The sequence below is a fragment of the Abrus precatorius genome, unplaced genomic scaffold (genome assembly GCF_003935025.1).
Source record: "Abrus precatorius isolate BTA unplaced genomic scaffold, Abrus_2018 Scaffold10, whole genome shotgun sequence".
NCBI classification, from domain to species: domain Eukaryota; kingdom Viridiplantae; phylum Streptophyta; class Magnoliopsida; order Fabales; family Fabaceae; genus Abrus; species Abrus precatorius.
In genome coordinates this window covers 30,523,908-30,584,855 of record NW_020874292.1, presented here as the reverse complement: position 1 = coordinate 30,584,855, position 60,948 = coordinate 30,523,908, and the positions used below count along the sequence as shown (strand labels likewise).

Genomic DNA, 60,948 nt, shown 5'->3' with positions numbered 1-60,948 from the left:
AAATAAAAATTAATATGATCCTCACATTTTAGTAAAATTTTAGTTTTATTCCCTTCAAATGAATTTTTTTAATTTTTATTTTTTATAAGCTTTTGTTTTTAGTCTCTAATGTAATTAAACCAAAAATTATCATGTGACAATATTTAAATCGACAAGATTATTATTGGAGACAAAAACAAAATTTTTTATAAAAATAAAGAGCAAAACAAAAAAAATTATATAAAAGAATTAAAACTAAAATTTTTCTAAAATATGAGGGGAAAAAAAGCATGTTTAAGCCAAAATTAAAATTATATTTATCATATTTACCAGCACTAATTATTTTAATTTTCCATTTCCTGCACTTCAATGTTACCATTATTTTGAAACATCGGATATTACTCCTCTTAAGTGGGTCTACATTATTGTCAACATCTTACTTTTCTTGTCCATTTGCAGTTGTATTCAGATGAATAGTTTTTGGATCAACACTATATCCGTAAGTATAAACAACAAACTTGGAGAAAATATTCACTATTTTTTACCTTATCCTTTTCTTTTAATATTTATTTAAAGTAAAATGAGATAATATTAATAGAATGAGAAGACAACACAGTTAAATAAATTTATGATTTTTACCATTTATTTAAAACTTAAAATGAACCATTTTAAGAACGGGAAGTATATTTTCTGTCATTGAAATTTATTGAAGTGAGATACACATGACATTGAATCTCACAATTCCACGCCAAAGGGGAAAAAAAGAGAGAGAATTACATTGGGAGCCAAATGAAGCACACACTGGATAAAAAGCAAGAACACCATGTATAAGCAAGCACTTAGTTATAGGATTGATTTATTTAGTTGTAACCAGGATTGGCCAAAACATAACCCTCAAGGGCCTTGAAAAGAGCATCACCCTTGGCTTTGCCACTCTTGAGCTCCTCTTCACTGGGTTTGGTATCGCCTTTGGTTTGGTACTTTACAGTGATTTTTGCAATTGATCCTCCATTGGAGCCTGCAACCAACTTGGCCTCGAATGAGATCTTCTCCACTGTTTCTGGCAACCCCACACCTCCAATGATGCTGTAGTTGTATCCCAAATTTGCTTCATCAATTGCTTCAATTTTGTGCAGCACGTACTTCGTTTGCCCGTCTGCACATCATTGATTGGTTTCACAATCACAAACATCATCACCATTATTTTTTGTTTTCTTCATCAATTATTTCATCAGAATTTATAACAATACCATAGAGTATACATGCACTCTACAATATAAACTACTGGTTAGACTATTGATTTTTTTCCCATCGTTAGTATAAATTGTGTTTAGTATAATTATAGTTTTTTTAACGTGTCTAAGCAAGCACAATAAAAATCTATATATAATAATTTTTGTATTAAAAGTCATATGACATCACATGATTCGATGTTTAATATTAAATGCTACATTTTTTTATAAAAATTATTTCGTCTAATCTTATTTATAATAAATAAATAACTAATTTATCAAAATAAATAAAAAGTATTTACATCTCATAAATTTATATATTCATATGCATGAGTAATGAATAAGTGTTTTTTAACACATATCTCACAATAAACAAGGAATATAAAAAAATTAAAATTATTACATTTATAAAAAAAAAAAAAATTTATAGTTTGGACTAAAAAATATAATAATTATTTTTTATAAATAAAATCAGAGAAAGTATTATTTATTAATTTTTTATTGTATTCTTAAATAGATATTGAAAAAATTAGTATATATATTTTAGATCTATATTAGCAACATAATATATCATATTAAAAATACGATGTATTAATATATACTCTATATCAATTGTTAATATGATATATGATACTATTAACGTATACCTATAACATCTATCATGACATTTCTATCTCAGTTAGATGAGGTTTATACTAAAAAGGATAAGCCTCACAATTACTTTGTATGCATATAATTTCTTTTAGTGGTATATATATATATATATATATGGAGAGAGAGAGAGAGAGAGAGAGAAAGCATAATATTGAAGTAACATATTAACTGACCCTCAACGAAAGTGAGCTTCTTGATGGTTCCGGGGCCACCATTTCCTTCAACGGTTTCAACACTCTTGATGGCTTCAACAGCCTTTGGGATGAGAGTATCAGCATCTTTAACCAAAGCTTTGTAAAGCTTGGCTGGTGGCACAACTGAGGTGGCCTCGTCTTGGAAAGTAACAACGCCCATTATGATGATGATGATGATGCCTTAGCTAACACAAGGAGAATGAAATTGATTGTGTCAAAATAAGAGGTTAATTGGTTGCCTTGTGTGGTTTATGAGTAGAGTTGAGGCTGCTATTTATAGCAGCTGAACCAGTATCCCCATTGCTTATACGATAATGTGAAAATGCTGACTCATACGAGCTGGTTCGTTGTTGGACCCTTGTTTTCTTTTCAGACTAATTTAGGATAACACGAAATATTTCATTTTTAGAGGATATATAATTATTTTTTTTATCAGCTTTATATTATTTGCATCACTATTTTAAACATCTATATCATATGTTTATGTATTATCACATTTATTTATATATATTTTTCTCACGTATCACATCAAAACCTATAGTGTCTGCTTGTGTGGATATTGAAACACCATCTTTATATAATTTTACATAAAAGTTGATTCAAACTTCCAGAACTCTCAATTTTATATATCTTTCTAATGAATCCCTATGCGAGTATAAATTCAGTTTTGTTGCATAAAATTTTACATTATACTCTTTTGCACGTGGTTTTGCACAAGACTTCAGACTGTCGTTAGCTAGTTTGGACTTTGGAGTCTAGGAATTCAATAAATTGGAGTATGTAAGAATTAGTTAAGTAGTTAATGATATAAATATTATGCCAGTTCACACACTATTTAACTATAATTAATCAACGGATTCATGGTAGTATTTTGATTTTTAAGTAGTTAATAATAAATAAACTCTTTGATTAATAAAAGTACTGAGTGGTACGTGCCCGGGAGAGCCGGTTTGTCCCGTATAGGCACACGTGTTCAAATCCTGCTGGATCCATATCTTGAAAAGAAAATGTTTAATTTGAGCACCGAGTTGAGATATTAAACTTTTCTACTTAATATTTTGTAACAAAATATATTCTATTATAAATTGTAATACAAAATATAATCAACGCATCATGCTTGTTAACAATATATTATTTTAAATTTATACTCAAGAAAGTTGAAAGATGGTCAGTGAGATTGTTTGAGAGTGAGCCTTTTAATTAATTAAGTTATTAGTTTCTCGTATTAAAAAAATGTAATACAAATTATTGTTGTATGAACAAAAATTTCATCTTGAAGACAGAGTGTGTGTGTGTGTGTGCGCATTATGATACTTAAAATATTATTACGTGTATAGTATTCCTATTTCAGTTTATTGACTTAAAAGGGATGATTAAAATATTAATGAGAAAATTAGTGGAAGCAATTATATATTGTAAATAAATAATAAAACAGAATATAAAATGATCATACTTTTCTGGAAAATATTTCGTGGAGACCGGTCCAGTACTTTTATTACTACTGGGATAATTAATAATCTTTGGATGATGCTTTATTCTTGAAAAAAGTAACAGAGTAGATTTTAAGGTGAACCAGAAGAATTTTATGCTCTAGTCAAAGATTGTGAACTGAACATTCAAAGAATCTGAACATGTATTCAAAAACTGTGTACTCCTTGTATTGAACGTTGCAGCTTAATTTCTTCTACACAAATAACATTACTCCAAAAGTTGTAAGTGTTGAGTGAAAGCAGAAAAGGAAGAGGAAATTGGGGAGTGTTGCAGCTAGTCTTCACAGACGCCATTCTAGAACGCTGGACCAAATTCAGGTTGCAATGACGAGAAAATTACATACATGGGACATTGTTGACACTAATGATATTTTGGATATAGAAATAATCTGTTTCTAATTTCTCTTTCTCTGTCACACACTCTGCAATGTATACGAAATGTCATGAAATTTTTTCAAAACCTCCAGAAAATTGCACATTTTTTCTCAAAATAGTAATATTTATCTTTTATATAATTTTTAATTAAAAATTTATTAAATAAAGAAAATTAATAAAATTTACTTGGATTTTAGGCTTTAATTAAAAAAAAAGAGAGCTATGCCCAAATCGCGTTGAATTTGACATCTCAATCCAAAATATGTGACAACCTATAAAATTAAAACAAAAAAAAGTTGGCGACCTTATTAGGCTAAGATCACATAAGTTGGCTTTTAAGTCCTGAAAATGTCATAATTTAATATTATATCATTAATTTTGTCAAATTTATTTAATAAATCATTAATATATTTTAGTTAAAAAAATAAAATTAGGTAATAAAGAATTTAAAATTAGTACTTTAAAAGTCTAATTATATATTTTATCAGGTCATGTAACACTGATTGTCTGAAGTAAATAAAGAAAACATTTGCCCTACAAAGGTTTTTGGTCTAGCCCAAAATGGTACAATTTTTTTGACAAGGCCTGAATGGCACATATCATTATCATCATCTTGGACATAACTTCCTCTATAAGCTGACAAGCCCAAAACAACCTTGTCTTGGGTCATGAAAGATTAACTCGCCCTCTTCGGGTGACCCACCTTGTAACTTGGAGCCCGCTCACTGCATTGACAAACTTAATCCATGTAGTGTATGTATTTTAAGAATTCAAACCAAATTGAATCTAATTTCTTAGGAATCAAAATGAACATTTATTCATTTTCTTTCTAACCTAAAAATTGGGAATCTTTTTCACCAAAAAGAGAGAAACATTTGAAATTTGACCTTCCAATCCAAACTTAAAATGAAAAAGAAAAAAATTCAGTTTAAAATTAAAAAATATCATTTTGATTGTGTCACAGTTACCAATATAATTAAGGTATTTTGAGAACTTTTGTAATTAATTTTTGTCAATAATATAACTTAAAAATTCATCAACAAATTGTATAGATTTATTTATTGATGTAATTGTTTCTAATAGATTATATTACATAACACAGGAATCTAATTTTGTCTGAAAAAATAAATTTTTTTTATTAAGAGGCCGCAAGACCATTTCTTGATTTCATGTCAAATTTTTTTAGAAAAAAATTAGCTGAATTAAGGCAATTGAGGAAATCATTTTTATTTGGAACGTGATACCTAATCAATTGAAAAAAAAAATTCAATAGTTTGTAATTAATAACTCGTGAAATAGTACCATTTTTTTTATATCAAAAAGTGTCATAATGTCTAAGATGAATTCTTTGATAATCATTTTGATATTGATAAAAAAAAAACTATTAGATGGTCATCTGGTTAATTTTAATATTTTTAGAAAACATTATTTTAATAAATAGGTCCAATAAGTCACTCACAACAGATTTAGAGTTGCTTTATATATATAGATCATCATGGAATCACAATAAAAAGGAAAGATCAATACATATTTGCTTTTTGTCTCAATGGCAACTATGGGTGGACATTGAAGCTTTTTGTTTTTCTTGTGAAGAAGCAACTTGGAGCTTGGCAGTTTGATTCAGGATAAAGGACTTTTTTGTGTGTATTTATTATTTATAATTATCAAATAATTTTATACAAATATTACAAATATATATAAAAATTATTTATTAATTAAAAATATTATAATAAAATTTATTTTTTTTATAATTATTAAAAACTTGAATTCAGATCTATTCAAATACGAACTCAAATATGTTCTAAATTATAACAAATTAAAATTAGAGTAAATTATATTTATAAAATTAATAAATTTTAATAAACAAACTTTCCCTTAATCATTAAAATATTTTTATTTTCTGAAATATATTTTCTCACTTTTCACCAACAAAATCAGCAACAGCATTCAGTAACAAAAAAAAAAAAAAACATAACTTGAATCTCCAAAACACGAAGCATTATATTCCATTGCCTTCCCCGTTCCTTGCTCGGTTATTCAAATTGGATACCTTTTTTATACTTTATTATAATTTTTTTACTCTTAATGTGTTTTAATTCTCTCTGAATTTCATTTACTTTAACGGTATTAATTATACATTTTATGTTAAATTTCATGTTTTTAACGTGAATTTAAACTCACACTCGGTTTTTAACATAAATAATCGAAGCCAGAAAACACTGTTCTGAAAACTTGAGACAAGTTCTGTTCTGGTTTACTTAAGTCACTTGAAAAGTGAAAACAATGCAACATAACAGAAACGTGTTGCACTTGCACTCTCTAACCTAACCCCGTAACGGGTTTATATGTACTTTGTGATTTCTAGACCCTTCCAGAATCCAGACGCACGCACTCTTTTTTAAGAAATAAAGGGAAAAGCAAAAAACAATAATAATAAATACCTTTGTTTTCTGTTTTTGGTCTCTATTATCCCAACGTCGTTGTTTCCTAGTTCCAACTAACTGTCAGCGCCCGAACTCATTTGTCGTCAATGTCGGTCTCCGGTGGCGCCGCCGTCGCCGGTGGGAACATTAGGAGGAACCATCGTTGCCTCGGCGAGAACCGTTTCTACAGCCCGCCACTGTTGCGGAAATACAGACAGAAGCACGAGCATGAACAGGAGAAGAAGCATGGGTCAAAGTTGTCGGAGAAGGGACCTGGTACCTCTTCCGATTGTTCCGTTTCTTCGAGTGGAACAACATGTGATGTCTCCAATTTGTGTCGGTTTTTGGAGCACGCCACACCACATGTTCCCGCTCAATATTTTCCCGTGGTAAATTAATTTAAAGCCTTTCAATTTTCAAATGATATATGAGTTTATGGATTTTTATTCTGCTTTGAAGTTTGAGCAGTTCAGTTTTCTTAATTTGAAGTAAAGAATTAGGATTTATAATAAAATTCATGTTTAATTTATGGATTAGGATATACTTAAGGATTGAGGTAATACTAATGCAATCAAAGTGGTAGAGTTGTTTTGAGGTGGTGTTAGTTTTTTAGGTTGGTTTGAAAAGGGCTTTGTTTTTGGGCTTATTGGTGTGTGGGAATGAACAGAGAAGCAAGAGGAGATGGAAAACCATGGAGGGAGAGTTGCATCCGTACTTTGTGCTTGGGGACTTGCGGGAATTTTTCAAGGAATGGAGTGCATATGGGGCTGGTGTGCCTTTGCTGTTGAATGGAAATGAATGTGTCACACAGTATTACAATGTCTCCTTGTCTGCCATTCAGCTTTATATTGATCCATTAAAGCCTTCCCCGCGGTTAAGGTCAGTGTTCTATACAAACATGCTCTAACTGCCCTCTATTGGATATCTTCCTTGATTTACAATGTTGGCCAAGAAGTCCATGTCATTTTGTCCATAAATTTGGAGTTAGCTGAATAAGACAATAGTAAACTTGTGGATCAAGGGCATGTAATCCTAACCCGTGTTGAGTGTCACAATAAAGTGACTATTAGTACTGGAGCATGCCTCTGCTGTCCTGTGCTACTAAGTTAATGTGTGTAATATTATTTTACTCCTATTTGTAATTTAGTTTATCACATGTTTGCTGTGTTTGTCTTTTTGGTGGAATTTAGCATATTTGCATGACTGTACATTCTTCAGTGATCTATGAAATATTCCGTTAATAATACTGTTATCAGATGTCACTCGGACACTATTTTATCATGTTGCCCATAACCTTAGTATTGCCAGAATATGAATATTCAAAATGCCATTCAACAGGATGCATGTTTAACCTATAAGTTTATAATGCTAGCCACAATCATTTATATGCTAGGATTCAGAATGATGAGACTACTTTATCGTTTTTCCCGTTATCAGTTTTTTGTTCTTTTTTCAAATGATAGGCACCCATGTCCTACCCTTTTTCCTTACATCAGTTTACCACTTTGACTGAATCACAATACTTTGCAAACTGCTTATTTTTTGTCTAATCAATGGTTTCATTCTTGTTTCCATCGTATTACAGGAGACCTAGTCAGGGGAGTGACTCTGAATCAGCTAGAGAGACCAGCAGTGATAGCAGCAGTAGCTATTGTTGTGAAAGAGGGGTAAAGAGTGTGGTTCATGGCAGTCGGAACCAGCGTGACATGTCAGATGCAAGCAATCATGGTCTGGAAAGAGTTTCAGTAAGAAGTAAATCTTTAATGGGTTCATCAAGTGATGAGACTGAAAGCTCCACCCCACCTGGTCAGCTTATATTCGAATACTTTGAGCATGAAATACCTTATAATCGTGAGCCATTAGCGGATAAGGCAAGACTGATATCCTTTGGTTTCCCACGGAGATTATGTCACTTTTCAATCCTAATATAGATTCATATTTCTTGCCTCCAGATTTCTGATCTTGCACGTCAATTTCCTGAGTTGAAGACCTACCGGAGCTGTGATCTTTCACCTGCAAGTTGGCTTTCATTGGCTTGGTAAGTTTCATCTCATTCTTTTGGTTGATGTGATTGTTAGGGTTGGATAATTACTAATTTGAAACGATTTGTGCCTGTATATATTATGAAGGTATCCAATATATAGAATACCTACTGGTCCCACACTACAGAGCCTGAGCGCCTGCTTCCTGACCTTCCATTCCCTGTCAACAGCTTTGGAAAGTATGTGTTGCTGCCTTTGTTGAGTGTATGTGCTGTACGTGTAGGGGTATTAATTATAACTGTTATTTGAATCAGGTCCGAATAATGATGGGTTTCATCGTCATTGTTCAAGAGGTAGGGACATGTCATCCAAGTTATCTTTACCAGTTTTTGGGCTTGCCTTTCATAAGTTGAAAGTTTCTGTCTGGGATCCTGATGGAGTTTCTGAAAGTCAGAAAGCCAATTCTCTGCTGCGAGCTGCTGACAACTGGATTAGGCTGTTGCAAGTTAACCAACCCGATTACAGTTTCTTTATGTCTCCTCATTCATATCGGAGATGAAGACTTTCTTTAAGCTGAAGCAACACAACTCCCAACTCCCAGCTTATGCGATACCTGTCCAGTGTGGTAAACCTCTGCTATCGTTCCACCAGGACCACTTGTTTTCTTAGAATAGAACGGCAATGGCAGGGTTATCACTTTAGTGAAGGAGGGATTCATGGAAGAATGGTGGTATTAAAAATTGTTGATGCTGATTCGTATTATAAGCTGCTGTAGAGGATGCAAGGCCTCTAACCAACAGTTTCTGCTTCTTTCCTGAAGAGAAATAATGAATAGAATGAAGGAAACAACTGGATATGAAGAAACTAAAATGTTAAAAATATAATTTCAGAAATATATTCATTGTAAATTTAGCTCCAAGGGATTGATTGAGTGAATTGGTTGAGTGAAGCAAGAGAGAGTCTTGCATCTGACTTGTCTCCTTGAAGTGAGGTCGATGCAAATCTTCTTTGAGTGTTCTTAAAGCTCAAGGACATTGATAACTAAAGGCCGAGTAATTGTAACAATTGAGTTTAAATATATTAATATTTCTTTTTAAAACTACTTTTGTAGAGGTTTCATATATTTTGAAAACTTGAATCATTAATGAAACTTCAACAAAGTAAAAACTTGTGAACATAAGTCATCCTTCCCTACCTACATATGTAGGAATTGCGTAATATTAAAAGCATTTATTCTCTTTAAAAATCTTTCTCTATAAATTGTGAAAAAAAAAAAACGGCTTTAAAGTAATTTAATTTAAAAACGCACTAACTTGTTTAAAATTGTCTTTTCGGTAGATTAAAAAAGCCTTATATTTTCTATCCTTGCCTTTACATATATTAATTAAAATGCAAAAATATATTAGTAAAAAAAATATTTTTAATATTATATCAAAGCAGAGATTTTTGTAAAATACATTTATAGTTTTCTGTATTCAAACATATTTAATAACTTTCTTACGTTAATGCAACGTAAACAATGACATTTTGAAACGAAGTAAATAAGTATAACCAACTTGTGCTTGGTCCCGGACTCCACCGTTTAATATAAATACATTTTGTTTATGTACTTTTAAAATATTTAATAACTTTCTTACCCGTTAAACTTAGTCCTATTAACACCACTTCACGTCAAGCTTACCACAATAAATATACAGTTATTGTGGAAGATTAGCTCAAATTGACACTCTAGTGTCCCTTACCATTTTTCATGAGCAAATTCTTAAAGACAAATCTGAAAAACGAAAAATTGCTCTAGATTGTACTGTGCAATTGGTCCCGTGCTCGTTGAACAAATTTTATTTCCATTAGTTATTCGGAACTAGCATAGAACACAAACAGGATAAAAAAGGTTGCATTTTATGAACATAGCTATAGATACACTACATATTTATCCGATACCAACTGCCACTTCGTATCATTATGAATAAACTCTCTCTCTCTCGTGCTTTATATTACAGCTCCTGCTCCTAACACAGTAATGGCATACGAGCTAAAAATTGGGTCATAATTTATCATCAAGAATGGTGGACATCAATAGCCCTTGCACGAAATCAAACCTCCGAGACTTCTCTACTTGATCCTCTTCCGACAGCTGTATCTGTTGAGGTTTTCTGAAACCACACAATATTGTCAGATCAGATGTTAATGAAAAATTGTGAACGACGAAAAGAAAGGAAGGGTTTTGGAGCAGTATGACACGGTACTAAAATCATGTATAACTGTTCAAGTCATTTGAAACCAAGGCATCACTCCTTACTAAACTCAACGGATGATCAGCTACTTTTGCAAAACAAAATGACAAATTTAACCACACAGATTATAAGAACAACAGTTATAGCAACCTGCACATGCATCCAATACTTAAATTTCCTTCAAAAATAAAACCCCTTCACTTCTCAAGCAATGTAAAGCTTTATCAAACAGCAATATCAACATTCTTACCTTTCCACGAAATATTCTTCTGAGCTTTCTTTCACGATGGCATCTTCAATGGAAGAACGAGGTACAATTTCATCAGCCACAACTGGGTTAAACATAAATGAAGACAACAAAGGATCAGGCTCAGAATTGGAAGAAGCTATGTACGAAGAACCTCCGAGTAGGGACTGCAAGGCTCCTTCTCGTAACTCTTTTCTCAATATAGAAAATGTTGAACTAGGGCCTCCTTTCCTGACTCTCCTTCTACGCTGCACGTAATTTCTAGTTATGAAAAACCTTTGAACTCTCAAAGCAATCTATAACATTTGGCCAAAAGAATATACTTGAAATGAAGCTATTATATGAGGCAACGATTTGTGTTGCATACATTGAAAAAGACACACCAGAGACAGCTCAAAATACTACTATTTAACAATTCTGAAATCACTAGAATAACTACACAAAATTATTAGCCACATTGGAAAATTTTAAATTGTTCAGACAAAGCATACTCGCGAGGCAAGTAACCTCTATTCCGCACTTAAAATATTCCTCACTTCAAGTAACTCCTATCATTCTTCAAATATTCCACATAATGATGAATGGGTATCTACAAATGTTTGGCATTATGTTTCACTATTTCAGAGTGTTGTGTATATAGAAATTTAATTTTCTAACAAATTACAGTATCTCTCTTCACTTGATATGCGCACAAGTTTTCAAACTGCATGAGCATCAAAAAATTTAAATGCCTGTTTAAAATTATGGTTTTGTTAACATTTGCTCACATGGTTGATTTATTTACTTTTTTGTTTAGACTACAGGTGTCTTCCACATGAGGCAACCTCATTGGGTAGGGCAGAAATAAATGGTAAAGTTCTCCTCTGACTAAGCTAGAACAAACTTGTACTAGTTGATCCACACACTTTGTGGTCATATGGTTGATTTTAAACAATTAAAATTAGATTAATATTGAAAATAAAAATTGCTGAACTTATGCTGCTTTGCATTTCTCAGATGGTAAATACTTTTTTCCTATAAAAATATTCCACCTTTTTTAATTGTTTAAAACCGTTCTTAACGGTAATGTTACCTAACCAGTGAAAATTATCATATAACTAGAGTAGGATGAAACCTTTAACTGACCCCCCCCCCCCCCACCCCAACACACACACACGTGTAACTAGAAATCTGGCTGCTGCACGGAAAATAAGAAAAGACCTAATTAAAAGAGGCGAATTGAACATCAAATAAATCAACCCGCAAAAAGGATATCCTCAAAAAGTTCCCATGTTGCGTGGTAATATGTGCGACAAGGTCTGTTCCCACCTTTTTCCCGCAAACGGGACAAACCTGAAAATACAAGCAATCCAAGCATCAATCAGAGTCAGTAGACAAACAGCCAAAACAAAAGCAAGAAAACTTCAGACAAATAAATACTCTCTCAAAATAGACACTAACTAAAAACACCATGCCTCACAAAGAACACAATTTTATTATCCAGCAGAGAAACATAACTTGTTCAAGTACCACGCAGACTCATTCACTCATCCTCAGTGAACCACTTAGAGGAATCGAGAGCAACAATAATAAATAATACACAACCGATTAAATTAATAATTTTTCCCTATGATTACTAATTGGAATTATTTAATAAGTTTGCGTAGGTACACGGTAACAATTGAAAAGAAAAAGAGGAAAGCGGACCCCGTTTTTGGCTTGGAGAGGATGGTGGTCGTCAATGTGGCAACAGAGGGAAACGACGTCGTAATCCTCGGCACAGAAAGGGCAGAGAAACTCCGCCCTGAAATCATCGCCTCCTTCGCTATCCTCCACATACAGATCTACAACAACACGAATTGGTTATACAACAATCTGAATCCGATAGAGAAAACGAAATCAAAAGCAGAGAAATAAATAAACCAGATCGAGAATGATAGCGGCGTGAAGAAGTAGAAAGACGAGTGGAAATCCAGGAATCGGAGTCCATGGAACCCTAAGATTGAAATGTATGTGGGAGGAGCGACACCGAAGAGGGAGAGAGAGAGAGAGAGAGAGAGAGAGAGAGTTTGTGGCAGGGGGAAGAGAGAGTAAGTTGTCGTGTTATGTTATTTATACTATGGAAGTGATGACTAAGAAGACAAATTCCAATCCAGAAAATGCTTAACTATTGCAACGCGGGAACCAGTTTACCTACTTATATATATATTTGCTCTGAAAGTCAAGCAGCTCTCGTAGCTCAGTTGGTTAGAGCACCCGTTTAGTAAGCGGGAGGTCTTGAGTTCGACTCTCAACGAGAGCATTGTCGTTCTCCTTATTCCTTCTGTAGTAAGAAAACTCTTTTGCTACACAGCAAATCATGAAATATTTTTATGGGTGAGATGCCTTTCAATAAAGTAGAAATCAATTAATCAAACGATAGTGATCGATAAGTGATAAAAGTAAACAATAACACTACACATGTAAGTTGCAATGAAACAAGACTTGAGTTAGCTTCAAGCCTTCAATTCTTGATTATCTCGGGAGACCCCGGAAGATCTTTCAAAAAGGTCACTTGCTGAAAGATTCAAATCTTGTATCACCCTCCAAAATATTGCTGATCACAAGTTCAAATCTGGCATAGCCCTGTGACATGAAACTACTACTGGAATTTCATAATGTGCAGCAAGTGCTACTGATAGTTTCCTAGAGCCCCTTAAGCCTGTATATGAAATAATCATTATTTTTTGATAAGGAATAAGTGAAATCCATATACCTTTCAAATAGCCTGTGAAGGAACATGATATGAGTTTCGGGCAAATTTTTTGATCAAGAATCGGGAATCAAAGCTACGTGAATAAAATAAATATATCAGAATTATTTTTTGTTATATATAACAAATATATCGTAAAGTTATTTTCATTCTAAATTTCTCATTTTCTCACGCAAAACTGATCAACAAGCAATTATTTAGAGCATGTTTGTTTGTAATTTTTAATAGAGTTTTCTCTTTTTAAAAACTAGAAATACATGACAAAGGGTGCAAATTATATAAGCCAAACAAAGCATGAATATTAACCTATAATTGGAAGTGAAAGCACACAAACCTGGTTGCTTCACCGTCTCAGTAGTTATATATATTATGAACTTCAGAATTTGAAAGTACCAATTCAGGGTTTTGAAACACTATTAATATTGCCTCCTCGAAGATCCCGAATTGCAATTTCAATAATACAAGATCTCCATGTTGAAACCTGTGGTTTCTAGTTCTACATCAATTATGGATTCACAACTTGCTTCGAGTTTTGGTTCAACAATTCCTTCTTCAGCACTAAATATTCTATGTTTTTAAAATGAATCGATCTTGAATTATTTTTGGCGATTGATAGATATTTGAATACGTGAATCCTTGGCTTCCCGTAATTTGCATAATGATTCTAGCACTTGTAATCCTACACTTTTTTATAGTTGCCATATAAAACGAAGTGTATAATCCATTGCTAAAATGTCCATAATATGGTTCATTACCACGAGTTTAGCATCACAAACATATTGTTCAATGACTTCAAATGAAAAATACACATTCCATGCACTTAACATATCACCCTCTTACTGACAAAAGAAAATTAAGATAGAACCATGACACAACCCAAATCGCTATTGCTTGGTTTTATAAGTCGTATTATCTAGAATCATCTATACAAGGAAGTTGTGTTACATATAAAGACAAAATCTCCAAAATAAATACACATCAACTGTTTCATTCAACACACATAAAAATTGAAGACCCATACAGCGATTAAAACTGTTAACAATAGGGCTAAAAAATCTATATACAGACTTTAATTAATAAACTTAAGAAACAACCCAACACAAACATCAACACTAACTGGTACGTGATGTAGTGATTCAGTACTTCAGTCCTATTGTGTTCCACCTTAATTCTGTCATTTAATGCATAAAATAAAACGAATTATTTTAAAAATAGATAGAATTCATTAAAAAAATTCGCATGGAAGGGATATTTTCTTTTGTCCATATTGAAGAGATGAATCTCCTCTCTCTCTATCTCTCTCTTTTTTCTTTTTCTTTTTTTTTTTGTGAAGAGGGATGAAACGTCTCCAACATACGAACGATATATATGGGCCAAAATTTTCAAGTTTAGTCTAAACTTCGGGGATGTTAAATTCAAGTGAAACTGTGGCCCAAAACTATAAAAAAAACTACATGTTAGATAGACTCTATTGGATGGCCCAAAGGAAAAAAAAAGAAAAACCCCAAAGTGATGGCATATCATAACAGCTCTTTGTTGAGTACATAGTACATGATATTTTGTCTGATGCCACCAATTAGTACCTTGGTATGTTTTGGCAGCTGTCTAGCACAATAAAGACAATAAAGATAGAGTACATGTTATTATGTATTTGAATTTTGAATCCATTGAAAACCCGGAAAGTGAACTTCCTGTAGTGGCCAGATCAAAAATGAAAAAAATAAAATAAAATTCCCATAGTGGACAAGCTTTCTTAGGATTAACAAACCTATTATTAAACCCCCCCCCCCCCAAAAAAAAATATGGATAAAGCTGTCATTGAGCAAATTTCAATTAAAACAATCATATATAATAATTAGGTGTTAGCTTCGTCTTCATAAAGTAATATAAATTTTATTTAATAAAATTAAATTGTTAACATACATTATAAATTTAATTACATTAATGACACATTAAATTGATAAGTAATTTTGTTGATATAAAAAAACAATACATGTTATTAGTATATTCTACTATTAGTATAATACATCATATTATTAATGTAACTATGCAATATGTTAAGAGTTTAATTTTTATTAAACAAAAATTATATATATATATATTAACAAAGATAAATTTAATGCCTAACATTTTTTTTGGTTAAAATATTGCCTTATTTCAGTTTTTATACTTTCCTTTTGCTTTTTTAATCGTAGAGTAATGCCTTGTATACAGTTTTGTCTACAAAAATAAAAAGACAAGTTCTAAAATTTATGGAACTTCAGCAAAACGTCACATGGAAAGGAAAACAACTAGCTGTTTCTGCGTTTTGTGCAGATCCCTTTTTTTTTAATTATTTTAATAATATCAACTGTGAAATAATACATGAATTGGTTTGTACTAACGTTCGTGAACAATCCTTAAATAGGTTACTCTGTAAACGATATTAATATTGCACTCTGCATCGATCTATTTGTTCAATTTTCTGGATGTGATTTTTTTAATATTTAATATGTGTTTGAACATGCGTTTTCTTTTTGTCAGATGAAAGGAAAACCAAAGTTAAAAACAGAAAACTACTTTCCAAGTAACATTATTCTCATGGCATCTGCAACTAAATTGACTCAACATGATTTTATAAAATTATTTTTTGTTAAAAATTAAATTTGAAATCATATAAATTTTGTTTGGATAATAGGTCAAAAAAAGTTATTTTGGTAAAGAATGTTGTTTAGATGTTTTCACGTATAATTGTTTTGGGGGTGTATAATTACTAAATTAGATTTTAATGTGGAAGTATAATTTTTTTTTTAACGTTATAAATAATTATTTTGATATATTCATTAACAAATAAATGATAAATGTTTGTTTGCAATTGTTTTGAAACTGATGCTAATTTTTAATTTGCAGCATTTTTTTTAATTTGCAGAATTTTAGAGCATGACACATTGAAAAATAGAGAATAGTTTGGTGTGAATGTCTCAGACTATCACTATTGACCTTATATGTCAATTTTGGTTTTAGATTTATGTCTCTTTGCAGCTCTCTTGTTTCTCTCTTTCTTGAAAAATATTTACAGCTTTTCATCACAGCTCATTCTACTGTTATTGGTCTAGTATTCAATTTGCTGAGTCAATTTCATTTTTGTAACAGGTAAAGTAAAACATAAACAAAAAGTTATGGATTCATATGTTTGATGTGGATTCACTAGGACAAATCACATAATTGCAATCATACTATTCTTAAATAAAATCCTGTCAATTTTTAATTTTTTTTAGATAAATATATGATTTATTGACTTGTTTGTAGCGGGTCGTTTTTAAAGCCCATTGGGGCATTCCTAATTTTAGGGGCCCAAACCAGAGATGTCAGATCAAGTTGTCATGTACTTGCTAGCTCCTTTTTGCTTCATCAAAATTGGATAGCACTAAGCGTTCACAGTAGGTGCCATTTACAGTTTTCTTGAATGACACCATACCATTCAATTATTTTGACTCACTTTTCTTTATTGCCTTTAACTGTACCGCAATGGAGTTTTTGACTTTTAGCAATCATATTTTAAGATGCTATGATGAGTGACAGTTATGAAAAAAAAAGAAAGATAATTATTGTTTCAACCGGTGGAACACAGAGAGAACAAGGAGTACAATGCAATGTCAATATCCATGTTCTCTTCAAAAAAATATGCCATGGAGCACCATGTGCACTTTAAGGTGTTTATAAGAAATTGGAGCAAACAAATTGCTGATTCTTCACTTTAGCATATGCTCGCTGAATCCATCATATAATATATGCTAATTATAGCTTTTATAATCTTATTATTAAATTATGAAATCACACCTCATTTGCTACAAATTGTATCTCCCCAACATGCTAAACAAATTGTTGCTAATTAAGAATATTTCAAATGCTTTCATTATTACGGCTTAATTAGGCGTAAAGGTGGAGAAAGTAATCATAACTTTCCATGAAAAATGTTTGTCGGTGTGCATGGTAATGGCAATGGCATGGTTAATTTGTGGAAATGAATGTCCTATATATATTTGTATAACGAATAGGATTCAATCATGGTCCTATGATGACTATGTTGTGAATGAAACTTTTCCTTCTTTGTGGGCACACAGTGGGCTTGTTAGCAAGCACAGGTATGTTGTCTCACCTAGGAAAAAGCAAATGAGCATGGTGTTATATGTACTAGAATCGCATGACATGTGAATATTTTTAGAAGAATAAAATTATATGTAATCCACTGTGCACACATGCGAGGTCAAGAGAGAGGCTAAGCAACTCATAATGTTTGTACTATCAAGTTGCCAACTTGAACAGTTATATTATCTCGATCTGATGCACTTTCATCAGTGACATGTGCTCCACTACTTTCAATCCACCATCAGTTTACGAATCAAAAAAGATTTTTCACATCTATTGGGATGTATACATCTCAGGAGAAAAAAAAGGTACCAAAAAAAGAACAGAAAATAATCAAAGTGAAAGGTAGGAAATGGTACTACGATCAAAGAGAAAGATTTTGTTAGCCAGTGCTTTTATCGTTAAGGATAGGGAAAAAAAAAAGCAATTTTGATATACTGTTATAAAAATATTTGCATTATTAATTAATGAAATGTAATTTTTAAAGTAATTATTGTTAAAGTTAACGATTCTTTATTACGTGACAATTTATGATTGGATTATAGCGTAAGAAATATAATACTCTTAGAGTATTCTGAATAAATTCATGTAAAAGTAGTTTATTTTTTATGCACTGTTGATGTAAAATCTTTTACATTATTAACTCATTAAGAATCGTTTTACATATGACTTTTAACATAATTATTATAAAGATAAATAACTTTTTTTCATGTGTGATAATTTATGATTGAATACTAACATAAAAATATTTAAATTATTATTATAGTTTAAATAAATTTATTAAAAAAGTGTTAGCATTAATACCGTTTTTAACAAAAAAATCTCTTTTAACAAAAAATTTGTAAGATAAGGACAAAATTAAGAGTTCAAATAAAATTAAAATAGTCTTAAAAAGATTTTAATCAGAATACATTAATATACATAAAATTATATTATCATCTATTTATGGATTATTATATAGCTAAAAAAATTCATTTTTTTAATAATTATTTTTAAAATAATGTTTAGAGTGATTTTTAACCAGTTAATAATGTAAATGAAAATTTATCAAAATTACAAATTAATATATTGGAGCCATCACAGTATTTGAGTAATAATTTTGGTTTTAGGTTAAGTCCGAATTTACTATAAAATTTGTTTGAGTTCAAATTTAATCTAACAACGATCGCAAAATTAATATACCATGCAATTATGGAGGCAGTTGTTGTTTGAATCATCATACATTCTTTTAACCAGAAAATAAAAAATTATTATTTAAAACAAGGGAAAAACAAAGTCTCAGTATAATTTCTATTCAAATTACTTCTAAAAAATCGATATGATTTAGCCACATTAAAATAAGTGTTTCACTTTAGAAATAAAAAAAACGGACGAACTTGAGAAAATTAAATTTTAATAAATTCGTGTATATGTAATATTATGTATTGCTGATTTTTTTTGTTAGTAGTTGAGATTTCTTACTTAATTTTTCTTCTAATTTGAAAAGATAAAATATAAGAAGGGAAATATTTTCTTTTGATTTCCCACTTGAGTTAGCTTTGGACATGGATTGCGAACCTACACCTTTTGAACTAAAAATGAATCCAAGTTCTTGAAACCATTAACTTGTTTTAGCAGTAGTACCATGCACATAACCTATGCATCTCGATCTAGCCATGGAAATTGTATAGAAATTTGGTAGCTCTTCATTAAAATCATCCTCTTCCCTTTGAAACCTTCAAGTTGGTGCTAAAAGCCAAATATCACAACAATGAAAGTTGTGGTCAAGGGTCATGGCTAATGAATTATTGTTATGGGCTTGTGACTATAAAAGAGTCGTTTGATCAAGCATTTGCTTGGGGTCTTATGTGATGCACTTTAATTTCAGATCAAAATAGTTGCGCGGAGAGTATCTGCATGCAACCGATAATGAAGCAATGAATTAGCTTTACTTGGAATTGGAAATGGATTTACGAGACTATGATTTAACAAAAAATATATTTAAGTTTAAATTCATAATTAAAATATTTTGATGGTATCATTTTTTTTTTTACATTATTATCTACTTTTGAATTTCTATATAATTAAAAATGTTATTTTAGAATTTAATTTAATTTATTTACCGTATATTTTAATTGATAATAATATGAATATTTTTAGACTAATAATTTATTAAAATTAAACCTTTAATTTTATAGTAATTACTTGAAAATATATTTTTTAATTAATTGATAATATAAAAATATTATATTAGCAGTGTATTTAAATAATATAATATATCAGTTGAAAACTTTTCTTGTTTTTATTTTAAAAATAACTGAGTCTTGTCGATATTTAACAAAGATAAAAACAAAAAATTATATAAATTTTATTTTTTTATTATACTGTCTAAAATAATATAATTAAAATTATGAATACTGAATATCAATAATTAAAATTAAGAAAATAAAATTTCACGTTAGTTAAACTATAAAGATGAAGAATGTAAATTAAACAACTTATGAGAATACTTATTTATAGTTTCGATTATTTTTATTTATAGAGCATCACTCTTATAATATTAAACTATATTGATATCATATTATTTAATGACATAGTAGAATCTAAATTTTTTAATAATATTTTAAAATGTTGGATCTAAGGGCTTCTAAGCAACCTTTTATATCTTGACAGTTAAGTGACACTGCATTAATATTTTGTCTGGTTTGCATCTGGCACATGCATGAATTAACAAGCATAATCAGTAATCTGGACACCCTCGCTAATTTTTATGGCATTTTTAAGTTATGAAAGCAACTTGTCTTAGACCCCAAACATTTATGGGATGACATTGTTTTGGAATCTCCCATCAATCTCCACCATTATTATTGCATTTTCTCTATTTTCTTACCTTCAATGTAATTCAAGATTATTTTTAACAAACAAAAAATATTTATTAATTTTGAATAAATTTTAAATTTACTAATTAAAATATCCTCTTTTATCTGTCCACATTTTAAAAATAATTTATTTTTATTTACTTGTTCACTTGAAAATTCAAATAATAATATTGGAGATCACAATTATTATCATCATCATTATTATTATTACTATCTACTTAAATTTTAAATATTTCAAATACACATCATAAGTAAAGAATTATAATAGTGGACATCACAATAAAAAATTAAAAAAATAATTAAAGACTAGCTATATTTATTAATCTCTATATTATTTTTTTTAGTATAAAAATAAAAAAAAATTGATTTCAAAAACTATTGTTAATTCAAGCTATGAAAATAAATGCAATGATTACCTATATGAAACATTACTTTTTTAATTAAAAATAACACAAATTACATTTAAATCCTATCCTCCCTTCTTTCATTTTAACTTCTTTCGTGCTTTTATATATATATATCGTACTCCCCTTTGTTAAAGAAAACAAAAGTCATATATAAATTTTATTATAAATTAGTTAACTACATTTAACACATTGTAAATTCTTTCAAATATTTTTTATGCATTTGTATTAGACTATTTAGTTTATGTCTATATTTTTTTATTTTTATATAATATATTATTTTTATTATGAGTTTCATCTCCTCATCTTCTGTACGTTCTTTTTATTTTCTTGAAGTAAGTTTTTATCTTTATTACTAGATGTGAGAAGTATTGAAGAAGAGGGTTTAAGGACACAGATGAGAAGAAACTCTATAAAAACTTATTGATTCAAACTTCAAAATTAAAAATTACTATTTTTTAAAATACAAATGATTCACACTCTAAATAAAGAACAAATATATATGACCTAATTTTTAAATAGGATTTTTATGATGTGTCTATAGACACATAGTAAAAACTTTAACCATTTTTAATAATAAAAAATATAGTATCTATTATATTAGAAATATAAAATGTATTTAATATTTTTAAAAATGATTCAAGTATTTTATTATAATGTATTTAATACTTTTATACTATATGTCTGTGAGCACATATATAGTAGAAATTAAACTACTTTTTCAATTGATGGTAACTTTTCTCTCTATGTTTTTTTTTAATTAAGTTTTATATTAGAATTTAAACAACCTATTGTTATATTTGATATCACATGTAATTGAAGCTTGTGAATAGTATTGCAATGCAAACTCTATTTTTAGCCTATTGAAAATGACGTAGACCTCATATAAGGGCCTTTGAAGAAAATAAAGAGCCTGATAATAACTGGGTATGTTGACTAGGTCCACACAATCTACATAACGCCATAATTAAACTTTTTGAATAATGGAGTGGGTTCCAAAGGTCAAACATTATGCATGCAAGTGAATTTTATTCTATTAGCCTATGTAATATGATTTTTAAAACCGTTACTACAGGTGTTGTAAATTTGCTTAAATTTATTTTGCCTGGTGTTATATATAAGTGAAAATCAAAGTACGCTCGTTCCTCGTACACTGATTACTGATAATATTAACAATGCCTTTAAGTGTTTTTATTTTAAGAAAAAAAAATGACGAAGTAAAGAGGATCAAAGGTTATTAAATTAGAAAAAAGCACATGATATATAGAGTAAAATAGTGTCTTTGACATCGTATTCTCTTACATATGAGTTTTTAAAGTCATCAACTATAGTTTATCTCAATTTTTTTACAGCAATTTCTTTTCCGGTGATGATTAATGGTCAATCATATCATAGTTTCAAGCCTAATAAGGTCTAATTAGGAAGACTGACTCGCTAAACTCTTATCCTTTTCATTTATACGTTGAAATGTTGTTTGAGATTATCATGATAGTCTCGTGGAATGAACATATTTTTATGGAAATAAAATTAATTTTCATACTCCTATTATTTTATATTTATTTTTATAAATGATAGTATCATCAATAATTTTGTAGCTCCTCAATAGTGTATTCAAATTAAATGTCTCATTGCTAGATTTTATTTGAGTAAAGATGTAGAGAGCATAAAGGTATATCAGATAAGTTGGGATAACATGGCTAAAATCAAAAGAAAAGAAGGTATAGGATTTAGAATGCTAACAATCTTTAATACTCTCTTGGCCTAAAAAGGTGACATAGAATTATAATTTCATTGTTTTGCTTCTAAATTTTCATCTTATTATTATTTTTTAAAAATATGTTTAGTTTTAATATGTTTATGCTTATATTTATTTTAGATTAATTAACAACTATTCTCGTGTTTTATATCTTTATAAAAATAAGAAAAAATGTATTTATTATATTTGAATAAATTAAGAATGAAACTATAAAAATAAGCAATAAATTTAATTAAGTTAGTGCAATTGAGTGAAATCAAATTAAATTTACAAATTATAATTCATTGAGAAGACTCTAAAAAAATCTTAAATCAATCATTTCTGACAATCCACATCCTACGTTGACATGTAAATATACGAGTGCACGTATTTTAAGAAGAGAAAATGAAAGAACGACGTAGGACAAGCAGATCTTATCCGATACAACTAGAGTCAGTGGACACGCGTTAGTTCAGGGGAAGGGCACAGATCAGTAACCAATTAAAAATCAGAATTTCATCAAATTGAAAAAAAGAAAAGAAAAACAGGAAACAAACAAAAGAGTCAGAGTGCACACTGCACGTAGTGCATACTTTCATCATTTAGTTTGGACTCGAGCTACTTCAAAATTAACCCAAGTTGCTGCTTCAGGCCATAGTTCCCTGCGAATGATTTTCAACAAAATACCCACATCCAACGTTGCGTTATTACTAATCTTTCAATTCAAATCCATCATAATGGAACTCAGGTTTAGAAAGTTTGAAATAATTTTCCATTTTGTAATATCCAACAAGGGTAGTGTGCATGCAATGTAGCTGATAAAGACTAGTTAATTATCTAGAATGAAGTAGCAGGTAATTAAGGAAGTATTGATTTAAAGATTTTGGTAAATGTTTGAGAGATGTGTTCAGATATTTTGATTATTAATTCTAATTAACTATTTGGGGTAGTAATTGTTGTCTTACGAGGTGATTTTAGATAAGAGATTGTTTGTGCAACAATTAAATTTTTTATATTATAGGTATTTGCACCAGGAAGAATAATGTTCAAGTCAAATAAAATATTTAATGATCAATAAAATTTTATTTTAAAGTATTGAATATATTTACATATTTAAAACTCAAATTTATTATTTAGTTAAGATAAAATAATTTTATATAATTAATTTATGTGTTTGATAATTCTTCATATTTTAATTTTATTATAAAAGTTCTGTAATTAATTAAAAACACGAGACTTAATGCATTTTTCAATAACATTCAACATTATGGAATAAACATTTTAGTGAATGATTATTAGGATAATTTTTATCTACAATCCTTAAAGATTTTAGATAAAATATTGTTTATGCTAATAATTATTATTTTTATATAATATAGATATTTGCACGTGAGATTATAATGTTTATGTTAAATAAAATCTTTTATGATCAACAAAGTTTTCTTTCATATTATTTAATGCTTTGCATGTATAAGACTCAAATTTGAAACTATTAGTTAAGATAAATTAAGTTTATATTAATTGATTTATGTACTAAATAATTAACTAAAAACACGGCACTTAATGCATTTTCCAACAATATTGAATATTATGGGATAAAATACTTTAATGAATGATTATTAAAAACTGGAGATAATGTAATTGGAGACTGTATAGATGGTGAAGCAGAAGTTCAAATTCAAAATGATATATTACTTGAGGATGGATGCATTTAATTATGGCTCCCACCTGGGAAGTTTTGGCAAATGTGAATTTATGCATCAGATTTTAGGTGAAGAGAATGTATATATTTGAGTTTTGATTCTATATATATATATATATATATATATATGCAGAGATGAAGTTTAAAATTAGAGTTATTGTGATGTTATTGGAGAACATTGATCAATCAAATGAATTGGGTAATAGAACTCGATTTATAGCTCGAAGAATGAGAAATTGTGTTATTCAATGCCTAGTTTTTTTTTCTTCTTAAAGTAGGCTTAACCCTAAAGCAAGTAAAACCCTTATCTTAAAATTGATGTATTTTAAAAATAATTATTATTTAATAAATAATTTTAACTGACTAAGGGCAGATAAAAATTTCTCCTTAAAATGATCTTTATCCTATTACAATAGTGTTTAATTTGTTTTATTTTAGACTTCTCTAGCTGTAACATAAAATTATATCAAATACAATTCTTTAAAAGACCCACATAATAAAATAAGTTTTTTTTTTTTATTATGAAACAAACATGTAGAAATGAGATTTATAAATTATTCTTAGGAACACTTCCTTCTCCTCCTCTTTTTTTCAAGTCTTTTTTTTAGAAAAAATAAGTTCAATACTTCTGGTGACTTTCTCTAATTTATTTAAGTAGTTTTTACATCTACAAAAACTCTAAATAATTTTTAGATAAAAATAAAATAAATTTAGTAAATTATTTTATTTGTTAAAATTTGTCCTTCTTAAATTGTGCTTTAGGCTAATGCATGTAGAATTTGGGGCAAACATCATAAAGCTTATAAAATTATTTAGGAGTTTGTTTTTTCTTTTTTGAAAAAAAAATGTGTAATAATTCTTATTTAAAAATTCTTAAATGAAAGGGAGAAAATTCTTTTAAACTTATGTTTTTAATATCTTTAATTAAATTTTTTATTAACTTTTCTTTCTCTCTTTCTTTACTATTTAAATCAAATTTTTTCTCTTTTTTTAAGCTTTCAAACAAAGTCTAAATAATATTTTTTATTCTTTTATATAAAATAATTGAATAATTCATTATTAATAAAAAATTTATATCATAAACTTATTTTATATTTTAAAATAATTAAATTTAAAATTAAATAAATATATTGATAATATATGAATGTCTCGTAACATAAATTTTACATTAATAAAATTATAAAAATGTTAAGTATATCTATATATTTATTTATTTATTTATTATAATTTAATAACATTCTTCTTGTCATCCGTGTTTCTGATCATTGTAACGACCATTGCAGTTCATTAGTACCGTTGGTTTTTGTTTTTTTTCCTTTGAAAATTAATTCTTACATTTTCATAGATAAAATGCATTTTTAATGTAAATACGTGATTTAAATTAATTTTTAAAAATATATTAATTAAAAATTATATTTAATGATTCAAATCTTATTGTATAAAAATTAATTTTATTAACTGAAGAATAAATTTTTGGCCATTCATCTAATATAACCTCAATGTAGTTCAAATTATAATTGTTATTACATATCTTATTTCCTTATTTGTTCTTATATCAGAATTAATATTTAATTAATTTTATTCCTAACATAATATTTTGATATTTGTTAGTGTATTTGACCAAGTTGAGTTAATAAATTAGCGGAAAACTGAAAATTCAGTTTAAAACTTTTAAAGTAGCCGATTGAATTAAAATATTTTGGTAAAATTAGTTGTTAAATTATTTATTTTTACATTAGTTTATGTTTTATTAGTAAAAATACTATAGTCTAAGAAAATTAATGGATAAAGTAAAAATTACTTAAAAAATAAAGAAAAAAATTCACAAAATTATTTTAGCTAGTAATTAAAAATAAAACATTATTGTACAAGTAGTGTTAAACAATAAAATACTTAATCAACAAAAGTTGATATGAGTGGTGGATGAGTTTATTATTAAAAAAAATTTTACATACGTAAAAATTATTATACTTAAATAAAATTATTGTATGTCAAAAATTACAGAATATAATTGTATAATTATATTAGATAAAGATTAATTTATTTTAATTCAAGTATATTTGTTACTAATAGAGTCCTATCTTAAAGGTTTTACCACAATTTTTGGTTTAACTCTGGATCAAGAGTAATCAATTATTTTTATTAGTTATTTATAAGTTATTTTAAATATATATTTAATGCATTCAAAATGTTAATCTATTATTACAATTTTTTTTAAAATGATATAAAATGCTATTTTAAATTTTACATTTACTTTATATGTTGTCTTATACAAATATGAAATAATAAAAAATAAAAATAAAAATTCAACCAAATTTAATGGTTTTAATATTTAAAACAATGAAAAACTATTAATATGTTTTAAATTATTTAAATTAAAAGATAATCCACTTTTATATGACAATTTCTCTTCTTAATTTTGAGAATGTGTGTATTTTCATTCTGACATAACTACATGTTTTCTTTGTACTGCAACCTATACATTATAATTTTTTTTATCTTAAATAAAATTAACATTTTTAATGATTAGTTATTCAGTCAATAAAATAATTTTATTTATCCTTTATAATTAATATACTAACCTATTCAATTAACATAAGACAAGATGAGATATTTTCAAATAAATTTAACTATTAGTCTCGAAAGAATAAATAAAGAATTACAGCTATTTTGATTGAAAAATTAACTTACAATTCATGTATATTCATTTAACCACAAATTTAATTAACTTTTTTTCATCAATAACTCCCCATTCTATTCTCTAAAATAATCCCTCATTTTCTAAAAGGTGAACCTCTTTGCAAATTACCATTAAAACAAATTTATATCTGTTAAATTAACTGTTTTCATTTTTTAAAAATTGAAAGTTTTAAATATTATTCTAATCAGGAAAACAAAAATAGAAAATATCCAATAAAATAAAGCATTAATTACATTAAGACACAAAAGTCAGTGAAACAATCTTATCCGATTACACATATTGTCTAAATTTTTAAAGTTTAAAAGTTTCAAATGCTTATATTAATTAAGAAAACAAAAATTATTTAATATAAAACATTTATTATGTTAAATTAAAAAAATCATTTAAATCTTATTTAAAAATCCAATAAAACATATTAAATATATTTTATTTAAGATACTAAAGGTATTAATTACCAAGATTTTGTTCATTATTAATAAAATAATCCATTTAATATTAATTATTTTATACTATTTATGTTCTCCCTATAATCACGAGCACATACACAACACAAATCGCGCATACAATACATTCAAACAGGGAAAAAGCTTCAACAAGAAAAGTGAACCCAAGCTAGTGAGTGAAAATGTTCTCAGCAATGTGTGGTGGGGTGGGGTAAACACAGAGTTTGGAGAAATGATATTTTTATAACAAAAAAATTTGTATTTTTGTTATGAATTAGATAGAGATAAAAATAGAGGAAAGAAAAATAAATAATTAAATTAGTAACGGGATGGAAAAAAAAAAAAAACATTAACCAAGAGTTTACTACTTGAGAATCATTGTGACAATGTTGGAAGTGGATTTGAGATCCGAGGTGGAGGGTTAGTTAATCCAATCCAACCAATGAGCTGGATCCACTCTTTCAGGAGTGAGACACAACCTTCCAATATAATATTCAAAATGTCAAAAATAATTACACACTAACATTTTATAATTATTAATTTTAAATAATAAAATATATAAGAAACTTAGCATCAGCTTGCAACAGTGAGTGAGGACTTGTGCTGCAGGATCAGACCCACAACCATTTTCATCATTCATATACTATATTATCTGTTGCAAAAAATAAAAATAACAAAGAAATTCCATTACCCTTTTCTCTGTTTCTTCGACTCAACTCCATAAACTACTCAGTTTTTCACTTCCATGATGCCAGTTTCAACCATGTGAAAAAACCTGTGTTGTGTCTGTGCTTTCTGTCTACTATTTGGATCTTCTGAACCATGAATCTCAGCAACAGCAAGGGATCCATGTCAACGCCCAGTTCAAGTTCTCCTCTGAAAGCCAGCGACGCCGTCTCCGACAAGTTTCCGGCGGGTCTCAGGGTTCTGGTGGTAGATGATGACCCCACGTGCCTTATGATCCTTGAGAGGATGCTGCGGGCTTGTCTCTATGAAGGTGGTTAATCACTTTCTCTCTCTGAGTCTTCTTGTTTTTGCTGATTTAAGCAACTTTACCTTGGTTTTCAAAGTTTATGTGGTTATAGATACTAGTTGGCAATCACCAACTGTGTCTAGTTATGGAGATTTTACTTGAAACATGTTGTAGGATGCAGTATTACTGTAATTTCGGATTCTTGCAACCATTTATCTTTTCAAGTTCACTTTTTTATGCTTTGGGTGTCTTTAAATAACATGGTATGAAGTGATTGATGTTATTTCCTTTCGCCTTGTGATGCTAGATTTGTTTGTTAATTCCTTTTTTTACACCTTCGGAATCGGTTCTAAAGTGAAGTTTGGGCATGATTAATATATGTCAGATTTGTGTGTGTGTGTGTGTGTGTGGGCGTTTTAAGTTTTTTAATTGATTCGTGGAATTTGTCATTTGATTCTGTTTGGTTGTTGGGTATGTTTCAGTTACGAAATGCAAGCGAGCAGAGGTTGCATTGTCACTTCTGAGAGAAAACAAAAATGGGTTTGATATTGTTTTAAGCGATGTGCATATGCCGGATATGGATGGATTTAAGCTTTTGGAGCATATTGGGTTGGAGATGGACCTTCCAGTTATTAGTAAGCATTGTTTTGATTAGTTTGTATCAATTGAGAGGCATTGCATTGATATGTACTGACAAATTGTGTGAATGATTTCTACAGTGATGTCAGCTGATGATGGAAAAAATGTTGTAATGAAAGGTGTGAGACATGGTGCTTGCGATTACCTAATTAAACCTGTGCGTATTGAGGCTTTGAGGAATATATGGCAGCATGTCGTTCGGAAGAAGAAGAATGGGTGGAAAGATCTGGAGCAATCAGGTAGCATTGAAGAAGGAGATCGACCTCAAAAGGGATCTGATGAAGGAGACTACTCATCCTCGGTAAATGAAGGTAAAAGCTCAAGGAAGAGGAGGGATGAGGAAGAGGAAGGAGAGGAGAGGGATGATACTTCCTCACTGAAGAAGCCGCGGGTTGTTTGGTCTGTCGAACTCCATCAACAGTTTATGGCTGCTGTGAATCAACTGGGAATTGATAGTATGTATCTCTTAACCATGTCCTTGCAAAAAGTTGTTTTCATCTTTGTTTCTGTTGCTTTTCCATGCTGTTTTGTCTGACATAGCAAACAACGCCTCACTGTACTTCTGATACGTAAACCTCGAGATTCTGTATGTCTAACGTTGAATTGTCATACAAGAATCGTGAAAAATAAAATCAGCACTTTTACTACTTGTCTCTTTGTGTTGTATTGCAAGGTTTGGGATGAGCCCATCTTGGCTTTCCTTATTGTTCACAAATATTAATACATAATTGAGATCTTGTAGTGGCTTTAGCAGTACAAAATTGGTTGATCTCGGAATTAGTTTTCTCCACCCCCACAAAACATTTACAATACTTATGCATGAAGAATTATTATGATATCTTCTTCCCTGATTCATTAGACATTTATTTTAAGTATAAAGGCCTTGTCTTATGTTTTTAAATTTGGTATTCGTATACAGAGGCTGTACCGAAAAAGATTTTGGAATTGATGAATGTTCCTGGGCTCACTAGAGAAAATGTTGCTAGCCACCTCCAGGTATGATATTATTATGTCACTTTTTGTATGTAGTACATTGGGAGAGGGATTCAGAAACTGATGTAATCTATCCTTCTTTCTTTGTTGTGGTCATCGATGCTATTAGTTGAAGGAGCTAACCCTTTTTCCTTATGGGTTTTGGTACAGAAATACCGTTTGTATCTTCGAAGGCTGAGTGGAGTTTCCCAGCAGCAGAGTAACTTGAACAACTCCTTCATCAGCTCACAAGAAGCAACATTTGGGGCAACTTCAATCAATGGAATTGATCTTCAAACTCTTTCAGTTGCTGGCCAGCTCCCAGCACAAAGTCTAGCCAAGCTTCAAGCCGCAGGACTTGGCAGGTCAACTGCAAAAACAGGTATGCCCATGCCTCTATCTGACCAAAAGAACCTTTTCAGTTTTGAGAACCCAAGATTAAGATTTGGAGAAGGGCAACTGCAACATTTGAGCAGCAGTAAACCAATGAACTTGCTTCATGGAATCCCGACCAACATGGAACCAAAACAGCTTGCCAATTTGCATCAATCTGCTCAATCCCTTGGCAACTTGAATATGCGAGTCAACGGTTCTGCTGCACAAAACAACCCCTTGTTGATGCAGATGGTTCAGTCTCATCCAAGAGGTCAGATGCTAAGTGAAAATGCTGGTTCACATGTTACCAGGTTTCCATCATCTTTGGTGCAGCCTACAACGCCAAATGGAATTTCTAATGGTGTACTGGGAAATGGGATTGCTGGTACCAGCAACATAACTCCTGCTTATAATTCAGTTCCACAAAGCTCTTCATTGTTGAGTTTCCCAATGAACCAAACCAATGACATGTCTGTCAATAGTTTCCCTCTCAGAAGCACTCCAGGTATGACCAATATCCCAACAAAAGGCATGTTTCGTGAAGAAGGTACCTCAGATATTAAAGGACCTGGTGGATTAGTTCCAAGTTATGATATTTTTAATGAACTCCACCATCAAAAATCCCATGGCTGGGACTTAACAAACCCCGGCATGACATATGATACTTCTCAGCATGCAAATCCTTTGCAAGGTAACATTAATGTCACGCCATCAGTTTTAGTCCATCAGGGTTTTTCCTCTATGCAACAGACTGGACAAAATAGAGATACTACTTCAATTGGAAAAGCTATGTTCTCCATGGGTGAAGGCATGCATCAAGGAAATATCCAAAGTCTTGGTCAACCCCTCAATAACCTTATTATTGACAACTCAGTAAGGGTTAAGACTGAAAAAATTCCTGATCCAAGCTCCCAGATTAATAACCTCTTCTCTGAGCAATATGTTCAGGAGGATCTCATGAGTGCACTTCTGAAACAGGTTGGTTCTTAATTCCTTTCTTTCTATATACCTTGAATATTTGTATGCTTTCATATAGTTTTCCTTTGTAAACAAATTGATTTCTTCTATGTTTCTCAGCAAGAAGGCATTGGACCAGCTGGAAATGAGTTTGACTTTGATGGATATTCCCTAGACAACATTCCAGTGTAGATCAGATCCTGTCAGTTCTCTTTATAATTGCGGTCGCCAATGCAAAATAGTTGGCGTTCTGTATGAATTTAATCATTCTGCAATTAGTTAGTCTGAATTTGAGCCTCAATTTAAATTTTTCCACAAATAGAATTTAGTTGTAAAAAATTCAGGCTTCAGGGAGTAGTGTGTTATTATGATTTAGTCTGGATGCTCAAGATCATCTAAGTAATCCATCAAGATGAATAACAACAAACTTCACTGCATGTATGCAAAAAGGCATATTTGCAATTTTTTGGCTGCGTTTGATTGCAAAGGTTCTAACAAGCTTCTAATGTTAAGGCACAAATGAAGACATTGGCTTAGGGCAGAACTGCAGAAGCAAGGTTTTGATACACCTGCAGACTTGTAGGAGCATTTTAACTTTAATAAGAAATTATGAATTTTTTTTTTTCCTGTTTATGATTTTCAAATAGAGTAAATGACTGCTGTAAGTATGTAAATATTCCATTTGGTTGCTCAGAACATTCAGTCTGGCCATTATTTTCTGGTTGCTTCTGTACTTGGATATTACTAGTTCAGTTATGTTTTTGTTGTAGACTTGTAGATCCTCTTCTCCATTCATTATGGTGCACACTCCATGCCCATGAAACTGATTAGGTTCTCAGGTGGGGTTTTATGGCTTAGAGAGTGTAGATTTTTGTTACTTTTTTAAAAAAAAAAATTGATACTTTATATTTGAAAAACTATAAAAGTTTTAAAATACTAACAAGGTTGGGTCTAGTAGAATCAACTAGTTTTACAAAATGACAAATCATGGTTTAAATAATGGTTAAGACAACTACTCACGTTTCAAGGTTGACCCTGCTCTGAGCTTGTAGCCTAATTATAACTGTGGGCTATGGTAGTCTCTAGATTGCGGTGCTAGGCCGTCATCTCTTTAGAGTTTCATTATTGTTAGCAAGTTTTAGAAGGTCAAGGGATTCAATTATAGATTTCTAAATTGCAAGACTACCTTAAAGAAAAGGTCAAATTTTAAGGTTTAGAGAGTAATAAAATCTTAATGTTTTTGCTTGACACTTTTAGTATCTAGAGTCACTTTGGTCCATATTAATTTGAGTTGAGACGGATGGACCTATTTAAAGAAACATAGCTTCTTGAGAGTCTATTTATTTTCATTTGTTGAATTAAATAACAATACTTTCTTAAAGGAAAACTAAATTATTCGTAACTTATATTATAGGCTGTTTATTTAATTTTTATTTTTAATTCAATCTCCAAAGAAGAAAGCTTGTAATAAGAGAAGTCATAAATTTCAACTGTACAGAAAAAAAAAAAAAAGAACTGTCAATAAAAAAAGTTGCCGCAACATAAAAGTAATCTTTATCTGAGGTAATCTTACAGTCTTCTGTACCAATAAAGTAAAGAATCATACAAGTTGAGCAGGGATTACCGCAACATTCAAATTGGATATACAAGCATGATGTTTCTGTTTTTCTTGTGATGATGCAACTACATAAATCCTTTCTCAGAACAGCCAATTAAACATCCAAAATCAAACAATGCCACTATTGCCACATGAATATGATTGGCAACAATATTAGGAACATCATAGTAACCAAGGAAAACTCCATCCTCAAACCACTACTTGGAAACACTAGAGGAAGGGAGCATTCCTCCCCATTGAAGAACACTTTACTAGGAAACCCATCACCACCAGCCACATTGATTCTCGGAGTTTTTTTCTTTGTAAATGTGATAACTGATTGCTGTTTCCCAGGCACCCTAGGATCTCTTCTAGGGTCAGATCCATTTGTTTCAGCTACAAGAAAATTCAAGTCTTTCTTACCTTGCATGAATATTGTGTTGTTTACGCTCTGTAAGGTGCTGCCATTGAATGAATACATTTCCTCAAAACCCATTGCAGCTTTGTCCAATTGCACTGCAGCAAACCAATCAGCAAAATCAGTGTCACCCCAGTTAAAAAGTGTGATCCTTGCAGTCCAACCTTTACGATAATCTGTATACACATGCCAGTTTATGCTCACACCACAGTTATCACCACAAGGCATAGGATTAGGCACTGGTAAATGCTTGATTTTAGCCCAAGAAACAGCCTTTTCACTTCTATTCTCAAAAGGAACAAGAAGGGCCTCTGGTGGAAGCCACATAGCTGGTGAAGTAGCACTACAGGTTCTCTCCGGGTTACTTGGGCACCCACATGCACATGTTTTGCACGGAATAACTGATTCATTGTAAAAAGCTGAAAATGAGACACAACACTTGCTTGTAGCTTTTTTTGTGTTTGTTATGTTGCACACAATCTGCCAAGTAGAAATTGCTGATATGTTTGATGGTAACCCTGTTGGGTCAGGTGATTTACTAGGACTCACTCTTATAGGGATGCCACATTGGTAATTAGGGTTAAGGGTACCCTTTATTGCCCAGTTTTGTGGTGGTGCAAGCTGAGAACGGTTAAGGTTTGGCGGCATTTTGTAAACTTGCATTTGGAACCTTGATGCTGACATGCTAGGATCCATTGTGGGTGGCAAAATTGTACCATTCCTGCAGCAAAATGGGATTTTGCCAAGGTCTGAATCATTGAACCTTGTGGGAGGGAGATCAACTATGTTTGGTCTTCTTTCACAGTTCAACACATTGGAAAAGTCAAGATCCTTGTAGAAAACACCTTGAGAACCGAAGATACATTCAGAAGAATCTACAGTAGATGGATAAGCTCCTTTCATTGTGTATATGAACTCATCATTTTTCCAATCCCAGCTTAATCTCCAGTTGTCAAGACGACCCAGGGGGTTGTTGATTGCAATTGTAACCTCTGCCCAGTAATTGGAATCGTAAGTTTTTGTCACATCATAGATGATGCTAAGATCACCCTTTTGCCGGGGTAGGAACTGTTCTTCTGTGGTTATGTTTGTTTTGAAATTGGGATCACTTGTGCAACATACATGAGTCTCATTGTTCCCTGAAGATCAGCCATGAAATAGTATGCATTTCAGAACACCACTTAGTCCAAATCCAAAATGACATTTTTTTCCCTCACTCGAGTATTCGTTACCACATTACACACAACATTTTAAGAAAAACTATGTCGCTAATAAGGCAAATAACTACTTGATCAACCTTGTAAAATAACTTTCAAAACCAAACATGTTATAAGAATTAACGCATTTGCTTATATGCGGTTAAGATTATCAGCTATTTTATTTAAATAATTTAAATTAATTGAAAACTAATGTGACTTTCGAATATTGAAAATCTAAGATTACGAAAAAGTTATATGTTGTCGTTAGTCGTTTATAACCTTCTTATCCTTTTAATTTTAATATCTTTCATTATACACCAATTATTTCTTTATATAATAAACGCTGAAATAAGAATTACAGGCACCACACTGTTATTCTATATAAAAAAGTGCCAAATGCGTCTTTCGATATGCTTTCTCTTTTCATACTCATCATTAAGAGTTAAAATCTATGTAAAATTTACTTATAAGACTCCCGATTAGTAGCATCTAACTTTACCCAATAATAATAATAACCGTGGAAAAGGATATAATCCAGTAAAAATGTTGTTGCTGATTTTCTTAAAGCCACAAAAGCTTTATTCTTACACATGAAGTTTCACACCAACATATTACAGGTAAACAACCAAACACTACATGTTATAAATTAATTAGGTTTTTTTAGCAAAAGTAAAAGATATATAATAAAAAGTCAATAAATAATATATTTTATTAAAGATATAACATCAAATAGTTTTATACTGTATTAAATTATGTAATATTATGATATTTTTACTTAAAAGTTTACTATACATAGCTTTTTTTTTATTGTATGTAAACATATATTAAAAAAATAGTAATTAATATTGACTAGCCATAAAACAAAAGAATCACATATGAGAAGGTCTACCTCATAGGAATGAAGCAAAAAAGATACCTTGACGAGTGGGTTGACCACAAACAAAACCATCATTGACCAAGTTTAAAGTGGAAGGCAAAGGCACAGAGGGTGGCGCCACCCCGAACAAGGTCCCAACCATTTCCACCAAAACCTCCATCAGCCCCATGTCGCCAGCCGTCTCCGCCGCCGTCTTCAAATTCGTCACCGTCGACCCACTCAAAATGGTGCCGTTCCCAACCGCACTGGGTAAATTCGTGCCGTCGGCGAGCACCGCATTCGACGCAGATACCAACCACTCGTTATGCTGAAACCCTACGAACACTCTCCATGACTTCAGTTCTTGTAGCCCGTTATTCAGCACCGTCAGCGTCGACTCGAACCGGTACGGTTGCTGCGCCAGCTCCGACACGTTCGGCGGCAGCTTCGCGCCGCCGGTGTAGGCGTACGACAGGAATATTCCGTTGCAGGAGTTGGCCGTTTGCGGCTGAGACATCGACGGCGTTGCGGAGAAGATGGCCATGACGATGACGGTGTAGAAAAAGTAGGAGTTATGGACATGCAAGGCCATGGCGACGGCTAGGTGTTTTGAGGAAAGTGAAGGGTAAGAAAAAATAGTATGTATGTGTGTTGTTGTTCTTAGAACGTCGTATGAATATTGTTTCAAGTTTTTGAGGTAATTGAGTTGAGTAATTCAAAGGACGGAACTTGATATGTGTTGCTTGCTGTTGCATGCCATATATATAAAAGAATTTTGTTGATTTTTTCAAATTCTTAAAATTAACTGAATGCGATTCTATTGATTTTTTATTTAAAGAATACATGTAATGAATATTTTTTGTGCTATATAAAATAACTTTTAATTTTTTAAAAAAGGGTGCAATAAAATTCTATGGTCTAATTGTGTTATTAATTTAAATTTTTTAATAAAAAATTAATAATAATTTATATATAAATATAAAAAATATTTTTTTATTATGTTAGTAATTTATTTTTTTAATTTTAATGTAATCATAATTGATATCTAATTTATTTATTTTTATTTACATACAAATTTCAAATTACATCTTAATTAAATAAATTTAATCTGATTTAAATTTACATACAAATTATTATTACATTTAAAATTAATGAAGGTAAATTTGCATAATAAGCTAAAATTATGTCATTTGTTAAATCTTTATAAGTTGTATAATTTTTATGATGAAATTTACTCAATATTATTACCACCTGAAAGTTTCGTATTGTGTATTACAAAAATAACATTTAATTTTGTTAATTATATTACAAAATTATGTTGATGCTAACATATGTCACCATCTGATTATTTTGTGTTTTTTTGTAAAATTTATTTTAAAAAAATTTAATATTTTTGTTAGCTATTTTAACAAAATCATTGACACACTCTAGATAGAGAAATACATAATTTCAACAAAATCAATAAATTAAGAATTTATTTTTAATTTTGCAATATTTAAAAAAAAGCCAAAAAAAAAGTGAATGTAATGTTAATATTATTATTGTTAATTGAGAGGCTGAAATTAATATTATTATGGTGGGGCAGGTTTTAGTTTTGACCGTTTTGTTTGTTGATTATATATAATGGTTTATTATAAGTTTTGATATGGACATGGTCATGGAGAAGGATGGTTTAGCCAAATGGCTATTTAAGTTGAAAAGGTATTCGAGAGTAGGTGTGAGTGACTTGTTTGTTTAGAAAGTGTTTAAGATATATTCTTAAAGGGTGAATTGGGTGCAAAGTGAGAGAGGGTGTTTGTTGCGTGCCATTTATTGTGTACATATTTCATGCGAAACACACCAAACACCACTCCAATGCTTATGCTGTGGATGTGGATCGATGTCACTATGTCCTGATTCACCCAATTCTGCGTGTTTATCGTTTTTATTTAGCAGTATAAATAAATTCATTTGAGTTAAGCTTTATAAGGTTGAATTTAATATGAAAATTCAAGTTTTCAATCTATGATTTATTTAATTAGCTATTTTTCAAGACCTTACCTGTTCTTTATTAAAAATTTAGCTATCATGCAAATATATTTAAAAGACTGTTTTACGACAAGATTTTTTAAATAAGTCATAAAATTTTACTTTCAAATAATTTAATAGGCCCAAACTTGTATATAAATCAATAGATTTATGCTTTTACATAAATTAAACATATATTATGAAAGTATTATTATTATTATTATTGGTCAATTTATAAGACTTAAAAGACTTTTTAAATAATATTTTGCAACGTAAAACCAAAGTCATCAAGTATAGAGAGCTTACATAATCAAATTACTATTGCACCTTGTAAGGATATCCATACCATAATTGAATCTTCGACTAATTAACTCTTTCACATGCAAAATAGGATCGTCTAGTGTTCAAATGAAGGTGCGAATTAATAATATGATTGATCCAACAACACGGTGGTCCATAATAACATTGAAAGAATATATAAGTAGAAGATATAATAGAAAGCAGCATATTTGTTGAGAATAAAAATTTGATAAAAAGAAATGAGGATGGTTCTTCCAAAGCAAAATTCTTCTTATGATGAATATCATGAGAACTTTAATAATATCATGTTCAGAAACATGATACAACTAGAGAGAGAAAAGAGAAAGGAAAACGAGAGAATCAATGGAGATGCAATTTCTTGAATGAGTGAAAATGTTGTCCTACAATAAAATTATGTACAAGGGAAAATCCAACTAACTATTAGCTAGATCTAATTAAGTGTAATTAACTTTCCAATTCATCATAATTTTGTTAATTCTAACTATCTCCAACACTTATATCCATATATGGATTATGAAAGGGAAGATATCTTTCAATATAAGTCTTAAATTAGTTTAAATCAATTTTGTTCCAATTCATTTTGCACTTTTAAAACGTGTATATCATTGTGTGTGTGTGTGTGTCTATAAATAGTCAACTACCATTGTGGTTGTTTTTTTCTTCTTGATCGTCTATTGGATTCCCAACATGATGTGATCTAGCCCATGAAATTTTGACCCTGTCAACGTATACATTGGCCCACTTTCTTCGTTGGAAAGCCCATCATCCAGTGTCCCCATATGGCCATGATCTCTTTAAACAGTACTACTTTTAGTAGTATATATTTTGTTGACAAAGAAAAAAGACCAAAATAAAGTACTCTATATTATGTACATAGCTTGACATGAATCCCCAAATGTATGAAAGGAAACTCGAAAGTTATATAATGCGACAGTGCGTAACCAACATATTTAGAAATTTATTTTCTCATATATATTTTTCTTTTTACATCACATTATTTTTTTTCTATCTCTTTAGAAAAACATAAATTTTTATATCTCTTCTCTTGATATAAAAACGTCATTTAATAATAATTTTATGTTAAATTAGCTTCCGTTAGTATATTGAATTGTTGGTATAAACACAATGAATATGTACTAATAAGATAATATATTATATCAACAAATTATTTACAATATTATTATATATTATCAATATATAAATGTTAGTATAACAATACATTATTTGTCACTATATGCTTTCAAATTTTTTACTATCAATTTAATTTTTATTCGTCTATATTAACAAATGTTATCTTAATACATTTTATATATATGAATCATTGTGCAAATGGCACGTGGGAAGTGAATAACGTGCAGTGGATAATTCAGTTGGAGAAATGATATGAAGGGTCCACGAATAATTTGGGGGTAAGGAGCTTAATTTGGCTGGTTTCGTTGATTAAGGCCCCAATTGGCCAGTGCTCATCATCCACCTTGGCATCTGTTGTTACTTGAGCAATGTCTTAGTCATCGACCTAATTAATTGATACTTAGGGTCCAAAAGCTCATCGATCCTCACATTGAAGCAAAAAAAATGTACTTTTTTTTCTATTATTTGTATAAAGTGTGTGATTTAGATATTTGAGGTCAATATCGATCCTGCATAACTTCACACAACACGGACCCTGCCTCCATCAAGTGTGCAATTAACATGTTCTTCTTCTTTTATACAATGAAAATAAAATGAATAACGACATTATGAGAATGATTCTGGATGAAATACCTTAGAAGAACTTTTCAGCTAGCAAATGTCGTAGATTAACTTCTTAATCATCAATGTCAAAAGACAAAGTTAAGATGATTAGTGGATCACTTATAATCCCAGGCCAGAGAAGGAAGCACACAATTGGCTCGGTTTTGACATGATGTGATGATGAATATTCATGAAACTTTATAAAGTAAAATCTTGCGGGGTAAGTGTATATTACACGCATGTTTATATGTTCTTCAAGTTTGGAAAGCTATATTCTTTTCTTTCTACCTGAATTTATTGATGCGGATCTCGTCCAAAGTGGGAAATATTAGGATTAACGAAAGGTTGGTTTGCATTAATATCCTGGCCACACTCTCTGGGCAGTGGTTTAGAGCGTTTTCCGCCAAGCAAATACATGAAAAAGAACTCTTTGAAAGTGAAAACAAGTATACATTATTATTATGACTATCTCAAAAATGGTAGAAATTCCCTTGGACAAGGAAAGCCATTGAAAAAGCATAAAGAAATTGAACGTTTTTCAACAATGCATTGCTTAAGCACACTGGCTAAGAACAATGCTCTCAGCCCATGAGAGCAATTTCAGAAAAACAAATTTAAGTGGGGACCATCAAAATGACCCTTTAACATGTCCGAGAGAAGTTAGGGGATTTTCCAGCTGTGTTACTCTTGAATCTTGATTGACCCTCTAAGAGAACCTTCCTCCAATTATGAGCACTCGAGCAGTGGACGGAATTCTCAGTTATGAGTACTCTTTGTTTTCTAATAAAGAGTAATGGCAATGCATTGACCTTTATTTTGTAATTAATGCTCTATCTCTCTTAACTATGTTGTTATTATGCTTTTGATGCGGTTATATATTATTATGAATAAACAATTAACTCCCTTGTTAAACCACTAACAAGGTAGTGAGTGTTAAAAGACCGCATTCTGCATAATCGGCATGAGATGATACATGTAGACCAATTTATTAATTCAATGCAAATTAAGAATGCATTATTTTGTGCGACATTAACTGTGAGATACTAATCATTTTTGAGATATTTTAAAATATATGTCTAAACGCTAGTAAATAAAAATGTACGCGTTAAACAACATGAAGAGAAAAAAACAAGATGTTTTATTTATGTTCATGGGTTGGCGAGACAAGGTACCAACATCTTTTCATGTTCTTTCAAGAACCTTGATTGTCTAAAAAGAAAATGAACTAAAAATATAATTTTTAAAAACTATTCTTTGGTGGTGGAGCCTATGGTGGAGGATGATGGATGAGTGAGCAACTTTAAGGGTTATTTGATTAAGGCGAACCAGGCTGGAAAGGCACCATGGACGGCCATTTGTGGTGGAAAATTGCCTTTCTAACACCGTTTGCCGTTGACAAATGGTTAATAATTTTACCACAACTTTGGGATTAGTGAATTTCGCGTAGGGGTGCCTTTGCCCTTTTTATCATTGAATTGTTATTTGAAAATGGTTCCCATGGGCATTATGACTTTCAACCCATTCACATCTTGTGGTTTGAGCAAAGGAAGCATGTATATTTAATTACACTAATTAAGAATGACTGTCATATAAAAACGAACGAATGTTCAATTGAATGATCTCGTAGTAATTTTGATTGCATTGATGGAATTTCACTAAAAAAAAGGATGAGTAATTATAAAGTGTTTCATTGAATTTTTGTATTTTGATTGCAAAAAGCTTAAAGTTTTTCCAAAAATAAAAGACATCATCGAAAAGTATTTTCGCCACAACTTTGCACTTAAAGTCATAAGATGATGATTGTGTGATATATTTATCAAATAACAATATATTATGGCAAGAGGAAAAAATATACTGGTTTGATACTTTGATAGAAGGAAATTATGAAGAGGGCAATATCTATATATATAAGCACAAAGGGACAGAAGAAGCAATCTGTACTCCACAGATCCAACGCATTTCTTACCCCAAAACAAATAAACAACCAAATGAATCCAAATTGCTTCGCATTTCACACCTCTTAATGACTTTATTGCGTCTCCTTTACGTCTCTCCTTAGGACCATCTAAGATTTTATTACCTACTTTTACTATACACACCCAATTTTGATCTTACATACCTAAAATATTTAATCTCCAACTTCTAATCAAATAAACGAATGTGGGTGTCAGAGTGTCACTCTAGCTGACTCACACTCTCCTAACCGAAATGCAACCTCACTTACTAAAAAGAAGCAAAACGCTGCAAGTGATAAAGTAAAAAACGTAGAACAGTAAAAGGAAGAACTACACTTGACTGTGTTTGACAGTTAAATTAACCTCCACTACCATTTCTCGTTCAAACATGGCTGCTTTCTGTTAAAGAAAAAAACGTGTCGGTGTCTTCTGATTATTCCCTTTTCACCTTTCTTTTTTACTTTTTTTATTTTCTTCAAATTATATTATATTATATAAATAAACAAATAAAAGGGTGCAAGGCCTAATGTAGCATCATAAGATAAGAGTATACTGCTCCAAAACCACATCACACCTCAAATAGCAACGCACACTTTCCCACTTTTTCTTTCTCTTCACTGTTTCTTCTCCCATTACATCCTTCTTTTCTAAGCAAACAACCCCATTTTTCGGATCCTTCAGAAAATGGTAACGCTTCAGAGAATGCGTTGTTTTTTTATTATGATGCTTTCTTTCAATGTTCTTGCAATAGCATTGGCAGATCGCAACCTAAAAACTACCTCCAAGGATGATGTGAAGTGCACTCCCTGCGCCCAAGTTTCCTCACCACCGCCACCCTCTCCTCCGCCGCCGTCTCCGCCACCAGCTTCCACCGGCAGCTGCCCTCCACCTCCTTCTCCTCCGAGCTCCGGCGGTGGTGGCACTTACTATTACTCTTCTCCCCCACCTCCCTCTCAGTATACCTACTCATCGCCGCCGCCGCCGTCGTCCACCGGCGGAGGTATCGGCGGCATGTATTACCCGCCACCGAATAGGAACTATCCAACCCCGCCGCCGCCGAACCCAATTGTGCCGTATTTTCCTTTCTACTACCACACTCCTCCGCCACCACCGTCCACGGCGGCTCCTTCGCCGTTGAGGGGCTCATTGATCTTTGCATTTTCGTTGTTACCTTTTATTATGTTGCTTTGATAGAAAGAAAAAAAAATGATGGGAATAAGTGCACAAATTGGCAGATCTTGAAGTTGGCAGGGAAAATGAGAGTGAGATCAGTGCAAAGACAGTGTGCTTATTTCCCTTTTTGCCACTGTGGGAATGTGAAAACTTGTGCAATTCTCCTTTTTTTTTTTTCTTCTGAATTTATAATGGTAAATGTAGGTTGATCTACAATTTGTTGACAATTTATAATTTAATTGTATGTAGCCTTATGATATTGGTTAGTATGAAAAAAAGGAAGTACTTTTTTGTTCCCATTTACTTTGTTTCTTAATTTACTTTAATGTTATGTAACGTAAATTGAGTTTTGTTGTGCAATAAAGAATAATTGAGGGTAGGGCTAATAAATAGGGCACGTTGTGGAGGAGGAATTGAAGTTGTTCCCATGTGGTTGATAAAAGATAGTAATGATGGAGAGGGAGAGTGAAGCTAGCATGGGTAGGAACTTGATTCAATTTCTGGAGTTGTTGATTTCAATGGTGTCCATTAAAACCATGCATCTCCATCTGGTACCAAGTTGAAGTTGTGAGTTAATTTAATTGCAGAGGGAGGGTAGGGTCTTTGTTCAATGTTCTTTGATCCATTGGACATTCGTCATGTTCCTTCAATTTTTTTTGTGGGCACGTTAATTAATTAATAATTGGTAAAGGATTGTTTGCTTCTTTTTTATTTTATTTTTCTTATCTTGGTCCACCCAACGCGGGAGGGGAGCGTCTTACCACGTAACGGGGTCTCCTCTAGTTTCTCAAAGTTTCATCTCTATCTTTATATTATCACCTTTAACAAAAGCACGTTTTTAAATGCACACTCGTAGGTTCAATAAATCACTTCTCTCCTTTGTAAGAGAAGGATTATTTTTTGGTATATAAGAATTTTTTTTAATAAATATATAAATGAATCAAATCCTTCCACTGTCTCAATTCTTTCATTTTTATGCATGCATTAAACTTGGTGTAGATTTAATTTTACATAAAGGTTTAGAGTAGTAGTTAAAATATTAATGCATATTGATCACGTTAAATATTATATCTTACATGAATAAATAATTAAACTTTCAACTTTTTTTTTTATTTTATCCTCAAAATAAAGAAGTATTTATTACAATAATAGTAATAATAACAACACGTGTAAGTAATGAGAGGCATTTGGTTGATATCATGATGACAAGGCAATCTAGGATTGTTGGGTAAACGTAACCACAAAGGATAATGTGAGACACAAGTTTCATGGTATGGTTTGAAGGCTAAGAATTAGGATAATTACTGTATCCATATGAGATTAGAGTCTTCGGGTGGTGTGGGAATGGTCTGGCCATGGCAGCTCTGTTTTCTGACACCAATGATTCTGGGTGGATTATCGCCATCGGGCCAAACAACCTTGTGGAAATCGTCGACCAATACTATATTTACATTTAACATTTTTGGTTCAAGATAAATTTGTCCTACGTTGAGACTGTGTGCTCCAATTAGTAGATAAGTAGTTTTCATGAGTGTAATTAATCATCATTGTAATATGCTTTCTTCGGTTCCCCACACAAATCAAAGGGTATGATCGCATAAAAGCTGATAAAAATATCAAATCACATTTGACAAACCTGTTACTAATAAATCTAAGAGTTCGTGTTCATGTACATGAATGAAACCTCAACTCAAGAATAAACTAACACTTGTATAAAAGAAAAAGAGTCTAAAGTTTTACATTAGTTACATACTCTATGTTTATCGGAACACTGACCAAGTAAATAATAAGTTCAATGTTTTATAAATTTATATTGGTTTTACTAATTAGTATTTTAAAAATAATGACTAAGAAGTGTTAAATATGTAATTAGTAAAAAATATTGAATACATTTCATATTTTTTATACAGTGAATATTCTTAATATAAAAATATTGTTATTTCCTTAATATCCCCAATAAAAAAATATTGGTAAAACTGAGTTTATATTTATAAAGTTCATGTGGTTGAATCAGAATAAATTAAAAATAAAAGTCCTAAGATTAAACAAGAGCCAAGATTAAACAAGAGCCTGTGAATATATATATATATATATATTAACCCAGCAGATAAATATAAAACTACTTTCTGTATTCTTAATACTCAGTATCAATAAAAATTATTTCCATTTAGTCAAATTCTCATATACAATTTCAAATTAAATGGATCTGTCATCTATTCCGACAAATTTGATAGTTACAATAAATTTAAATTTATAAAATTTAATTAATTTAATTTTTAAAAAATTGAATAAGAATAAGATTGTGAAGGTTTTATAGAAAGAAAATATCAATGATAAGATTATAGTTTCATAATGTTAAAAATAAAAGAATTTAATTAGTTTAAAAAACTTTAAAGATTAAACTTGAAATAATTTCAACTGTAGTATTTTGGAGTTCTTGATATTCTTGTTTAATTCAAACGGTTTTATCTAAATAATTCATACAATAAAATATAATATTAAAGGTCAAAGTCAAAATTTTAATTTTTATTAATAACAAAAGAAAACTTTAAAATATTATATTTAAATATTTTATTATTATTAAAAATGCTGTGAATATATTTGGTAACATTTTTTAAATACATTATTTATTCTTTACTATAATATATTGAAATTTATAAGTTCACGTGAAGATTCATGAAATAAAAAATGAAACACACACAATTTCTTAAGTTTTAATAGCCATCATAAATTGATATATCACTTAGTGTAATCTTATAATTTTAGGATTCGAATCACCTGCAGTTTTGGCAGGAACTGTAGGCTGCAGTTTTGTATTCGTTTAAGCAAAAAAAATTTGTTTAAGTGAATTTTGGTAAAAAATAATTTTAGCTTAAGCTAAAACAAATTCGCTTAAGCCAATTTTTGTTTAAGCCAGAAAAATTCACTTAAGCGAATTTAGAAAAAGTAGCAAAAAAACCAAAAGAAGAAGAGAGAAAGTGAGGCTGAGAGGGAGATCAAAGATGAAAGCAAGAGCACAAGGGAGCAAAAGAAGACTAATAAGGAAAAGGAAAAAGGGCTAGATGAGGAGAGGAGGAGAGGGGGATGAGTGGGGGTGAAGGGGTTGGGAGGGAAGGAGAGCTAGATGAGGAGAGAGGAGGAAGAAGATTGGGTAGGGTTGAAGGAAGAAAAGATAGGAAAGGGGAAAAAAGAAAGAAACTAAGTGAGAGGGAGGGAAGAAGAAGGTGACTGGATTGGAAGAAGAGAAAAAAGAAACTGAAGTAACTTAAAAAAAGAAGTATCTTCTTCTTCCTACGTATTTTCGTTTAAGCGAATATGATTTGCTTCAGCGAAAATATGCAGGAAAAAGAAGATACTGCAGTATATTTTCACTTTCGCTTAAGCAAATTTTTCTAACTTAAGCGAATTTGTTTTAGCAAATCACTTTTTACCAAAATTTCGCTTAAGTGAACAGGAAACTGCAACTTACAATTTTCACAAAAAACTGCAGGCGATCCAAATCCATAATTTTATGGTGAATTTTTCTCACCATTTGAAGTTTTTCTGTTCACAAGTGGTGTGAAGAAAAAACAGCAATTGGCAATTGTAAAAAAATTTGCAATTGTCAATAAAGCATACAAAAATGCTACTATTATACAATTTAGTGTAATAAATGATGTGATCAATTAGAACATCTTTTTTTATAGCTTCCGCTCCTTGTATTGTAATTTATAATCAAGCGATCGACGTGATAATAGCATGCATAAAATATATTTAATAACTATAACCATACATTAAAATAAACTATAACACATTGAGAATTCAATTTGAAGATTCAAATCGATTGAAACTCTCTTATCTTCTCCATACACACACATAACTAATCTCAAAATTTTGTTGCATTGCGATTTAATCCTTATATTCGCAACATACTTGGTTTATTGTTTCATCCATGCAGTGTAGACAAACGTTTTGGTACATAACATATAGTTTATACATTGAAATAATAAAAATACTTGTGGGATTTTATTTATCCTTATAATTTGCTAATGTTTTATTGTTGCGACTTGGGAAGATGCGCAAATCGTTAAACACTGCAGGAATATCCAAAACTGATTTATCTTTATGGGTCATGTATTCAGGACTAGGCATTGCGATTAAGGACTCAAACTGGACTTATGTGTTTCCAATACTTTCGGCCCACCACAATTTTACCGTTTATACGGTTTTAGTTTTTTTTTTTTTTTTTTTTTTTGTATTATAAGGAAATCATAGACAAGAAAAATAGGAAGAAACTAACTAAGGATACAGAGGTTTCACCAACAGCTTGTAAAATAAAATCTAGAAGACTCTTCTATGTTACATATTGTATTGAGTTCTCGGCACCTCAAGTAGCTAACATGTGAGCAACAACATTAGATTCACGTGGAATATAAATAAATTGAATAAACATAACCTATCAATCTCTATTTACCATATTCTTAATGGATCGAATGATATTTTTGTGTTGGTGAAATCTGTCCATTTCATTGTGATTTCATTTAATAACTTTCACCGCTTCTAGACAATCAGATTCGCACTGAACGAATCTAAACCCTGTCTTCTAGCTAAAAGATAATTCACCTACTATAGCTAAGAGTTCTGCACGAAGAGGGTCTCCATCCTTGACAGAACTTGTGAAGCCCCCTTCTAACATCCAACTGTAGGGTTTTAGTTTTAATTGACTGTATTTTTTTTTAATTATTCAAATTAATTTTTTAATTCAAAATTTTCTAATAATTTTAAAAACTATAATAGAAATGTGATATACTATTGATTTATATAAATTAGTAAATATATAATTTTTAAATTAAAATACTAAATTAAAATAACATTTTTATTTTTATTTAATTATTTTTTCATAAGTTTGTATAAATTAATCATATATTGCATTATCTTAATGTTTTTGTTACTTGTTGGATAAAATTTTGGAGTAAGAAACTTGATTTAAATAATTAAGAAAAAAAATAATAAAATGTGTGCGATTAAAATGATAAAAATTAAAATCACATCAGTTACCATATGAGAATCAAAGTGGAATTAAACTTAACAATTAAGCTCCAGAAAAATAAGACATCATATATAAGGTCAACCCCAGGTGAGATAATAACTTCAAATATTCCTGAATAAGCAGTTGGATAGAATTATTTGAAATATCTCCTTGTTAATAGTTAGTCCAAACTACTAATTACAAGTGTGAATTTGGAGAAAGAAATCAGCCTCTGAAGAAGGAAGAAAAGAACATAAAAATTGCCAGCGGAAAAAAGAATAATTCCTTATTTTTAATAATAAACCCGTAGTTTATGATTCAAGAACACGATCATGTAAAATAATACGTGAAACAAATGCGGAGCACAAGTGGAGCTCATAACGCAGAAAATGATATAGAAATCAGTAGAGAATTAGCAAAACAACAAAAATATGTCAAACAAAACGAGAAATGAAGAAGAAAGCTAGCAATACTTTGGGGGCTCAAGAAGGATGCTTCCTACTCTCCTTGGAGACGGGGAAGAATGAAGGGACCTCCAAAAATTGAACCATGGACCCGTCAATGTTATTTATACTAATTTCAAGCATGCTCATTGTGGCTGATACCTCAAGGATGGTACCAAAGTTACTTATGGGAAGATTTTACCTTTTCTTTCCAAAAGGAATTAATATAAAGGACATACTTTGACCCTTCATTACACTGAACACCCCATTCTCTTTTTCATTGGGGTGACCGCAACTCTACTGGTTCGGTAGCTCTCGTCTTCAGGCAGGAGTATCGGTCATGGAGCCAATATAGGTAAGAATTTGGAAGCATAACTCAAACAGATTTCGGCCAGTATCTAACCATGCATGTATATAAAACCATGACAAATAATAGACAAACAAGGTATTTAAAAAATATAAAAACTAAAATCCACAACCTCAATAAATTGATTTTTTTCCCTCTATCTAATCTGTTAATTCGCCTGATGGAATAAGACAGACGATGTATATAATCTTATCGAGGTTAATTGACGCTACGCATTCCAGGCATTGATGTGAATTGGGGAGGGAAGGAAATTAATAATAGTAGTGGGAGTAGAAAAGCTTCAGAAGCAAAAAACTGTATGCAAGCACAAGAATAGCGCTAATTCTTTCATTTGAATACACCATAAAATTGGTTTCTGAATACCGTATTCACTCAAATCAAATACTGACTCGGTATAAATTACCAATACAACGACGACTCAATAAAAAATAGGACTCAAAGCCGCATTCAAGAAAACCCTCCCCCAATTGCCACATAATACGGGTCCCTGTTACTGCAACATAGAACCTCCTGCTACTCCTGCCCAGCATGTACATTTCTAATACAACATAAACTGCTGACAAGGTCAATATGCTGCTGTTGAACCCACCAGCCCCCTCTCTTATTTGGACATGGTAGTTAAACTGACCCACCCCTGCACCTCATTAACCACGGACACAAGACAGACTTAAACCAGACACCATGAAGTGCATGGACTGACCCCCCCCCCCCCACCCCGACTCGACTCCAACAGTCACCCTAGCATCAACCCTGCTCATCCAAACAGGTTCCTACAATTATTGAAACCAATTTGTTTAGAGAACAGTGAAATTTATATAACTAACTGAGTGAAAATTATGATCACAAAGATAAACAAAAATGAGATAAGTTGAATTTACCCACTCATCACAAGTCTTCAACTGAAGTTGAATCCACCAGACGGGACTGGAAGGTCGTTGCTTCCAAAATTAAAACCAGGTTGTGCACCATCACCTGATGGTAGTGTCTCATCTTCATCTTCCAACCAGTATGTCTCAAGAATTTTAACAGCCTTCTCATATATTTCATTGTTGTCGTGACTTTGCAGGTTTTCTATTTTCTCCAACCCCTCAGCATCATCTATCATCTGAGCATACAAGTTGACATCTCCAGAGTTACCCAAGCTCTTCTCAGCTTCCCCAACCTTCAGAATATTCTCAAGACCTTCTAAACAGACAGTCACAATTCTTGGGTCGGGGCAAACAAGCAGATCACAGAGAGGCTTAATGCAACCCTGGCTCACCAAATACCTTAAAACCACATACAAGGAATCAATAACAAATTCTCAATATTTACCAACTTTTATCATAACAAAGCAGAGTCAAAAAAATAAAATAAAAATTCACATACTTGATCTGCTCGTGGGTTCCACCAGATGTAGCATTTGAGATAGCCCAAGCTGCCTCTTTTTTAATGTCAAACTCAGCATTTTGAAGAAGATTGACAAGGGGAGCAATCAGACCAGCTTCGATTACAGCCTACATCATATAAAAATTGTAAAAAAGTTCAGAAAACTTCTGTGGAAAGAATAACCCAATCAAAATCTTTTCCTGTACAAGTGCAATAAAATGCAAACAGAACATAGTCAAGATCCCAAACAGAATATATCCAGAAAGACAAAAGACTCTCTTTGGCAATGTACTTGCAACAAATTGCAAATTAAAAAATTTATCATATGAAACAAACAAAATCAGTTTCAGCCAATCCAGTTTGAGTCTAACTTCAAGGGCTTACAGTTAGCTGTTACTCTAATTCTTATTCTAATGAAACAACACAACATGACCCCAAAATATGCCAGAAATCTCTTGGGGGAAGGGTTGAGAATACATCCATCATCATTCCAAACTTTCCCAGTTGGTGTAATCTGAGAACTAGGGCATTTCTAAGTTTATTATTGTTGCAACACATCTCCATGTTAAACTATATCTAGCAGTCTATTATCAAATGCAAAAGGAACATTTTCATTGAGAAACTCAATTTAATATGCATGCAGATACCAAAACATCAAACTTCAAAAAAGATAAACATAAAAAATCAAGCAATAGCCAGTAGTAGACTTGATTGAAGACAAAATTTAACATCGAGAATCATATAATTGAGATTTACTGGCTTACCTGTATCTGTTCTTTGTTTCCAGCTGTAATGTTTGATATGGTCCAGCAAGCTTCTTTCTTGATACTTTTTTTATGATTATGTGTCAACAGGCTCAAGAGGCATGGGAGTGCACCATGATTGATAATAGCCTAATGTAAACAGTTGCACCAAAATCAGGAAATTCTCGCTAGTGACACATGTACAAAACATAAAGGAAGAACAAGATACTAAATTCATGGTATGTAGTAGTGCTGTCTCACTGGCATGTGCAAGTGCTAAAGCCATGAGAGAGATTCAAATTGAATTCTTTGGTGGATGCAATGACTATCAATGTATAAATTTTAACTCTTCCCAAATCTCCCCCTCTATTCTCCCACCCCCTCTAAAAAGATTTTATGGCTGTAGTCAATTCCAACTACAGGGTTAATTAGATAGAAGCTGAAACGGAGTTCTATCAAAAAATTTTAACTCCTCACATAACCTCCCATTGGGATGTGTACCAACGGAGTTTTCTATCTTTAAACAAACTGGCATTACAAAGACCAACTGCAACATCAAACCCAAGTCACTCACCACGAGGTCCACACTCCATAGCAAAGTTATCAAGTTAATTAATTCTAAAAAAATTTTAAGTACACAGTTCCACTACCCTCATATTATAGCATCAGTGTTTTTGCTACTTAATTATATTAGACATGCAAAATTAACCTATTAAGAATTTGGGGTTAAGTAACGTCAATTTTTTAATTTAATTTTTTCCAGATTACTTACATAACACGAACTTGAATATTAAAGACAGATACCAAGTAATTATTACAACAGTTTACAAGTGATTACCTGAGTCTGAATATCATCTCCAGTCACAATATTTCCCACTGTGCGAAGAGCAGGTATCAACACTGATGGGGAAGGGTGCCTTCAAAACAAGCATATACATTCAGGGCCAAGACAAGAAAATTAAACAACAGAATCTTGGTTAACCAGATATAGTAGATTTAATACTCACAGAAGGAGCTGCACCAATCTGCCACAAACACCTGCCTCAATAACTGCTTGGATTTTGTCATTTGTTCCATCAGAAAGATATGACAGTGCCCAGCATGCATCTGTTAAAACCTCTTCATCATTGGAAAAAACCAAACGCTCAAGAGCTGGAAGCGCTGGTCTCACCTGCCCATCAAAATTCTCATTTTAATATGCAAACAAAATCTCTTTCAGAGGTTTGATTTAAATTAAAACAAATAGGTAATTACCTGTTCAAATGGTGGCTGTGGCTTGCCCCTGCAAAAGTTTGACAGGGTCCATGTGGCATTCCTGAGCATTGAAAGTTTTGCATGCTCATTCAACTGGGCTAACAATGGGATCAGGGCGCCATGACTGAGAACAAGATCACGGCACCTAGGGGAGTCACCAGCAACGTTTCCCAGTGCCCACACAGCCTAGATTTTAAGAGTTTTAGAATCCAGGAGTGTTCACTAAATATTTAAAATAATAATAATAATAATAATAATAATAATAATAATAATAATAAATGCCAGAACTGCCACATTATAGTATCATTATACCTGCTCCCGAACATCATCACTGGGTGAACTAAGTAGCTTCACAAATATCGGGACTGCCCCATGATCAATTACCACCTTAGTGTTCTCAGAAGTTCCAGATGCTATGTTTGTGAGAGCCCATGCAGCCTCAAACTAAACAAGCAACAGGTCACATAAAAAATTAATCAACAAAACAAATTTCCACTACTCCACGCACAAGTTTCAACAAACACAACGAAAAAATCCAAACCTGAAGTTGAGGGAAATCCTCTCTAACAAGAAACTCGACAAATCGAGGCACAACACCAGCTTGAATAACTTCCTCAATAGGAGGGCTGCGTTCTACAGAAAAAACACGGCACACAAAATAACGTTAACACGCAAAAAATCAAAGCAACAAGACAATTTCGTTAATAACATCAAATAGAACCCAAACCAATCGAAAGCAGTTTCCGAAATTGAGTAGTAGCTTCCAGCTGCTGGCTATTATCATCAGACCAGACTCCAGCAACCATGGCAGGAAGACTCTCTAACTGCAAAAACAAACAAAAACAACCGTTATAACCGTTTTCATAACTACCTAACTACCACAGAACCTAACATCCAAAATCCCAATCGATCCATAAGTTGAATCACAACGACGCGATTTCAAATATCAGAATCGCAGAGCAAAAGATCACGATCGAGCCCTAATTTTCACCAAAAAGTGAGAAGAAGCGATGGCGATTGCGATTGCGATTGCGATAGCGATACCTTTTTCTCGACAATGGAGGAGGCTTGAAGAGGAGTGGGGAACTGCTGCTGAGCTTGGAGGCCTTCGCGGCGCTTCTTCTGGAGACTCTCTTCGCGCTTGCTCTTGCGGATCTCCACCATGTTGTCCTCCCGCCTCCGGCGACCCTCGTCGGCGTCCACGGCCACCTTGTAGCGGTTGCGGCGAACCTCCGTCCTAGCATTGGGCCTCAACGACATCGTTTCGTGAACTATAACACTAACCCTAGCACTAATCGAAGATCCGAGGAATCGGAAGTGGAAGAAAAACCCTAGATTTTCGATTGAGAATTAAAGGGATGTGGTTTTTCTGATATTTGGAGGAAATTTAAATAGCGGTGTGGTACGTGGGGTTGTGTTGCATTGCGTGTAGTGGTGGTTGTGGGTTTGGATCTCGGATCTTACCTTTCGGGTCGAGTATGGGCCCGTGGGTTTCACAATAATGAAGGTTTTTTTTTTTTTTTTGGGGGTAGTTTATGAAGGTGTTTTCAAATTTGATGATTGGAGTTTTTCTTTTTCTTTTTCTTTTTCCTTTTGCTTGGATCGAACCGATTTTATGCGAACGGGTTACGGTTCCGTAGCAATGGATCCTCACTTCAATCATAACCATCTTTCGCTGAAATTGGATGTGTATTCCAAGAATATCCAATTTCAACCATATCTTTTCTATATTTGATCATTTGTATAAAAATAAATAATGCCATGAAATTTGAACTTTGATTTCGAGCAGTGGTGTATTTTTTTAATTTGAACACTGCAAATTTTGACGTGAAATATAGCCAGCAGTTCAAATTTACTTTAAGTAAAAAAAATTATTTAAGTGAATTAAATAAAATAAAAGTGATTTTTTTCTTAAAGCTAAAATAATTTACTTCAGTAAATTTTATAAAAAATAAATTTTTTTAAACTGAAATTATTTTTTTAAATATATTAAAAAAATTATCAATATTTACTTAATAATCAAAGACTTTTACATATATTATTGCATTAAATATTTTAAATATATTATTTAATAAGTCACTTATATTAAGTATTGATAAAGTATAATAATTTTAAATTTAATTAAATTATTAAAAATAATAATATTATAAAAACGATAATTTTATAGTATAATAATCTTTACTTATGATTTGAAGATATAATAAAACTAACGAAATATTGATAAACTTATTTGTTTACGAGATATTGTAGTTTCTATTACTTTTCATTTTCTAAGAAAATATTTAAAATTTTTTGTAATTTTAGATTAAACAAATATTTTAACTTAAAATAAAAATTACTTTTTTTTCTAAATTCATTTAAATAAAAAAAAATTTGTTTAAACAAATTTTCTTTGTTAAATTCACTTAAACTTTGTTTTTTGATTAAAATGAATTTGAATTGTAGACTACAAATATAATTTAGAGTTATCATTACTTTCCTTTTTCCTAAGTATTATTACCAAAAGATTGGTGGGGATATTGCGTAGGGGAACATGCTCGATAAGTCTACCTCTTTTTATACTTATACTTAAAGATTCGTTTTATTTGTTACAATACTTTTTTAAAAAGTAATAATCGTCATCATTTCAGAAAAAGAAAAAATAGAATAATTTTTCTTTTTTCAATTTTAAACTCTTTTCGATGACATTATTTATACTCTTTATTTATTTGTGTATTTAATCCGATTAAACCATCGATCGCAAATGGCCCTAATACAATACTCAAGGCAAAATCCAAACTGTGGCCCATGACTAATATTGGCAATGGGTAGGTTAAGGACAAACTTTGTCTTGAAAACACAAACAAAAACTCATCCCTCCTCAAATTTGAACATATTTTGACATTTTAAAATTGATTCTTATAATTAATCTCAATCTTATATATATATATAAAACAAGGTGGATTCAAGGGTGGGACAGATGTTAGAACACTCGAATTTGAACATGTATTTCTTTTCTTAAACAAGAAAAATTCAAACTCAAATTTAGACTACAAAGCAATCTTTTTGGATCAAACTTAGGTTAAATGAGTCTCTATCAGATCAAATCCCGTTATGATCATTCTTATCAAGAAGAAATGTTCATCTAAAAGTAAATTAATCACCTTGTCCATATATTAATATACCCTTAACTTATATCAAAATTATACCTAAACCTAACAACCTCTACATGAGCATGATCTTTGCTAACTTAATATCTCACAAGTTCTTTTTTAATCCCATGACACCACAAAATGACATGACATCACATGAATGAAGTTCTCACCTAATCAATCTATACCTACGCCTATAAAAGGAAGATATCAATTCCTTCAAATTATGCATTTTCACTTTTACCATATTCTACCAAAATTTTTACTCACTTGGGTGAATATTTTTTGCAAGAACACTCATACTCCATTGCAAGTTACAACCTTGTAATTATATAAACTATCATAAGCCACCATCTCAAAATAATACTATTATTGCCTCAAAATGATATTCAAACTCAAAGTTAATTATAAATATTCTATTAACTTTCAATTATATTAGCATAATTTCAAATTCAATCAATATTTAATAATTTATCCACAATACTGAATCACTAGGTAACATCTCTTTTATATATGCCTTTCAATATTTTATTTGAATATTATAAAGCACATGCAACACACTCAATATTTGTACGGTTAAAACAATTATTTAAACGAAGCAGAAAGAAAGAAACTTGTATGGTGAATTATGCTAGGATTACACATCATGTATTATGTTTGTTTTATCATTTGGAGGCCATCCAACATATGTAATGGAAGGAAGTACACATGAAGAACAACACCGTGTTTGATAGTTAATGCACAACTTAAGCAATTTGATGCTTTAACAAATAATTTGCATGATTATTCATTTTTTTTCTCTTTTTTCCATTCAAATGATGAATTATTTGGTTATTTAGACTGATAATCGATTATTGAAACCTTTGAGAATAATTTAGAACTCTCTGTAATCAATTATACAATATCAGTAATTGATTATCAAACTATTTAGTAAGGTGAAAATTGAACCATAAAATAATTAATTGTTAAACTCAAATAGGCCGTAGTCATTTCACCAAATATATCTCTAGATAATCGATTATTACCCATGATTATCAACTATCATATAAAAAGTAAAATAAAATATGAACTTTTGGACAGGGCCTCAAATAATTAATTATTAGATTAGATTAGATAGAAATATAAAACTGCGAAGCATCATGTTCTTAGCTTTTTTGACCAATATAATCTAATATTTGTTTTATAAGGCAATACAGGGATTTTAACGTTGCATCCTTTTGATAACTTTAAACCTTAAATCCTTATACATATTGTGTAAGAATAAATTCAAAAGGTAGTTTTGTCTTTTGTAAGAAAGAATATCCTTTATATTTATTATCAGTCCATATATCATCTTTATTCGTATGCTTCTTTTGCTTTGTTTGAATATGTGAAAGAAATAGAGATTTAAATTTTTATAAAAAAAAAGAAAAATGAAAAATGGAGTTTTCCTTCGTTTGTTTGGTTAAAATAATGAAATTATTTCAAATGATATTTGAATTCTATAAGAAAATAAATTAAACCAAAATCAGGAACAATTTTTTCATCAAAGTGCGTTTTCCTTTTTTTTGTTGTTTTTCCAAATGAGAGAAAAAAAAAACCATTAGGAAGTATATTATGTTTCTTTTTTTTCTTTTATTGGCTTTGTCTCTAATCAAATTCATGCTATATAATAGTTGTAAAGGAATATTGTGTCAAAAATATAAAAATTAATTATATTAAATAAAAATAATTAATTATATAGGTCATATTATTCTTCTCGTAAATAATCTTTTGTTACTATTTTAATTAATATATTTTTATCTTTTGTTTAATTTTTTATTTCTTTCTTATTGTAAATCATTTTTTCTAACGTATTTAACATTTAAGATCATTCCAATAGTTTAAAAAACATTTAAGAATGTTGACACATCACATAACATTCTTATTCATTATATCAAACATTTATTTGGCTAACATCTTGTCCTTCAAACAACTAACAGTAGCATCTCACTGAAACAACTATTGACAACAACTTAAAATTTAAAGTGACTAAGCACATAATTACTTCATAATTAACTCATAATCATGAAGCCTTTTATTATCCAATAGGATGATTGTTCATTAGCCAGGGATCTTTGAGAAACTTCAACATGCAAACCACAGAACAATTTTTTTTTTAATTCTTCAAATTAAAATGAGAATTGACTTGGTCAATTCTTGTAGCTTTTATCTTGCCTAAACTCTTCATAGTTACCCAATAAAAGCAAATTAAGAGACAACGATAGTTTTTGCAGGCTTATGTATTAAGTAGCTCGTGTTTAATGCCAAACTTCATCAAATTTCATATTCTCTTATTAAGCTTTGATGAATCTGCGCATTAGCCAAGTAAGCATGCATTGTTATGAATATCAAATTCTTTAGACTTATGCTTAAAGAAATGCTAAGTTGATAACTCTAGGCTAACTCTCATTGATGGTGCCCCTATACCATAGGTAGGATCATCATCTTAAAAAATTTATAAAACAATTATGTAGTAATACTATATGGCAACTGATGCAACATATTAAAACACTAAAAATAAGAAAGTAAATAAAGTGTTACAAAATGAATGAATGAACAGTAGAGGTTTCAGTAAGAACAATAAATTAGAAAGGTATTAACAAAAATATATGTATACTTTATCATTTCTGTTGAAAGTAGTTTATATTTATTGAACATGACAAACAAATCAAGATACAAAGCTTAAACTAAATTTTTATAGATCACATAATGAGAATTCATATTATTTTTAATGCATGAGAGCTTGAAAAGTACTGTTATCAACGTAAATATGATAAATTTAATTTAATTTGTTTACAGTCTTCAAAATTTTGAACAAAAAATATTTTATATTAGAATTTTAATTTATCATCTCTAATTTAACTTTTTAAATTTGATAAATTTAAAATTGAAATAAAAAAAATTTGTTTTTACCTCTTTTGGAGACACTTTCAAGTGTCCTCTTATAACTGAGATGTATTTTTTATATTCGTGTATAGGTAAAAAATTGAATGAAAGATAAAAACAAATATGATATTTTATATAATATTAATTTTTAATAATTTCATTAATATGATAGAATTCAAATAGAAAAATTATACAGTATCTTCTTTATGGAAGATTATTTAACCAGTAGCTACTGCGTTCCCTAAGCATTAACCCAAAAAGACTGCAATCGTGCTTAAAATAAGCAAGAGCACTGTATTAACCTTCCTAGTCCTCCTAAGTAATAGTCACAAGGTTAAAAAGTAATACTCTGTTGTTAGTAGTTATTATTATTATTGCATGTCACTTTTTATTTAGAAAAAATGGAAGAAAAGTATGAAATGGAGTAAAGTAATTTGATTCTTTAAAAAGATAAAATTTAAGTATCGAATTTTTATTATACAAATTAGATAGATAAAATTCTAATTTGACAATATTAACCTAAAACACTGTACCTCGTTTTTGTACTTAAAATACTCTGCCAACAATACTGTCAACAAGGTCGAAGTTAGAAGTACCTAGCCAATCATATGGATAAGCTTTTTCATTTTCTTTGGTGACACATATTGATTAGTTATATACACAATCAAATAAATTTCAACCCTTTAGTGGTGTAAAACTATAAAAACGTTTCTCCTCACTCCACTTTCCCAATGGCTTTTAAGCAAAGACGCAAAATAAAGTTTTTCTTGATTTATACAAGGTTATAGCTTTTGATGAATGGAGTTGGAAATACAGATAATAGAAGCTCATTTTGACTCTCTCTGGTTGAGGGGTTCTCCCTTGCAACAGTTGAGATATGTTGTGGTTGAGGTGATCTTGGTGGAGAAGCATACAAGGCAGAGGCTTCAAGAACCTCTCTTCTAACATTTGCTAATTGCTCTGACACTCTTTGAGCTCGTAGTGCTGTTAGGTATAAACCAGCAGCAAGAAAAACTGTGGTTAAAGCAAACACCCCAGCAGCAGAAAACAACCCTTCTCTGATGCTATAGCAACCTGTTCTAGGCTTTGACCAATTCTTCAGATGGCCTGATTCTACACTAAGTGCTGCCAGTAACAAAATCTCCGCAACTGCAAAACATATCCTACAACACACAACAAGTCTTACTTGGATATTCATGCTTATTTTCATAAGCAGGTGATGATTGAATTTTGACAATGAATTGGAATTGGAAGCAATACAAGAGGAGTAGTTTGGATTTTGGAAACTGGTGATTTTTCTTTTGTTCTGGAAATATGGGAGTTTGGGTTATAGTATTTGAACATATAGAGATGTATTATTTTTAAACAAGGGTATTAGAATCAGAATTATCGGTTTGTTGTTAAGAGGACTGCTATTATTCCAGATGATTAATATAAGCAGGAGTCTAAATCAGGATTTTCCTATTTTAAATTAAAAATATTTTAGCTTCAAAGTTAATGCTCCTTTCCTAATAATATAAGTTTGAAGAATGTTCCTATTAAGAAGATTTATGTATGAAATTAATAGTTCAAATAATTGTCCAATGATGGGACCATGGAATCAACCTATGTTTGTTCTTCTCTTTGATCCTCTTTCCTCCAGAATCCCCTTTTTTCCCTCCCTTTCTTCTTCTCTATCTCAATTATTTCTATCTAATATTAAATCAATTTGGTCCACTGCACTATTGAACATTGTTGTTGAGGGTGAATCGTCACAGCACATAATTGGTTGGATTGGAACAACTACTAGCCAAAACTTTCAATTCTAATTTGGAAAAACATTCTGAAATTAACAGGCAAACATGGAGAGAAAAGGAGAACAAAAAATGTCTTTTTCTTACCAAGTTGCAATGAAGAAAAACCCTGCCTGCCATGTTAAGGACTTGGCAGAAGGAGAATCAGGATCCCAGCTAAGCAAAGAAGGTGATGATTTACTCACTGCTATCAGCATGTAAGTATGTTCCATGATCATGGCAAATGCTAGTCCAACAAAAGCAGAAGCAGCACATAGCAATGGCACTTTTCCACTCCCACTGTAAACACATTCTGATTTTATTCCTTTGTCTTTTCCACCTGTGTCCATCCATGTCACCTGCCAATGCCATATCACCCACCAGATTATTAGCATGTTTGGATTAGCGTTAAATACACTTAAACATAGATCTATTCCAACATTATACGTTAAAGCTTTCACGCTGAAACGTGGTTTAACTTAAGGGTATATAAAACATCACGAGAACTTCATTTTTCTCCTACATGAATGGGATTGTAATCTGTAAACATATGAAACATGTACCTCAGAACGTGTGGCTTCTGCTATGAGACATAAGATGAAGCATAAGAGGCCTATTAAGATAGTAAGAACCATAAGGAATGCACCTGTTTTGCTACTCAAATCTGTTTTACTTCGGCTTGGTTCGAGATCTGCATGTGTCACTGCCATTCTCTGTGGCATGTTTTTTTTTTTTTCCCTCTTTTTTTGAGCTCAAGAGAGATACAATTGTTAAGGGAGAACAAGAGAGGAAATGGAATTTTTAAGTTCTGAAGGGAAGAATTGGGAAAAGGAAGGAAGAGTTTTCAGAATTGCTTGGAGCAAAGGTTGCTTAAAGGCCAAAGATTCTCACTGTGTGGGATTTAATACTAAGTAGTCCCACAAAGGCAATTGTTAATTAGCACCGTAGGTTTTTGTTTGAAGTGTATTGGATGATGAAGACTAAGCTAGTGCTCATGAGTCATCACACAGCAAACACGTGTACATTATGTTCATTCACTCCCAAAGTGCATCCTACCTTTCAGTTAATTCAGTTTTTATTTTTTCAAATATTAGCAAAAAAGTTGTATAGTTCTTGCATAATGTACTACTATATATATTATATGCATGTGGGGTTGAACTTGAATTTGCCCTTAAACTTATGTCAAAGAAGGGACCCCTTTAGTGGCTACATAGGAAAAATGAAAAAAAAAAAAAAAACTTCAATTATGCTCATATGATTATATCCA

General features: G+C 31.1%; 8 protein-coding genes and 1 non-coding gene across 11 annotated transcripts; 4 read left to right on the top strand and 5 right to left on the bottom strand.

The window, feature by feature from the left end:
• Nucleotides 1-652: 652 nt before the first annotated feature.
• On the bottom strand, nt 653-2,305 carry LOC113865402 (class 10 plant pathogenesis-related protein 2D-like). Its single transcript, XM_027499913.1, has 2 exons — nt 2,039-2,305; nt 653-1,135 (listed from the first exon to the last, which is right to left on the bottom strand). Exons 1-2 carry the CDS (start codon nt 2,217-2,219, stop codon nt 840-842), a joined length of 477 nt encoding a protein of 158 aa, XP_027355714.1. The 5' UTR covers nt 2,220-2,305; the 3' UTR covers nt 653-839.
• Nucleotides 2,306-6,454: 4,149 nt separating this feature from the next.
• LOC113852250 lies at nt 6,455-8,888 on the top strand. The gene is made up of 6 exons (XM_027482488.1): nt 6,455-6,736; nt 7,015-7,226; nt 7,933-8,218; nt 8,300-8,385; nt 8,477-8,568; nt 8,644-8,888. Exons 1-6 carry the CDS (start codon nt 6,455-6,457, stop codon nt 8,886-8,888), a joined length of 1,203 nt encoding a protein of 400 aa, XP_027338289.1.
• Nucleotides 8,889-9,099: 211 nt separating this feature from the next.
• On the bottom strand, nt 9,100-12,885 carry LOC113866027 (protein DEHYDRATION-INDUCED 19 homolog 7). 2 transcript variants are annotated; one of them, XM_027500917.1, is made up of 5 exons: nt 12,713-12,885; nt 12,497-12,633; nt 12,050-12,142; nt 10,814-11,058; nt 9,100-10,482 (listed from the first exon to the last, which is right to left on the bottom strand). In XM_027500917.1, exons 1-5 carry the CDS (start codon nt 12,777-12,779, stop codon nt 10,374-10,376), a joined length of 651 nt encoding a protein of 216 aa, XP_027356718.1. In that variant the 5' UTR covers nt 12,780-12,885; the 3' UTR covers nt 9,100-10,373. The 2 variants fall into 2 exon arrangements, with proteins under 2 accessions (XP_027356718.1, XP_027356726.1); XM_027500925.1 differs by having other exon boundaries at nt 10,814-11,064; nt 12,065-12,142.
• A 132-nt stretch (nt 12,886-13,017) lies between these two features.
• On the top strand, nt 13,018-13,091 carry TRNAT-AGU. The gene has a single exon. It is a non-coding gene; the product is annotated as a tRNA-Thr (tRNA).
• A 15,009-nt stretch (nt 13,092-28,100) lies between these two features.
• LOC113873157 (two-component response regulator ARR2-like) lies at nt 28,101-32,206 on the top strand. The gene is made up of 6 exons (XM_027511163.1): nt 28,101-28,509; nt 28,968-29,120; nt 29,205-29,579; nt 30,044-30,120; nt 30,268-31,449; nt 31,549-32,206. The coding sequence occupies exons 1-6, from the start codon at nt 28,335-28,337 to the stop codon at nt 31,618-31,620; spliced, it is 2,034 nt and encodes a 677-aa protein (XP_027366964.1). The 5' UTR covers nt 28,101-28,334; the 3' UTR covers nt 31,621-32,206.
• A 961-nt stretch (nt 32,207-33,167) lies between these two features.
• LOC113852249 (COBRA-like protein 7) lies at nt 33,168-36,090 on the bottom strand. Its single transcript, XM_027482486.1, has 2 exons — nt 35,559-36,090; nt 33,168-34,582 (listed from the first exon to the last, which is right to left on the bottom strand). Exons 1-2 carry the CDS (start codon nt 36,088-36,090, stop codon nt 33,168-33,170), a joined length of 1,947 nt encoding a protein of 648 aa, XP_027338287.1.
• A 6,109-nt stretch (nt 36,091-42,199) lies between these two features.
• LOC113852248 (leucine-rich repeat extensin-like protein 6) lies at nt 42,200-42,706 on the top strand. Its single transcript, XM_027482485.1, has one exon. It carries the CDS (start codon nt 42,200-42,202, stop codon nt 42,704-42,706), a length of 507 nt encoding a protein of 168 aa, XP_027338286.1.
• A 6,100-nt stretch (nt 42,707-48,806) lies between these two features.
• On the bottom strand, nt 48,807-53,239 carry LOC113867493 (importin subunit alpha-2-like). 2 transcript variants are annotated; one of them, XM_027502861.1, is made up of 11 exons: nt 52,916-53,239; nt 52,599-52,695; nt 52,413-52,504; nt 52,184-52,315; nt 51,872-52,057; nt 51,625-51,788; nt 51,456-51,534; nt 50,639-50,767; nt 49,875-50,002; nt 49,389-49,774; nt 48,807-49,276 (listed from the first exon to the last, which is right to left on the bottom strand). In XM_027502861.1, exons 1-10 carry the CDS (start codon nt 53,129-53,131, stop codon nt 49,402-49,404), a joined length of 1,596 nt encoding a protein of 531 aa, XP_027358662.1. In that variant the 5' UTR covers nt 53,132-53,239; the 3' UTR covers nt 48,807-49,276; nt 49,389-49,401. The 2 variants fall into 2 exon arrangements, with proteins under 2 accessions (XP_027358662.1, XP_027358671.1); XM_027502870.1 differs by having other exon boundaries at nt 48,827-49,276; nt 49,385-49,774.
• Nucleotides 53,240-58,512: 5,273 nt separating this feature from the next.
• On the bottom strand, nt 58,513-60,612 carry LOC113852460. The gene is made up of 3 exons (XM_027482740.1): nt 60,245-60,612; nt 59,790-60,040; nt 58,513-59,072 (listed from the first exon to the last, which is right to left on the bottom strand). The coding sequence occupies exons 1-3, from the start codon at nt 60,401-60,403 to the stop codon at nt 58,682-58,684; spliced, it is 801 nt and encodes a 266-aa protein (XP_027338541.1). The 5' UTR covers nt 60,404-60,612; the 3' UTR covers nt 58,513-58,681.
• Between the last annotated feature and the right edge of the window lie 336 nt (nt 60,613-60,948).

Coding starts and splice junctions, on each gene's coding strand:
- LOC113865402 (XM_027499913.1), bottom strand. CDS start 2,219: ATGGGCGTTGTTACTTTCCAAGACGAGGCCACCTCAGTTGTGCCACCA. Junction 1,136..2,038: donor GAAGCTCACTTTCGTTGAGG/GTCAGTTAATAT, acceptor AATGATGTGCAG/ACGGGCAAACGAAGTACGTG.
- LOC113852250 (XM_027482488.1), top strand. CDS start 6,455: ATGTCGGTCTCCGGTGGCGCCGCCGTCGCCGGTGGGAACATTAGGAGG. Junction 6,737..7,014: donor CCGCTCAATATTTTCCCGTG/GTAAATTAATTT, acceptor GGGAATGAACAG/AGAAGCAAGAGGAGATGGAA. Junction 8,569..8,643: donor CCTGTCAACAGCTTTGGAAA/GTATGTGTTGCT, acceptor TATTTGAATCAG/GTCCGAATAATGATGGGTTT.
- LOC113866027 (XM_027500917.1), bottom strand. CDS start 12,779: ATGGACTCCGATTCCTGGATTTCCACTCGTCTTTCTACTTCTTCACGC. Junction 12,143..12,496: donor CTCTCCAAGCCAAAAACGGG/GTCCGCTTTCCT, acceptor TTGTATTTTCAG/GTTTGTCCCGTTTGCGGGAA. Junction 10,483..10,813: donor GAAGAATATTTCGTGGAAAG/GTAAGAATGTTG, acceptor GTGTGGTTTCAG/AAAACCTCAACAGATACAGC.
- LOC113873157 (XM_027511163.1), top strand. CDS start 28,335: ATGAATCTCAGCAACAGCAAGGGATCCATGTCAACGCCCAGTTCAAGT. Junction 28,510..28,967: donor GCGGGCTTGTCTCTATGAAG/GTGGTTAATCAC, acceptor GGTATGTTTCAG/TTACGAAATGCAAGCGAGCA. Junction 29,121..29,204: donor GATGGACCTTCCAGTTATTA/GTAAGCATTGTT, acceptor TGATTTCTACAG/TGATGTCAGCTGATGATGGA.
- LOC113852249 (XM_027482486.1), bottom strand. CDS start 36,090: ATGGCCTTGCATGTCCATAACTCCTACTTTTTCTACACCGTCATCGTC. Junction 34,583..35,558: donor TGGTCAACCCACTCGTCAAG/GTATCTTTTTTG, acceptor GCTGATCTTCAG/GGAACAATGAGACTCATGTA.
- LOC113852248 (XM_027482485.1), top strand. CDS start 42,200: ATGGTAACGCTTCAGAGAATGCGTTGTTTTTTTATTATGATGCTTTCT.
- LOC113867493 (XM_027502861.1), bottom strand. CDS start 53,131: ATGTCGTTGAGGCCCAATGCTAGGACGGAGGTTCGCCGCAACCGCTAC. Junction 52,058..52,183: donor GTGATGATGTTCGGGAGCAG/GTATAATGATAC, acceptor CTTAAAATCTAG/GCTGTGTGGGCACTGGGAAA. Junction 51,789..51,871: donor CACAGCCACCATTTGAACAG/GTAATTACCTAT, acceptor TTTGATGGGCAG/GTGAGACCAGCGCTTCCAGC.
- LOC113852460 (XM_027482740.1), bottom strand. CDS start 60,403: ATGCCACAGAGAATGGCAGTGACACATGCAGATCTCGAACCAAGCCGA. Junction 60,041..60,244: donor CAGAAGCCACACGTTCTGAG/GTACATGTTTCA, acceptor TGGCATTGGCAG/GTGACATGGATGGACACAGG. Junction 59,073..59,789: donor TTTTTCTTCATTGCAACTTG/GTAAGAAAAAGA, acceptor TGTGTGTTGTAG/GATATGTTTTGCAGTTGCGG.